Genomic DNA, 72,089 nt, shown 5'->3' on the forward strand with positions numbered 1-72,089 from the left:
TATGGCAAATCTCTGGATCAGATCATGCCTGAAGCCAGGTCTAATTGTATTTTTCAGTTCTGTAAGTCATTAAAGTCACTTTTTAATTTATGCTAGAATCCTTATAATGCAATCACATTATAAGAGCGTATCTTAACCTCCGCTCTATTAACATTAGTCCAGATAAATCTTTGTTGCATGGGGGTGGGGGGGGGTGTTGGGAGGGGGGATGTGGGTTGTAGGAGGTACTACTGTGCATTGTAGGATGTTTAGCAGAATCCCTGGCCTTTTTCACACTAGATTCCAGTAGAACACCTCCAGTCACTACAATTAAAAATGTCAAATGTATACTGTAAGACAAAATTGCCCTCTGTTAAGAACCACTAGCACAGAGCACTAATGGACATTATAGGTACCTTCTGTTAACAAAAGAACATGAGATAAGAAGGTAAAAACTTCAATTCCAGAGAAAAGACAATCTGCACATTGGGGAATGCAGACTCCCAGGAAATATGAAAGAGCACACTCTGAAGGAGAGAGGGAGAAAATGGTATTTATGTCTTGCAGGGTCAGCTTTATATACATATTTAGCAGGTTTGGGGGATTCTATGAATATTTATGAGGGAAGTCATGTGGGTGTGCAGTGGGTAAACATACGTGTAACATACTTCCCCATGTTCACTTTGGGGTAGAGATTTAGTATTTAAATGAGGTGAAATTGGCTCCTGATGTCAAAAGGTAATTATAGGGCACAAAAGACAGTTAATGTGCAGCCTCCACGAATTAGCTAAAGCTGGTGTGGAGGTTGCAACCACTTATCAGAGAAAGAATATTTATGAAGCCAATTCTTTCTCCAATCAGAGCTGTAGCGAAGCCACAAGAATGGTTAGCTTGCAGCCAGATGGTCTATTGCAGGTCAGTTGGGAAAATTTCCAGCTGTAACTGTTTTGACTATATCTTCCAGGAGCTGATTTCTGCCTAGTTACAGGAAAGAAAAGCTTCATGACAGTCAGTAACATACATATATTTTGTTAGTGGGAGAATGTACATCTAACCCCTAATTCTGCTATACCTTTTTGGTTCTGTTTGGTAGTTTTAGAGCATCTCTTTTTAGCCACAGGGAACCCATGTGCTCTGTCAGTTGGGACAACTTTTAACACGTCCCCTCAACCACTTTTTAACTATCCTGATTTTCATTCATGTATGTGGGGGAAAATAGAATAATTTAGTCATGCTCCCTCAGTTTTGGTCTGGTTGGGGGATTGAGCAGCACATTTCTGGTAAACAAGTTGTGGGGGTGGAGTTAGTGTGCATGTGCACCCATGTATCTTTCCAGTTAATTGCTTTTGTGTGTTTTGCAGTTTGTGAAGCAGGCTGGTGGCAGAGCTTGAGTCTAAAAATAGAGCATGTTTACTCTGCTGGTAGCTGCTCAGTTTCAGTTTTTCTGTGGAGTTTGTCCATAGCAGTTGAGTTTCTGAGTTTCTCCCTTGTACTGCTTAGCTCCTAGATGTGTGTGTGCTAAATAAAGACTATGCCTACTTCAACCAAGGCTCCAAGGACCTTTTTGATGGTTACCTAGCTCATAGACCTGCACGTGAGGAGTTTGCAAACTGGCTTGAGGGGTCTGTGACCCCTAGCCCTAGCCCCACAATGTATTTATATATTCCTTGCTTTGAATTGGGGGAGACCGTGCATCCCCAGGCACGACCTGTTGTGCATCAGAAAATGAAGCACGAGCAGCATATGGGACTGGGTGGACAACTAGTGGGCAATCCACAGGTGACCCAATTTACCACGTATGTCCCATATGCCCAGGTTGAATTAGTTGACTTGAGGAGACAGTTTCAGCAGAAAGAGGGGGAACGCCTGGCTGCTTGGATATTGTGGTTATGGGACCTAGGGGTGGGTAGTGTGATATGCTCTGGTGAGGAGATGGAAAAATTAGCCTCCATCCCCACGCACCCGTCCCTGAGGCAGCAACTGCTAAATAGCCACAGATACGCACAAGGGCCAGGTAATCACTCCTTAATGGAATGGGTGAGTGCACCTGGCCAAACTGTGTGGGCAAATGCTGGAGAACTGCCCAAGATTGTTAGTAAATGGCAAACATATGCTGAGTTAGTTCAAATAATTCAAGAGCTGGGGATGCGGCAGTCCATGTTTAATGTGAACACCCATGGCCCAGACGATGAAAATTTTACAGGTAGCATGAGAGACATAGTGCTGCAAAATGCCTCGTCAACACCCTTTGGGTCACTGATGGCCACACTGGCCCCATACATTGGTCGTCCTATACATGAGGTAACGACCATGATAGCCGGCTTGGGTGAAGTAGAGGATAAGAGATAAGCGAAAGGGGTCTGAGAGGTGGCTAAGACCAAATCCCCTAGAAAAGCTCAGGATTTTATCCCAAAGGGACCAAACAAGACTAGCCATAAGCAGATGTGGTTTGACTTGCTTGCAGCAGGGGTTGATAAAAAGAAAATTGACCGGCAGCCAAATGTGGTCCTGTTTGCCTTGTGACAGCAATTGTGCCCTGAACAGCATTTTACCAAACATCCGGAAACAGGTCACAATGTATGCTCAGTGGATTTAAAAGACTTTTTGGTTGCTCCTGAGGAGGCAGATCAACTGCTCAGTTTCCAATAAGGAGCAGTCCAAGGTGCTCGTCTTTTGGGGGCAGGTGCGGACCAGAGGACTTGTGTTGAATTGGCAATGATGGAACTGATGCATTGGCTAAGGTAAGGTGGCTGGAGAGAGCTCCAGCAGCTGATGTAGCTGGGTGGCTACACTGGAGAATGAAGCATGCTTGCTGCAAGACTCGGTGGTCAATGGTTCATCGGGTGCCACGTAAACCTGAGAAAAAATGCCCCTGTTGGGCAGATGTGCTTTTGATGAGCAGACGGGTGCCCCTGATGAGCAGATAACTGATGTGAGAGTGCCCCTGACATGCTGTTAGGTGGATTCTGTGGATCTGCCAAAGTCAGAGAGTTTGTGTGGACTTGTAGGGCCCCAAACCGGGTAAAATACCTATTCCTGCAACCCTTTCTCAGGATGGCAAACTGGCATGTATCTTAGCAGAGGCGTGAGAAATACCCCTATTGGTACCAATAACCCTTCTGTCTTTTCACCCATAGTGTTCTGGCTGCAGGTACTGCACCAGAGTTGACTGGGTACATACATACGTTGGCATGATCATCTACTGAATATGCACTGAACTTCACATCAGTATGACAACATGATTCCCATGGAAAATCACACCAATGATGGCTACTAACCGGACATGTGTGGCTAAAGGACAAAACTACAGAACTACAGGACAAGCCTTAAGGCATATTGAACCGACCATAGGTTGTATAAATAAAGGGTCATTTATCCTGGCTAAGGGAACATCGCAGAAGATTTTTAACAAGTACATTGCATGAAGAGGAACCCTGAAGGGGTGGATTGTGGGGAAAATAGGATAATTTAGTTAGGCTTCCTCAGCTTAGGTCTGGTTGGGGGGTCGAGCAGCACATTTCTTGTAAACAAGTTGTGGGTGGAGTTAGTGCACATGTGCACCAATGTATCTTTCCGTTAATTGCTTTGTGTGTTCTGCAGTTTGTGAAGCAGGCTGGTGGCAGAGAGCTTGCATCTAACAATAGAGCATGTTTACTCTCCTGGCAGCTGCTCAGTTTCAGTTTTTCTGTGGACTTTGCCTGTAGCAGTTGAGTTTCTGAGTTTCTCCCTTGTACTGCCTGGCTCCTAGATGTGTGTGTGCTGAATAAAGACTATTCCTATTTCAACCAAGGCTCCAAAGACTATTTTGATGGTTACCTAGCTCATATACCTGTGCGGGAAGAGTTTGCAAACCGGCTTGAAGGGTCTGTGACCCCTAGCCCTAGCCCCACAATGTATTTATATATTCCTTGCTTTGATGCCTAAACTAAGCCACACAAATCTCTTTGACCACAGATTTGATTGGAAGGTAGGATGACATTTGGACTGACAAATTTCAGAAAACATCTATGTTTACATCTAGAGAAATAGTACTTTTTTCATCTTCTGAAAATAGGTAATTTTACTAGGTTTGTAGAACTATGTAATCATGGGAATCATGGGCTATACTCATGTGATCATGTTAAAAGGCAACCTTTTTCAACACACACACACAAAATAATGGGAAGACAAAGAAAGAACAAATTTTTGACAATTTTTCCTCAGCTGAATAAAACCAACTCTAAAGTCTTTCAGTTTCATGAGTGAATATATTCCCTTTATTGATAAATTTGTTTGAATTATGTTGTCAGTTACAACCTATTCATCCTATTTGATTCAAATAATTTGCTTTGACTTGGGATATGAAAAAAGTCCCAGGCAGGACAGAGACTAACAACTGATGTTTGATAGAAGTTCCTGTAATGATAGGAATGTTCTATATCTGTGCTTTCCAGTATAGTAGTCATAGCCACACATGGCTATTGGACCCTTGAAATTGGTTATTGTGACAGGAACTGAATTTTTAATATTATTTAATTTCAATTAATTTAAATTTAGTCACAGTGGCTAGGGGCTACTGTATTGTTCAGCACAGATGTAGAATAAATTAGAATAAAACATGACCATGCAGTCAGAGCTTTAGTTAGCAACAAGCCTAGTCCTATTGAGATGGTTAGTGAAGAAGGGGTTCTCAGCAAAATCAACAAATAAGAAATTATGAAACTTAAAATTGATTGTGAGATGAAACACACAGGGAAACAGAACAATTAGGCAACTATCAATATTCCAGAGAGTGTCAAAGCTAGCATGTTGCTCTGAAGGCTGAATAACGTAGATAGGAAATTTTAATTTGGACAAATCCATAGCACAGTTTACTCAGTCTTATATTTTTCAGCCAAGGCAGTGAGTATATGGATTGGAAGATCTTAGGTCAGGTGCCCACCAAAGGCCCAGTCACCTACGGCAAGGGTGATGAATGACACAAATATACAAGGGTACTTCAAAAAGTTCATGCAAAGATAGTTAAAAGATTATCTTTTAATTCCATTCTCCCATGAAGTTTTTGAAGTACCACCATATGTTCATGACAGCCTTTGTCTATAATTTCTTCAATGGGCATTATAGGCTGCTGTGGTTTGAATGCTATGTTCCCACCCAAGCACATGTTGAAACTTAACCTCCAGTATGATGGTAGAATGTGGGGCCTTTAAGAACTGATTACATTAGTGAGGACTGTGCCCTCATGAATAGATTGATCCATTCATAGAGCAATGGGTTGATGGTTGATGGTTTAATGGGCTATCATTGTCATGGTTCTGATGGCTTCATAGGAGAGCAAATGAGAAGGTTAGCTCTCTTGCTCTTGCCATTTCTCACCATGTGTTACCCTGTGTCACCACAAGACCCTGTAGAGAGTTCCTACCATGAAGGCCCTCACCAGATGTGTTTCCTGGACCATGGACTTCCCAGCCTTCAAAACTGTAAGAAATAAATTTTATTTATTTATATATTACCCAGTTTCAGGTATTTTGTTCTAAGCAACAGAAAACAATAAATGTTATTTTCTTTTAATGTGAATGTGTGGTACCAACTCTCTTTACTAATGAATAAACTGAAGCACAAAGCTCTTAAGCAAGTGCTCTTGCTGCTGCAGCAAGGCAGCCTTTAGAGACTACAAATGAGTTCCAGGAATTCTTTGTCATATATCCTCAAAACTCCTCTGCTTTATCTTTTACACCCCCATCTGTCTCCCCAGGAAACAGTCCTAGAAATATGTGATCAATTTCAAAATGTCATACTTGCTGCTTTATTTAAACTGTTGTTCTCTGTGGGACAAGCCCCCTGAGAGCTTGTTATCTGTGCAGGCACCAGAGAGCCAATCACTTTGTCTTTTTTCCAAAATTTGACGTACACACCTGAAATTAAAACATCAACTGCTCCTGAAATCCACAAGCAACAGGTTGCCTGTTTGTCTTTGGAGTGAAAGTTTGGTCATGTACTTAGATTGCAAAGTAGTTAACAACTGTGGATCTTTGGAGTGAAAGTTTGGTCATGTACTTAGATCGCAAAGTAGTTAACAACTGTGGATTAAAGACTTTCTTAAAACTTTCCACTTATGGAACTCTCCAAGTCAGAGCTGTTTCAGAAAGTTCAGAAACCAAAGGAATCAGTGGGTGGGTCCTGCTCTGTGTGTTTTCAGCTATCTGCAAGAGCCTCAGTATCACGGTGTTTTAACAGCAAGTCTGAACAGAAAAATCCAGTGGGAAGTCAACTAGATGCGAGGAATTAATAACAGGCGTGGCATGTTGTAAACTGCAAAACTTAGTGCTTTTACAAAAGAGTTGCAAAACCAAAGAGGTATTAGCAGTCTGCAGTCTCCATATACCACACCCTATGGTGCTTTTCCCTGGTACTTTTCTGCCCCTGGCAGAACTTCCATAAAATCTGAAGAATCAAAAATCTGCAGTTTTTTAAACAAACTGCCAACTAATGAATGGTAGCATTTCTAGACTCACATTAAACTCTCCCTCTTCTTTGGAGAAAGAGGAGGAGATAAAAAAACAAAACTTGAAGTAAAGTTTGGCACAGACTGAGTTTATAATCCGCCATGTCTTTTGTGCCTTACTAAATGGGCACTACAATAATAATCTTTAACAAAAAGGCTCAAAGAAAGAAATATTAATATTGCTGCTGAGAGAAATATTTTGTTTTGCCCAGCATTGTTGAAACATTTGGAGAACAAATATTTAGGTTAGGGAGACATCTGCCAAGGAAAAGGTCTTTCAGTGAAAAGGGCATTTGAAACTTCTGTCTGGAATATAATACTTTGCCAAATGAAAGTATCAAAAGGAGGAATAAAACATATCTAGAGAATCATGATTGGTTTGGGGAGGACGAAGGGAGAGGAAAATAAGTGCAAATGAGCATCCAAATGTAAATAAAATTTTAAAAATTTGGGCCTACTTAACTATCTATTTTATTAAATATAAGCATATAAAATGAATGAATAATGCAATAGGGAGAGACAAGAGAGGATATGAGCTGCCTGGAGAAGTAGATTCCAAGCTTCAGCTAAGTGTTCTTTCCAGACTATTCTCTTTGGAAGTATTTTCTGCCAAAAGTATGCTCCCGGGCTCACCTCGGGTGATGCATTAACATTCTGAAAGCTTTTACCTAAACCAATAAATGAAACTCCCTGATTAGCTGCAAGCCCTGTAGACTTGGTAACTTTACCTATTAATTAACAAAGGGACAAGTGAAAGGAAGGAAAGGGCAAAGCAGAGAAGTGTAGGGAAAGAAACGTTGCCATTTCTATTAAGTCTAAGGATAACAACAACAAAAATGAAAACGAATGATTTATAGCCATCCTTTTCTGCGCAATTTGTTGAAATAGCTAGAATTTGGTTTTAAATAATATAAACTAGCTAATCATTGATCTGTGTCTGTGTGGGCTTGCTTTTGTGTATAGCTTTTCACACATATATGCTCAGAATGCTGATAAATATTTATGACACATTTGTAAATTCTGTTTAAGAAAATGTTGTCATGGATAGTTTCGCTTCGAAAATTGTGATGCTGGGACTTTAGGAAGATTACAAATCTATTTCCTAATAAAAATCAGGTACACATATGCTAATAAGATGAAAAGCCACTATAACGATTTCCCTTTCCACTCAGAAATTAAACTGATGCCTGGATTTTAAAGATACGGAGGTTATGTGACAATGAAATATTTATCAAACTAACAAGAAATATCAGGTAATTTTTCTCTTATAAACAACTGATCTATTTGGATAGAAAAATGTCACATTGAAACACAAAAGCACCTGTAGTGGGGATAGAGAGAAGATTGGCTGTAGGAATTCTAGATAATTTTTTTTACTTCCAAGTAAAAAAAAAAAAATCAGCCCCTTACAAGAGCAGTATTGAAGAGTTTGATAAAATAAACCATATATTTGCTTTTTGTTTATCTCCATAGAATTACTGAATTTAAAACAGCAAATTCCATTTACACTAACCTGATCATTTATTCTCTATAGGGTTACAAATGGTATTTATTAAGAATTGTCAAACTGACTTCCCTAGGGATCAAAAATTAAAATAGGCTAACTTCTGATTTTAATATAAATATATGCATTTATCGAAATTTACATAGTCTTTGGGAATAATGTCTAGGTGAATATTCAGTGAATATTATATCCAAATATAAGAATAAACAAATACATAAAATTAGAAAATTATTATTAGAATTTTCAACTAAAATCAAGGTAGTGTGTATGGTAGTAGTATCAGAAATAACACTTTTAAAATAGAGACTTTTCAATCAATTAGTTAACGAGCAATCGCTAAGATGCCTTATTTATTCTGCAAACTCATGTTTATTATGCTGAGCGACTTAGAAGAGATCACAGAATTATAAAAAGGTTTCTGTGTATTTAAGGGGTATCCTCTTGGAAGACCAAGCTATATGATAAATATATAAAGACAAAAACAAAGTTCTTTGTTAAAGAAGAGAGTAAACTTGAATGGGTAGGGCTAATGAGAGGATATTTTATAAAAGAAATAGAACTTGAGCATGCCTGGAAACATAAGGGTTCTATTTCAAGAACTTATATGTTTTGATGGTGGGATATCCAAACTGAGAAATAGAAGGAAATAAATTAATTGCTGAGCATTAATATTTAAAATACGAATCTAGAAATTACAATGATATTGAAAGGTTCCCACTAAACCAAAATGTATTTGAATCTATCAATGTGTTTTAAAAAAGGATGCATTTTATTCAGCAGAGGTATAGGCTGCTAAGGAATTCTGGAACAGATAATATCAGAGGAATACTGCAGTTCCCAGGCCCTTGCATTCCAGGGAGAGAAGCCAAGATGTTCAGAGGCTATTAAATAGATGGTAAATTCAGCCTACATTAATCTGATTCCTTCATCTCTACACAAGTTTCCAGCTCCACATCTCCTTCTTTCCAAGAGGATTTATGTGGTGGATTCTAAAAATCATTATACTACAGAAATTAAGTGTTGCCTATGAACATAACTCCCTGTGCTCATAACTGGCTCCACCACTTACTACCTGTATGTGTAAGTGACTTGACCTCTTGGTGACTCTGTTTTCATGTATATAAAATGGGCCTTATAATAATGGCTACTTTGTACAGTTTGGGGGAGAATTAAGTGGATGTAACACAATTAGAGTAATGCTTGGCATACAATTAGTACTCAAAAATATAAATTATTATAATGATAAGCAATATACATGAACCCTATGACAATGGTCCCCATAATAAATTAATGCATGGAATTTTGTAATGTAGCTTATGTGGCTTCAAGCTACATGCATGTTGTAGAATGACTGCCATGAAATGCCACGTTTCTAGTCTGTGTGACAGGGTTACCACTGCCAATAAACAGGAATTTTGTTGCCATTTCTGTGCCATACATATTTTGTTAATAAGATTTCATTTCCTGGACACTATTTATCCTTGGCTTTGAGTAAAAGTTGGGCATCAAAACGATTATAGGAGAGGCCATATCCTGTCAGACTTCCTTTTAATCAACATTTTTCAAAGCGCAGTTCTGTGAAATACTAGTTTCATGACATGCTACCAAAAAAAAAAAAAAAAAAAAGGTTCCCTTGTCCAAAAGAATTGAAAAATGCTGAAAACTATACCTTTCTCTAAGCTTTTATAAAAATCCCATTTCTTATTCTTATCCACTGGAATAGGGCTAGATCTTCATTTGTTTTTTTCTGCAGGAATGTTACCTCAAAAACTGGACTTATCATTTAATGGTTTATTTCCTCTCAAGTACAATCAGCGATTAAATATAAAATGAACCAAAGTTTGAAAAAATAAATGTGGTGCTTTTTGTAATGACTTATTTTTGCTATTGATTGTTACCTTCCAAGTAGTCTCTGTTTCTATTTTAACCTTTCATCTAATCCATTCTCAGTACTGCTATGAATGATGTCCTTCTAAAAAAAAATTAATACAATCACCTTTTAGTTTAAAATTGTCCAAGGTGCCCTCCACAGGCTCACTGCCCAGGGCCACCTTGGGACGTTGCTTCCAGCACCAGTACCCCAGCTGCTTTTGCTACCACAGCTGTGGCTAAATTGGCCCTAGGTGTGGCTGGATGTGTAGCTCTGGAAAACACAAGCCAGAAGCGTTGGTGGCGTCCACATGGTGTTAGGTCTGCAGGCTCACAGAATGCTGGAGCTGTGAAGACTTGGGAACCTCCACCCCAATTTCAGAGGATGTGTGGAAAATCTGGGGGCCCAGGAAGAGATCTGTCACAGGGGCGGAGTCACTGCAGACAGCCTTCGCTAGAGCAATGCAGAGTGGAAATGTGGGGTCAGAGTTGCAGCAGAGAAACCCCATCAGTGCCGTGCCTAGTGGAGCTGTGAGAGTGGGACCACCATGGAGGCCCCAGACTTGTGGAGCTACCAGAGTGGAACACCAGCCTGAGAGAGCTAAAGCATCACCTGAGACCAGGAAAGCCATAAGTGAAGCTGCCAGAAGACTTGGGGACCCAGCCCCCACACCAACAAGCAGAGGACATTGAAGTTACAAGATTCACCAGCTTTGAGACTTAATGCCTGCCCTGCTGGGTTTTGGACTTGTTTGGGACCTGTTTCTCCTTTATTTTGGCCTATTTCTCCTTTTTGGAATAGGAACATATACCCTATGTTTGTCCCACCATTGTATCTTGAGAGTAGATAACTTGTATTGATTTCACAGATGGGACTTTGAACTTTGGACTTTTGAGCTGAAAAAAAAACCACTAAAGTTTGTTTCAAACTCTCAGTGATAGATATCAAATGTTGCTATGCTTATTATCAACTGTGAGAACCATAAAGAATAGGCCTGGAAAAAAAAAACTGTCTATGTAAGACATGGTAAATAAGTTCCAACTTGCATGTTGTTTTTGACTGGATTTTTGCGTCACCCCCCCCCCCCCAAAAAAAATCAAATGTTGAATCCTTAACCTGCAGTATGGCTGTATTTGGGGTTGTGGCCTCTAAGGGAGAAATTAGGTTAAATGAGGTCATAATATGATAGGATCAGTGTCCTTAAATGAAGAGATGCCAGAAAACTCAATCTCTCTCTCTCCCCCACACTCCTGTCCTGTATACAAGGACCATAAAAAGGCCATGTAAGGATACAGTGAAATGGTGGCTATCTGCAAGCCAGGAAGAGAGCTCTTACCAGAAACCAGATTGGTTAGGATCTTGATCTTGGACCTTGGACTTCTAGCCTCCAGGAATGTGAGAAAATAAATTGGTATTAAGTCATCCAATCTACGGTATTTCATTATTGTGGCCCTAGCTAATACTCATATCCATGCCAAGGGAGACTGATTTTGTTTGTGGCTGTCTAGTACTGTGTCACAAAAACTCATCAGGACATAGCACAATAAACTGTGAGCAATATCGGGGAATGGTGATATGTGTGTCATGGGGCTGGCTTAGGGCTTTCAGTATATATTCAAAATTCTTTTCCATGGTTTTCATGGCCTGGCCCTTCATGGCTTGGCTCCAACATACCACGAACTAGGGGAACATCCTAAAGTAAAACATCTCGATGAGTGACTTAGTTTCTCTTTAAAATTTTGATGTCAAGCCCAGTGGTACTCACTACTGCCTGGCAACCTTCCGGAGTTCTCCTGAATGGCTTCCAACCTTCCAACCTCTCCTCTCAAACTTGTGAATACTCCTCATCTATCTTCATTTCTCTCTCTCACTTTAAGCTGTTGTTCTTGCTGCATATATGCCATATTGCATCTATACCCATCTTCTCTCCTGTTGCAATTGTGAGAGAATTCCTTTTCCTAAAAAAAGATTTTTCCTTCCACAGGAAAATCAAAACTATTCTGGTTACTTCAACAGGGTGAATTTATCACAGTGAACCAGTTAGAAAGATGCTGGGAGGACAGAAAAAGCCAAAAGAGAACACTCAAATAAAGATTACAGAAGGCAGCTTCTTTAGAGTTGAAGAACAAAAGAAAGAGGTTGGAGTAAACTGAGCCCAGAAGAAAAGCTGTGCAGAGCTAAAAACTGGCTTTCTGATGAGGCAACAATGCCCAGCTGCTGAGCTCCAAGTAAGCTTCTCACTCTGAGGGATGCAGCGAGGCTGGTCCTGAGGTATGGCAAGAAGCTAGAGACTGGAACCTGGTGATGCTGGGATGACATTGAAAGGAACAGCAAGCAAACACAAGCAAGGAAATCCCTTCTTCCATCTTTCCTTCTTCCAGGTTCCTACTATAGCTCAGCCGGCATCATAGAGCAGAACAAAGAAGAATGGGTTTGCATTTGCAACAACATGGATGAACCTGGAGAAACTTAGGCTGAATGAAACAAGCAAAGCACAGAGGGATAAATACCACATGTGCTCACTCATACGTGGGAGCTAAGAGAGAAAGGAAGGCAGGAAAGAAAGACCACAGTAGTGCGGTGGTCTTACAGAGGGAGGGAACATTCCTAAGGGCTACAAAGTGGGGTGGAGGGGAGGGAGGTTGCGGGACAATTGGGTGGGGACAAGGGGTACAATAGTAATTTCTATTAATGGGTATGCCCCCAGTATGAATCTGGCCCTCACATCATGGGCAGGAGGGGGGACAATTAGCTTTGTATCTCGTGAATATTCTTAATAAATAAATAAAATAAAAAATAAAGAAAGAAAGAAGAATGGGTTTGTAGTTGAGAGTCAACAGACTTATAACCAGAATGTTCTGTGATTTTTTTCAGCCTTGCTTCTTATGATTCTTCCTTGTGTCATATAACTCCATCAGCATTCAAACAAATTCTTGAACTTCTTTCATAAAATCCTCTCTGATTTTCATAAAAACCTCACATTCCTCTCTATAGCTATGACCCTACATCACTAGCTCTCTTCATAACAAAAATTCTCAAAAGAGTCATCTGGAAAGTCTATTTCCACTAAAGTAACAACCATTCATATATTAAACCACTTCAATTTGGCCTTCATCCTCTTCCTTTAGCACAATTCCATAAATACTGGATCACACCAGTGCTCCCAATTTAAAGCATCTTGCTTTATGCTCATCTGACCCAGTCTCAGACAGCAATCAAGCCAGGTGGCTACTCTCTCCTGAAAATGTTCTCCTTTTTCCATGAATTCATGTCCATGAATTCCTGTTCTCCTAACTGGCCACTTTTTTCAGTCTCTTATATTTTCAGCCCTTACTCTATTGCATTCTAAATGTTAGTATGTCACAGGTTTTAATCCTGGTTCATAGCATTCCTGTAGCTTCACTCATTCTGTAAAGAATCTGATGTAGACTTCAGAAGTTTTTAATAGCATCTGTATACGATAAACTCTAAGTCGTATATCTAAGTGATGTTTCTCTTCTGAATTTCAGACATCCAATAACCTGATATTCATCTGCATTGTTCTAAAAGTATCTCAAACAAAATATAGCCAAAATGATACTGTTGATTATCTCTTTAAACTTTTTCCTACTTTAGCCTTCTCTAAGTCAGGACTTAGAATCAATTCCTACCAGTAGCTCAAATTAAAAAATTTAAAAAATTATCCTTGATGATTCCTTTTTGTTCATATTCTGCACCAAATTCAAAGTCATGTCCTTGCTTTTATAAAAAAGGACACTATATATATATATATATATATATATATATGTCCTTGCTTCCAATTGTATCTGAAATTCATTCACTTCTTGCTATTTTCACCTTTAGCACTAAGTATCCAAGCCATCATCACCATATAGACCACGATCACAGCTTCTGCACTGGTTATCCTGTTTCTAAGTTCTCCCATTCTAATTCAATCTCTCCATAGTAGCCAGAGTGATCTTTTAAAAAATGAGTCCAATTTGGTTACTTCCCTTTGAAAACAATTTATTAGCTTCCTACTGACATTAGGATAAATTCCAAATGATATTCCATTGCCTACAGGGCCTTGCCTGACTATCTAACTTCACTTTGTACAAGACTCTCACATGCAAATCACTTATTTCAATACCACTAATCTTTCAATTACTTAACAAACTTTTGAGCACTATTTTTTACCATTATGTTAAGCAGAGGCCCTATCCTCATGAATATAAAGTCTAACAGAAAATAACACAAATGCATATATACACATATACAATTATAGATCTTAATATTGTTGTGTAGGAAATAAACATGAGAATTTAAGAAAGAAATTAACATTGAGTTTGAGGGAGAATTAAGCTGATAACTAAAAAATGAGTAATTGGCCATACAAAGTATGAGGAGAAAAAAAAATACCCAAAAAGAAGAACACCAGGTGGAAAAGCCCTAAAAACCTAGTGCAGACAAGTGTCCATCAAATGTCCAGGATGGCCAAAGTATAGTAAGTGAAAGGAAGATAGGCCAGGGATATGATTGGAAGAATACAATAGCCTGACCAGTTGAGACATTACGGGTTTCTCAGCCTTGGCACTATTCACATTTTAATCAGAATGTCTTTGTTGTGGGTGGCTGACTCATGTATTATAAGATGTTTAGCATTCTTTCTGGACATTAGATGCAAGTAGTACTTGCTTCCAGTTGTGAAAAGTAAAACTGCCTTTATTTATTGCCAAATGTCCCTTGGGAAGCGAAATCATTCTCAGTTGAGAACTGCTGGATCAAGTTAGAATTGTATTCTAAATATAAATCATGTAATCTGTGCTCTGTATTATTTCATGTAATCATTTATTCATTTCTTCAGTAAATACTTATTAAGTACCTAATAATATACCAGGCACTATGATAACAGCTACAGTTAAAAAGTGAGCAAAATAAATTCCTCCCCTCATGGACCATATAATCTGGTGCAGAAGAATGCTTTTAAAAAAACAACATAATTATCTAATTACATTTGTGTAAAGTACTATGAAGAAAAGTTACATTTTTCAGAAGTACAGCACAGTTGGAAATAGAGGTGGATAAATTTAATTAGTATCCTTTCACATATCAAAACATCCAGCTAATGTTTATGTTTTATCTCCAGTTACGTTTATTAATGTTTTACTTAAAAATAAATTTTTAGAAGTTTTAAGATTTTAAAGAATAATATTTAGGTACTTTATAACAAATAATCAACACTGACTGTGAAAATTTTATAAGAAAAGAATGTGAGCCCTGAATTTAGGATTTGATAATGATGGTCCAGTGGGATGAAGATGCAACAATTTTCATAAATGAAAGATGATATGTTGATTAATTGTGTATATGTGATGAAACAAAGCAAATGAAAGATGATTTTAAAACATATGTGACTAGTTTTTAACCTTTCCTACAAGGCCATCTAAAAGGCCCCTAAAAGGCCATAATGAAAAATAAAAGCTTACAAGTATATTGTACATACCATCTGTTTTCTGGGCATGGTTACCAGGATTTCTTTGATTTACTAGGAAAACATTCTTTGACTTCAGGACTAAAACCAAGCATTTTCCTTATTAAACGCTGTACAGAGAAGCAACCATTCCCTTTAGAAAGCTACCTTTTGGCTTGCAGGGTATGTCCAAATAAATGTCTGTTTACTGACTACTGACATAGACTTATCTCATTAAGAACATGGCCAATATAAAGATGACCGACAAAAACAAGGATCACCAGACAGTGCATGTGGCTTTGATTATTACCACCCATTTCAATCTACTTGATGCTTCAAGTTTTTGGAATGGAAGATTACTGTTTTTGAAATAAATTTGACTGACAATATTAAAACAACCTAGCTGTACTAAAATAAAACTAACAAAGAACACCTCATTTTATAATTCACAAGAAACTCCATACTCTACTAAATAGTCCATTATTTACTGAATTGTATTCCTTCCAAATTCACATATTGAAGAATCAATTCCCAGTGTATATTTGGAGATAGGGTCTATAAAAAGAAAGTCATAAGGGTGAGGGCCTAATCCAACAAGATCGGTGTCCTTATTAGAGGAAGAGACACCAGGGATGTGAACATAGAGAAAAAATCAGGTAAGGACACAGCAAGAAGGTGGCCATCTACAAGCCAAAGAGAAAAGCATCAGGAGAAACCAACTCTCCCAGGTCCTTGAACTTCAACCTTCAGTCTCCAGAACTGTGAGAAAATAAACATCTGTTGTTTTCCACCCAGTCTGCAGTATTTTGTTATGGCAGACTTAGCAAACTAAAACATTGTACAATTTGAACAACATTACTCTAAATTAAGTTTGAAATTGTTATTCTAATTTACACATAACAAAATAAGGAAAATGAAGGTGAATTATTTTTTTTAGGTTATAAAGGACTTTAGACAAAATGAACTTGACAGACATTTACAGAACATTCCATCCAACAACTACAGAATATGCATCCTTCTCAGCAGCACATGGATCATTCTCCAGGATATACCACATTGGCCACAAATCAATTCTTGACAAATTTAAAAAGATTGAAATCATATTGAGTATTTTTGCTGACCACAATGGAATAAAACTAGAAATCAACAGCAAGAGAAACTTTGGAACTGTCTTAGTCAGTTTTTCTTGCTTATAACAAAATACACAGAACTTGGTGATTTATAAGAAAACAAAATTTGTTGCTTACAGTTTCTGAGGCTGGGACATCCAAAGTCCAGGGAACACATCTGGTGAGGGTCTTGGTGGTGACATCCGTGACACAGGGTATTATATTATGAAATGGCAGAGCAGAGAGAGCAGAGAGAATCTTCATGCTTCCCTTTTAAAGACCTCCAGGTCATGCCCATGACCACCATTTTTAACCCATTCAATACAGCCTGGTCCTATAATCTAATCACCACTTCAAGGCCTCACCTTTCAATTACCATGATATGATTCCTCACCCTCTTAACACTGTCACAGTGGGGGTTAAGTTTTGGGGGCACACTCAATCCAAGGCAAAAACTATACAAATATATGGAAGTTAAACAACATGCTCCTGAATGACCAATGGGCCAAAGAAGAAATGAAACAGGAAATCAAAAAATTTCTTGAAACAAATGAAAATAGAAGCACATAATAACAAAACCTATGGGATACTACAAAAAGCAGTATTACAAGGGAAATTTATTGCAATAAATGATTACATAAAAAAATTAGAAGTTTTCAAATAAACAACCTAACATTACACCTCAAGGAACTAGAAAAGCAAGAACAATCTAACCCCAAAATTAGTAGATGGAAAGAAATAGTAAATATCAGAGCATATCTAAATGAACTAGAGACCAAAAAATAACATAAAACACTGATAAAATGAAAAGCAGGGAGAAGACCCAAAATACCAAAAATTAGAAATGGAAAAAGTAGACATTGCAATTGATTCCACAGAAATACATAGAATCATTAGAGACTATTATGAACAATGATATGCCAACAAATTTGAAAATCTAGTGGAAATGGATAAATTTCTTTACATGTATAACGTACCAAACCTGAACCAAGAAGATATAGAAAGCTTAAACAGACCAATAATGAGTAACGAGATTGAAACAATAATCAGCAGTCTCCAAAGAAAGAAAAACTCAGGATGAGATGGCTTCTCTGCTGACTTCTACCAAAGCTGTAAAGAAAATTGAATCCCAATCCATCTCAAACTATTCCAAAAAAACAAAGCCAAAGTTATTCTCCCAAACTCATTCTACAAGGCTTGCATCCCCCTGATACCAAAACCAGATGAAGACACAATAAAAAAAAAAGAAAACTACAGGCCACTATCTTTGATGAACTTAGATGTAAAAATTCTCAACAAACTACTAGCAAACAGAATTCAACAGCACATCAGAAAGATTATACACCATGATCAACTGGGATTTATCCCAGGAATGCAAAGATAGTCCAACATAAGGAAATCAATAAATGTGATACACCATATCAACAAAATGAATGACAAAAAACATACGATCACTTCAATAGATGCAGAAAAAGCTTCTGATAAAACTCAAAAGCACTTCATGATAAAAACTCAACAAAATAGGCAAAGAAGGTGTATTAGTCCATTTTTGTGCTGCTATAACAGAATACTAAAGAGTGGGTAATATAGAGAAACAGGTTTTATAGAGAAAAGAGAAAGCAGCATGGCAGCCAGTGGGTGCAAGCACATCATGAGGTTAGGAGAAGCAAGAGAGAGAGAGAGAGGAGAGGTGCCAGGGTCCTTTAAACAACCAGCACTTATGTGAACTAACAGAGTGAAATTCACTCACCCGCCCCCAGGGAGGGAATTAATCCATTCATGAGGGATTCACCCCCCATAACCAAACAGCTCCCAACACTGCCACATTGGGGATCAGATTTTTGCAACACAATAATAGCCTTATATGACAAACCCACAACTAACATCAGGTTGAATGGGGAAAAGTTGAATGCTTTTCCTTTAAGAACAGGAACAAGACAAGGATGCCCACTCTTACCATTCCTGCTTAACATAGTATTAGAAGTTCTAGTCAAAGCAACTAGGCAAGAGAAAGGAATAAAAGGCATCTAAATTGGAAAAGAGGAAGTCAAATTGTTCCTGATTGCAAATGACATGATACAGAAAAACCTAAAAGGGTTTTTTAGAACTGATCAACAAATTTGATAAACTTTCAAGGTACAAAATCAGTTTCCAAAATCAATACCATTTTGATATGGTGGTAATGAAATAGCAGGGAAAAAAATTAAGAAAGCAATCTCATTTACAATAGCCACCAAAAAATTAAATTCCTAGGAATTGAAATCTATTGAAATTGAAATTCCTAGTGAAAGATCTCTATGCCAAAAACTACAAAACGCTGATGAAAGAAATTCAAGAGGACACAAAAAATAGAAAGCCATTACATGCTCATGGATTTGTAGAATTAATGTTGTGAAAATGACCAACTGCTCAATGTTATCTACAGATTCAATGCAATCCCTATTAAAATACCAATGATATTCTTCACAGAAATAGAAAAAAAAATCCTAACATTCATACAGAACAACAAAAGATCTCAAATAGCTAAAGCAATCCTGAGCAAAAAGAATAAAGTGGGAAATATTACACTATGTGGCCTCAAAATATACTACAAAGATACAGTAATCAAAACAGCATGGTACTGGCATAGACACAAACTCTCAGACCAATAGAACAGAACAGAGAACCCGGAAATAAATCCACATACTTATGGCCAACTGATCTTTGACAAAGGCACTGAAAACATACATTGGGGGAAAAGACAGCCTCTTTAATAAGTGGTGCTGGGAAAACTGGATATTCATGTGTAGAGTAATGAAACTAGACCCCTGTCTCTCACCAGGCACAAAAATCCAACTCAAAATGGATTAAAGACTTAAATGTAAGACCTGAAACTACAAAATTTTTAGAAGAAACCTCAGGGAAAATGCTCTAAGATGTAGGACTGGGCAATGATTTTATGAATAAAACCCTAAAACACAGACAACAAAAGCAAAAATTTAAAAATGGGATTATATCAAACTAAAAAGCTTCTGCACAGTAAAGAAAAAATAAACACAGTGAACAGACAATCTACAGAATGGGAGAAAGTGTTTGTAAACTACACATCAGAAAAGGGACTAATATCCAGAATATACAAGGAATACAAACAACTCAATACTTAAAAAACAAGTAACCCAAATAAAAAATGTGCAAGGGAGCTAAATAGACGTATCATAAAGGAAGGCATACAAATGACCAACAGGTACATGAAAAAATGCTCACCATCACTAATCATCAGAGAAATGCAAACTGAAACCACACCGAGATATCATCTTACCACAGTTAGACTGGCTATTATCAAAGAGAGAAAATAAATGCTGGGGAGGATGAAGAGAAAGTGGAACCCTAATACATTGTTGGTAGGACTGTAGATTAGTACATCATTATGCAAAACAGTATGGGGTTTCTCAATGAACTACCATATGACCCAGCAATTCCACTACTTGGTATATACCCAAAGGAGTGGAAAGAATGTCAAAAGGATACCTGCACTCCCATGTTTATCACTGGTCTATTCACAGTAGCACAGATACGGAACCAAATGTCCATTGATGGATGACTGGATAAAAAAAATATGGTATTTATACACAATGGAATACTCTTTGGCCATAAAAAGAATGAAATTCTGCCATTCACAGCAGCATGGATGAACCTGGAGAAAATTATGTTAAGTAAAATAAGGTAGGCAGGCACAGGAAGAGAAATGCCACATGTTCTCACTCATATAGGGGAACTAAAAAACCAAACCAAAAATGAAACATATAATTAAACAATAGCAATGAGTTGAACCGTTAAAAGGAGAGAGAAGAACTGTGGTGATGGGAGGTGGGGAAAGGGATGGGGGTGGGGAGAATGAGAGACTAGTTAATGGATATAGAATATAGCTATATAGGAAAAATAAGGGCTGGCTGTCTAGTTCACTTGGTTAGAGCGTGGTGCTGATAACACCAGTGTCAAGTGTTCAGATCCCCTTACTGGTTAGCCACAAAAAAAAAAAAAAAGAAAAAAGAAAAAAGAAGTTCTATTGGTGTAGAGTCAATCCAAGAATCTGTAATTAACTGTGATTTACTGCATGCTATCAAATGGCTAGAAGAAAGATCAAATGTTCATATCACAAAGAAATGATTAAGTTTTTCAATGATGACTATGCTAATTATCCCAATTAGATCATCACACAGTGTATACATGTATTGAAATACAAATATGTACTGCATAAATATGTACAATCAATATGCTTAGTAAAAAACTAATTAAGATAAAATTTTAAAAAGAGCTAGTTAGAAACTGAACTAGTACTCATCACAGCAAATCTATATCATCAATGAAACATCCTATGACTGACCAAAGGCATGTCATTCTATCCGTAACCCAACAAAACTTCACAATTCAGAAACAGAGGAATGCTGGTACTTGTAGAAAATGTATACTTTGGCATATTGTTATTATTCAAAAAGAGTACTAGAAATAAAATTAGCAAGAAGAAAACCCTGAGTAATTGGAGATTTCTTTAGAGTATTCTTTTAAATAAAGATCTTTAGGGGGATAGTCTTATTTATATTTAGTGGTTATGTTGTTCCGTTTTAAAATTTCTTAGTTACCTCATATATTTTTTTACTTATTAAGAGGATGGGGTTCTTATAGTTACAAGGAAATAAAGAATATGACACTGAAAGTCTTATTTACATTAATGATTAGAGATATTTTTATGGCAGTTAATAACTAAAGCTATGTAAATATGTCTTTTACTTCTCTGAGTTCTTTTTTTCTCAATGGTAATTATTTTTTTCTCATAAAAGATGAGTTTATTATTGTGATAGAAACATACTACAAATAAAATGCAAGTTTAACCTTGATGTTTTCAATGTCAGCACTTTTAGACTCTGGTTACTAGGTATTCCAAGTGACAAAAATTGAATGCCAATTTGAACACTTTCACATTTTGCATCTTTTTCAAAGCTGTAACTTAGCCAAATCTTTATTTGTCAGTTAGTTAATGCCACTACAATTTTAAAACATTTAATTCTAATTACATCTATGGTTACCAACTTTGAGAAAAGCAAGTTGGAATGTACATTAATCGATGGATATTTTCCTTTTTACCACTTACTGCTGTCTAAGAAAGTAAATTATTCAAAAGATTTGTAGTGTGTATGAAACACTTTTGTTGACTGCAAGGTGTTTACCTGGTCCCTTAGCTCTGATAGATTGTTTTAAGACTTAGATCTTGTATAGATAGTGCCAGAGAAACTCAGTTTCTCTACACCCTGAAAAGTGATTATAGTTTAATGATTTGGCTGTAACTATAGAGAACAAATTCTTTACCTTTGCATCTCACAGGAAGGTGGCAAGCTTATTTCTGAGTATAAACAAAGGCAAAAGTTATATTTGAATACCTCAGCTCTTCTGAGTTCTCTTAGTGGACTTGGCATAGGCAAATCACATCTTCCTGATTTGAGTTTCAAACACTATTTTTCTGTTTGAATGAAGGTCCACAGTCCATCACATCAAATACTTTATCTGCACCTCCTTAGTAGCTCCTCCTTATGACTATGCTCAGTTTCCTAAACTCAGTAATTAACTCAGTTAATTACTCAGTTGAGCAAGTCTCATTATATTCATTTAAATGCAGTCTGAGAAAAGATTTTATGGCCAAGCATACCAGCTGTAAACCAAAATCCATTTTCTTTTCTTCCTGGGCTCTCACCTAAACTATAACTTCCAAATCCTCTGCAATTGCATGTGACTACATGACTTGAGTTCTAATCAATGGAAGGTGAGTGGACAGAATAGGTGCTACTTTGAGAGCTGGCTCATACAATTTTTCTACATCTACTCATCCTGCCATTTCACCTTTCCAAGTGTCCATAGAAAGGATTGTAGATGCATGCTTAGAAGCCAATTGAACAGGACATAACTGCCATTGGCCAGGAGTCCTGAGAGAATGTATGAAGAAGAAGTAGCCTCCTGCCCAGGACTAGAATATAAACAAGAAATATACCTTATTCTATCGCAGCCAATATATATTTCAAGGTCCATTTATTATTGCATTTTTTTAGGCAGCATTTGTAAGAAATTTTGCCACTTGGTAGAAAGTAAATTTTTATTAAGTGTTAGCCAGATAATTAATTTTGGCTACCTCTCTACTATAAAGTCTTCATTGATAAATACATTCATAATTACATACATTTACTACTATGATTAGCTAATATCACAAAGTGTAATATGCACACAGGATAAGAATCACACTTAATGGTGCATACAAATCCATTTTTTCAGAGGCATTTTTTTCTTTTTAAATCAGCTTTATTAAAATATAATTTACAAACCATTTTAAGTGTACAGTTCATTGAGTTTTGACAAATTTATACAGCTATGTAACCACCACCACTACTATGATCAAGATATAGAACAGTTCTATTCCCCTAAAATGTTTCTCTGTGATCATTTCAAGTCAATTCCCCCAGCCCTCTGGTGCAAGGAAACCACTGATATGCTTTCTATCACTATAGCTTGCCTTTCTAGATTTAATATAAACAAAATCATCCAGCATGAAGTCTTTTGTGTCCAACCTTTTTCACTTGGCATAATGCTTTTGAGATTCATCAAAAAATTGTTGCATGTATTGGCAGTTTGTTCCTGTTTATTACTGAGTAGTATTTGATTGTGTGAATGTACCACATAGTTACCTATTTATGACTTTTGATGAAAATTTGGGTTGTTTTAACTTTTGCTTGTAATGAATAAAGCTGCTATCAAAATTCATGCACAAGTCTTGGTGTGGACAAGGGCTTTCATTTCTCTTGGGGAAATATCCAAGGGTGGAATGGCTAGCTTGTGTGGTAGGTGTAGATTAAACTTCCTAAGAAACTGCCAAACTGTTTACCATTTTGCAGTTTCACTAGCAGTGTATGAAAATCCAGTTCACCAGTATCCTCAGCAGCACTTAATATTGTCTATCCTTGCAGTTTTAACCATTCTAGTGGGTATATACAGTATCTCACTGTGGATTCTATTTTATACATAAATTAGGATACAGCTTACAAATAGTAAAATTACCTTTTTTAGTGTAGAGTTCTGTGAGTTTTGACAAACATATACAGTTGCATAACCACCATATAATCAAGATTTAGAACAGTTCTACCAACTCCCCAAATCTCCTCATGCCCCTCTGTAGGCAATCCTTTCCCTCGCCTCCAGCCTCTGGCAACACCTGATCTCTTTTTTGTCTCAGTAGTTTAGCTTTTTTCAGAATATCCTATCAATGGAACAGTACAGTAGGCACACTTCTGAGTCTGGCTCTTTGTAGTTATCATACTATATTTGAGAATCAGCCATGCTTTGCGTATATTAGTAGCTCTTTCCTTTTTTAAATGCTGATTAATCTTCCATTGTGTGGATGGACTACAGCTTCTTTATACATTCATGATTCAATGTCTATATGTGTTGTTTCCAGAGTTTGGCAATTACAAATAAAGATGTTAAAAACATTGCTTTTCAGGTTTTTGTGTGCACATATTCATTTCTCTTTCTTTTTAAAGCATTCTTGATAATTTTAAGTTTCAAAATTTTTGCCACTTATCAGCTATGATAAAAACTTATTCTCTTTATTTTGTAATATGACTTAACAAAGAATTCATAATAAAAGTAAAATAAGTGTCAGCGCTGCCATTTCCTTGTTGGTTTCTTATTCTTGTAGGATTAATATCATTCAATTTGAAATTTTCTTTGCAGGAATATTTCAAGCTACTTGCTCATATTGTAAGATGAATTTATTAAAATGAAATAATATAATCCATAAATCCAATAAAATGGTCATATGTAAATTGCAGTGGGTAACGAAACTATGAGATGAAAGTGAATGAATTAAGTATAACAGTGTCATTCAGTCTTCATTGTAAAACTCTTCCACTTCCCATAGGATTCCACAGGAACTAAATGTGACAAGTGACTGATTGTCTGACCTAAGTACCTTTGAGGACACTAGGGTTAATCAATATGTTAAAAAGTATTAAAGCTTAATTTGTTTCATATTTTTAGATAGAAAATGAATATAAATAGATATTTTAATATTTCATTCCTGTGCAAGTTTGGATGCTCATTTTTTAAAATCTCAGACAGTCAAGGATATTTTTAGTCTAGGCTCATAGTTTCTTTAGCAATATGATAGTTCAAAAAACAAACTAAAGGGGTCTTTTTATCTATTTAATTCCTATCCATTCCATGTGCAAAATTCTTTCCCAGACATAGTTCTCAAATTAACTTTCTTTCTTTGTTCTCAAATCCACTCTTCTCCATTATGCCCTCTGCTTTTTCAACCTGAAATCATCAGGAACAATTGGTGTTATTGGGATGATAGCATCCTTCATCTGATCTTTGCTGCAAACTTCAATCTTGGTTCCATTGAGAAGTTTTAGTGGGTATTTGTCTCTCAAAACCATTTTAAATCTTATCTCTCACTTTTTAAAGTCCAGAGCTACAGCTTTGCAAGCTATCCATGTCCTTGACATCTGACTCCCTTGTATTCTCCCACCCTGATCTCTGCCTGAAACCACTCAATTCTTGACTGAGCTTATCTCTTGGTGTACATCGGCAAAAAGTAGACAATAATAGCCTATGTAACCTAACACTTTGGCTTTTTCCAGTCTCTTCTGAGAGTTATAGGTTCAGAGGTATGTGGTTTGCATTGCAAGTGTCTTATGGGAAGTTTTTACCAAATATTTTACAACCGCATAACATGAACCATAAGCTTTGCAGCCTCCTACATCAGTCTCCTTGACACCTGTCTTCTAATTGCTAAACCATTACCAAGTATTAAGTAGAACTCCACTTCAAGGTGTTGATTAGAGCAATGCTACCTACTGTAATAGATAAACCTCAAATCTCAGTGGCTAAATTCAATATAAGTTTATTTCTTACTCATCCTTGTTTTAATAGGCAGTGGGGCAAGTTTGAGGAAGGGAAGTGATCAGTGGCATGTGATCATTAAGAAATCCAGGTTTCTTTTATCTAGTAGTTCTACTCGTGGCATCCTCTCCATTCAGTTGGCAGATGGGGAAGAAAGTGGTTAATGACAATTATATTTCTCTTATGGGCCAGACCCAATAGGAATATGTGTTACTTTTTCTCCTATGACGTGGCCACATTAACTGCAAAGGACACTGAGAAATGTAGTCTAGCTGAGTGTCCAGAAAAAGAGGGAAAACTTTGGAAAACAATTATCCAGTTTCTTCAATATGTTGATGACTGGAATAGCCTCCAAGCTGATTCCTTGCTTTTACCTTTTCCCTCCTATAATTCTCAAAATAACAGCCAACAATTTTTTTTAGAGATGTCAGATTGTTTCACACACAATGATGCCCCATTTTATCTGCAAAGACAGAGTCATCACAATGGCCTGTAGCACCTTACTCTTTCCAACCCCACTGTATCATTGTCCTCATCTCCACCTACCTTCTCTCTCACTCAATCTGTTCCAGCTACACCAGCTTCTTAAATCTTCCTCACATACAACAGGTACGGCCTGGCCTTAGGATCTGTACACTGGACACTCGCTTTGCTTTAAGCAATTTTCTTACAAACATTCGCATGGCTAAGTTTATAATTTCCTTTAACTTATTGCTCAAATGTCACCATTCTGATTAGAACTACCTCCTCCAACTCCCCACAGCTAATAATCCTTGAATTTTGGAATTCAACATGCTTGCTCTGGCACTCATTAGTACCTCTCTACTACAAGGATATTGGTAGGATTGTACTTTCCCATTGTCCCCCTTGTGGCTGGATGGGACCACGTGGTGAGTTTTTAACCTGAGAATGGAAGTGAGGTGTGCATGGCTCTTCCTGGCCAGAGTAATTAACTGCCTGGGGACTCTCTGGGCTCTCCAAACTGGTTTCTTGCTTTTACCTTTTCCCTTCTATAATCCTATTCTCAAAATAACAGACAGCCTCAAATACATACTATGAAATGAAAGAAGACAATCAGAAAAGGCTACATACCATATGGTTCCAACTATTATGGCATTTTGGAAAAGGCAAAACTATGGAGACAGTAAAAAGATCAATGATTGCCAGAGGTTAGGAGGTAGGAAGAGATAAATAGGTGGAACACAGAGGATTTCAGGGCCATGAAACTGTTCTGGAATGATGGATACATATCATTATAAGTCTGTCCAAACCTATAAAATATATAACACCAACAGTGAATCCCAATGTAAACTATGGACTTTGAGTGATAATGATGTGTCATTGTAGGCTCATCAATTGTCACGAATGTACTACTCTGGAAGGAAATATTGACTCTGGCAGGAATGTTAATAACAGGGGAGGCTAGGCATGGGGGTTGGGCAGGAGGTGTATAAGAAATCTCTGTACCTTCCTCTCAATTTTTCTGTGGACCTAAAACATAAAGTCCACTAATAAAAAAGTCAGTCTTAGGGGCCGGCCTGTGGCTCACTCGGGAGAGTGTGGTGCTGATAACACCAAGGCCACGGGTTCGGATCCCATATAGGGATGGCCGGATTGCTCACTGGGAGAGCGTGGTGCTGACAACACCAAGTCAAGGGTTAAGATCCCCTTACCGGTCATCTTTTAAAAAAGAAAAAAAAAAAAAAAAAAAAAAAGTCAGTCTTAGTACTGAATTACCACATACAACACACATACCACACACATGGAAAAATTTACATGTTCTTTTAATTTTAGTTTTCCATGAACTTTTTGAATTGCCCTTGTATGTATGTACTGTCCAGATAAACATATACAAATACATTTTATAAAGAAAACTTGAAATAAATACATTTATATGCTTAGCTAGGCTTATTTTTATGTGTGCAATCATTTATATAGTTTTGTTTTTTACTTTTATTACAGCAAATTCTAAATGATTTATATAAAACATCTGTGCAATCCTAAGGTTAGCAGGTATTCATCCTCCTTTCTTTCTTTGCAGTAAAGGGATCCCTCAAGTTTTAGTTGGACACTTTTATACTATATTTCTCAGTTCCCGTTGCAGTTTGACTTAACCATGTGCTTAATTTGTGTCAATGGGACATGAAAGAAGCAGTGTGTGGGTGTTTCAGGTCATTGTCTTCAAGAAGCTTGTTCAGGACTGCCCGTATCCTTCCTAACTACTGGATGAGAAATGGTAGTCACTAGAGCAAGTGGTGAAAGTTGACAGAGCTACACTGCCATCACTCAGAGCTCGATTATCCCTTGGACTGAGATGTGACAGAGAAATAAATGTCTAGCTTAATTTATTTACTGTGTTTTACAGTATCTTCATTATAGAAACTTAGCTGTTACTTTAGATAGCACTAAACCCAAGTATGCAATGACCACAAAATTGATTTACACTATTTTGTTATTTAATATAAAGGCATAAAGCTATTTCCCCATTTCTTCCTCATCATATGGGAGTATTAATAAAGACTTAGTTATAAAGTGACTCTTTTCTGAAGAATAATATTGGTTAAAAATAAGAAACATAATCACCACAAATTTTTAAAATTTCCTTATTATTAGGCAGATGCAATATTTTAATATGTATACATATTTGCATAAACTAATGTGCATCTTTAAATTTTTGTAATGAATCTTCAACAGTTGACACAAAAATAACTATGCAGAATTTTATATATAGGAAGATATAATATCATGGATAAATCTACATTTTACTCATATTAGTTCTCCTCATTAACATCCAATACAAAAATAATGAGTATCTGCATATGATAAAAATGTGATACTTCATCACAAAAGAGTAACTTTTTAGGCAATGGCATTAGTTTTACTTAAAATATGTTCTTTGTTATACTTAGCACAACATGGAAAAATGAAAATGAGAATGCTCTGTGAAAGCACAGCCAATCCATACTTTGTATGATTATATTTGTAAATCTTTATTTTAGATCAATTTGGTGCAAGTTATTTTCACTTGAGTAGGACAAGGTATGATTAAATCGGTTTTGTTCTAAAAATGTATAGCTTCATTTATTTCCTGAACTCTGTCTATAATAATTTGTGTTCTATTGTCCCTGCTGTTAGCTGACACCTACCATAATATAATCATATCCCTCTAGTTTTGTTCTATTTCTTTCCTTACCTCCTCTTAATTATGCGTTTTGTACCTCTAGTCTATGGTCTCTGTGTCTCTAATACATACAGGTACCAATTTTACAACCCCCAAGGCTTGTCAGGTTAAAGATTAATGAGCAGAATATACCCAGAGGCTTTGGAAAGGTTAAGCATAATTACAAATGGGTATTTTATGCAATGTTGGAGATGTGCAAGCTGTTTTTTAAAAAAGGGCAAGAAAAAAGGTAATGAAACTTATGGGATTCATGTCAACTATTGTATCTCGAGAAAAATGGTCTTTTTAAAATGAGAAATTAACATGCTAACTGGAAGAGATTGTTAAATTGTACTCTTTGTTTTATTCACGATTAAAACACACACACATACATATTAACCTATAACAGAAATTAGCTACAATCACAAGCCTGTATATCATTGACTTTTAATGCTACTTTTTCTTCTTTATTATTAAAAAGCACTTTTTTATATTTAAAGTAAAAAGAAAAGTTATCGTTTGAAATAAATATAGTAGCTGAGCATTGCTATTGGAAAAATTAAATAGCATTCAGGGAAGGAATATGTAGTTTCCACTTGAAATTTTATAGCTCACCACGAAAAGAGCTACTTTCCATACAAAAATAAATAAAAGCTTTTTTAGAGATTTGGTTATGCAATTACTGTAAAATAGAAGATGAACATCTGGCCATCCCAGCACCATGGGGATGATGTTAGGTTTATAGTAATTAAAAGAAATCCAGTCAATGTTTTACTAATTATAACGTGTTACCAGGGTTAAAATTTTGTGTTTAAAAGTCAGAAAGCTGTTGACCTACTTGAAGGTGTTTCACCCAAAATGTTTCAGAACAAGGGAATATGTTTGAATTAACTGCTCAAGAGGAAAAGTGAGAATATTGATCTCTAAATGTTGAGTTCAGAAGTGAGAAATTTTTTTTTCCAGGAAAGAGATTAGACATTTACAGTATTAATTCATTTCCTTTAAAATTATTCATGCATGCTCCTGCTGAGGGCAGCCCTCTCTACTTGTCCACTACAGGCTCTACTCAATGACTTTGCACTTGTCATCTCTCACATTTGCATTGACATTTTTCTCTCTGTATTGAATAGTTTCAATCAACACTTTCGTGACCCATTATCCCTCTGTATACCACTCCATAGAAAAATTTCTTGAAATACTTGTCAGGTTTTCCCGTCTCTAGTTCTTTCCTTCCCAATCTCTTTCAAGTTCTCTCTAATCAGGCTTTCAAATCACTCCAATGAACTGGAATGGCTATTGTCAAGTTTGACAGTGATTTTTCTAAATCCAGTATTCAATACCACTCCTCCTCTTCCCTGGCCTATCATCAGCATTTGTCATATAATTTCTTCTTTCTTAGTAAATTTCCTTCATTTGGCATCTAATACATCCACAAACAACTGGTTTTACCACTACCTCCCTGGTTGATCAATCTCATTCTCCCTGCTACCTACTCTCTTCTTTCTGAGGTCTTAATGCTGTTTGGAATTGGCACAAGATAGTCCTTGAACATTTGATTTCCTCTAACAAAACTTTCTCCCTTGGTGAGTTAATCTAGTTTCATGTCTTTAAATATCACTTATATGCTGATGACTGACATGGCAGGGACTTCTACTGTTGATCAAATATCCATGTACTCCCTAATTGAGACGATTTGTAGTTAGGTGGACCCATTGGATTGGCCATCACCAGTGGGTCATATCTAGGCCAAAGGTCATTCCTTCTAGGCCAAAGCATTTAAGAGCTAGCATGGGACCCTCCAGCTCTCTCTTCAAAACATGGTGATGGAAAAAGCCTCATACTGAGTCAGTGGCATCCCGGGAGGAAATCCACTTAGGTATGTGAGTCAAGTGCTTGGAAGTGAAGTGCTCTGGGGAGAGTGTTTGAACACATAGTAGATTTTGGATGAGCAAGAAAAAGAACATTTATGACTTTAAATGTGGGGTCAGCATTTTAAATGCAGGGTCAACTCTTTCTGTAAAATGATAGACAATTAATATTTTAAATTTACAGGTCATATGGTCTCTATTGCAACTACTCAACTCTCATTATAGTGAGAAAGCAGCCACAGAAAAAATGCTAATGAATGAGTGTGGCAATGCTCCACTAAAACTTTATTTACTAAAACAGGTTTACTAAAACAATGAACCACTGTTTGCCAACCCCTGCATTAAGCCACTAAGATATTAAAGTTCCTTTATTATCACAGCATATAGCCTAGTCTATACTGATTAATGCCACTTTCAAATTTATGTTTCCACTTCAGACCTCCAGGTACAGGGAAGTCAGAGAATATTGAAGGGATACCTAAGATGTATGTTTTTATAACCCAATTTTTTAAAAAATTGGTCACTTCCAGATTTCATGGACACAATTACTATATACACGTCTTTTTTTAGGGAAGTACACATATTGATTGCTTCCTTTCTTTTTTTTGGCAATGTAATGTTAATTCATGGACAGATTAGACAGCTGCCTAGACTGAAGGTTCAACTTTGAATAACAATTTATTAAAGAAAAGACCTGCTAAAACTATAGCAGAGAGAATCGGGTGATTAGAATTTGACCCATGAAGAAATCCCACAACACTCGAAAACTGCCTGTGCAAGCTGCCAAAGGCTAAACTGTGAATTGTGAGAGTGTGGTCAGGTAAATAGTGAATAATCGATTTATATTACTAGCTACTCAGAGGGTAGATAATCATCAATGGCAACTATCTGCCTTCCCAGAGAAAGTTTGGGGTCTGTTCTCATAACCACAGTGGTGGCATTGAATCTGAACAATGGTTAATATTGAATTTTCCAAAGGTAAATGTAGCCTAGAGCACTAGAGAAGAAGTTCCTTCCTAATTCTTCTGGAAATTATGTTATCTAAGCTGCTCTCAAAGGTATGTCTGCTCCACCTCCCTCCCACGGAGTAAAACAGCCTGCTTTTGCATTCTAAATTACCATGCAGGGCTACCATTACTAACTCAGTTGAGAAACAACCCTGGACACAGAGCCATTCTAAGAAGGAACAGCCACATTGTGTGATGGCTGGAGATGCAAGCATGTTAAGTCCAAAGCAGTGGTTCTCCAACTTTCAATATCCGTGCCTATTCAATAAACAAAAATTTTCTTAATATTCCCTATCTCTGAAATAAAGCTATATTGCTTTAGGAATATATTAAGGATTGGTCTCCATGTTTTTAAGTTATGCCCCAGTAATGATCATTTTATTGTTGACACCTAAACCTGCAATCTACTTCACAAGATCACTAAATAAGCTACATATTCAATAGCTTTAGGCATTGAAAGGAGAGCTTTACACAATTAACTTCTATTTTGATTAGCTGGGAAGTGTTCATGACACTGTCGCATCATTTCAAAATTAGATATTGGATTAGGAAATATCATCTAATTTTTTTTTAATATTTAATACCGAATATTTAGAAACAAAAACTAGAACTTCTACTTCAATCTGCAATTAATATAGTTTCTTTCTATATGCTTATTAAGAAATGACGCAGTGACCATGATTCCTATTAGTCATTTCATTTATTCTACTGTTATTTAAGTATGATATAGATCTTAACTATGATAAAGAGAAACATGTAATAAAACGGATAGAAACAAATGGGTTGGAAACTTTTTGTCCACCTTATATCCAGACTAGAATGCACTTACCAAAATTTTCTTGCTGAGTAGTTGTCAACACATATATCTATAAAACTAGTTATATTGGAACAGAAATCAGTTAAGAAACTACTGTTTCTAAAGGCTTTCATAGTTCCTGTCCCTAGACTGAAATTTTCCTTTTCTGGTTCTTCTATCGTTTGGGATTTTGGTGATGTTTTCCTAAGAACTCTTTCCCTAAATAAAAAGTGCTCTAACTTAATAGCCTTTAGAGATACAGCACGATGTTGTCCATTGAAAGGAGTTATTTTCCTATTAATATGGAATGAACTAATGACTAAAAAGGAATATGACAAAGTCAAAATGAGAATAGAGACCGAATGCACCAAAAAATAAAAAAGTTCGAGGAGGTAGGGTGTGAACCTTGGTGTGGGCTGGCTATGTATAACACCTTGGAAGGTCACACACAAACTATAGGATAGTAGAAAAGGGCACATGCTGGCACTTAATAGTGATTTACATCAGTTGTTTCATGTAGTCTTCCCAAGAACCTGATTAGTATTACTTTCTCCAGTATCTACAAAGAAACTGAGGTTCAGAAGGGTTTAAAATTTGCCCCAAATCATTTATATCAATAGTTCTCAAATTTCTCAAATTGCTCTGAGTGCAATAAGATCACTTACGGCTAAATACCGTAATTCCGTCCCCATAAATTTTCAGTTCAGTGCTTAATCTGTAGTTTTCATAACCTCTCCACAATTTACCATTTGAGAAACACTGACTTGTGCAAGAAGAAGCAAAGCCAGGATTCCAAAGGTATTTTACTGTGTCCATGTAATAACCCTCTAAGTTCTAGCCAAAACTAGCATCAGTAAGAAAATAAAATTGATGTCATTTATAATCTGCTCATTAGAACATTAACATTGGACGTGACATTAATTAACCTCAGACATTAGAACTCTCTTCCCTTCAGTTGAAAGGGGAAGTTTTCTATGAGGTCCAGCATTTATTTTAGGATTCTATTCTACATAAACATTACTACTTTGCTATAGTTTTACATTTAAGTGATCCCAAAGTTATTGGTTGCAATATTGGAGATAAATAGAAAATGTAGCTTATGTTTTGTCCAGGGAAGCAAGAGTTGCCATTGATATGATTGCTTGCACCAAGGAGGCTCACAGGAGCTGAAGCCTTGAGGTTTTATGGTTTTACTATTCCCCCAATGCACATATTGAATTCATTAGCACATAGATTTAGAAGCCTGGCTAATCATCAAAGGTAATGTGTAGATGTGCTGTGGTCAAGTAAATGCTACCAGAGGTTTCTCTTTTCTCAGTCATTATTTATTAAATTATAATCTCTTACCTTTTTCACAGGAGAAAGTGGTCATGCATTTTTCAAACCATTAAAGCACTTTATAACCCCACGATCCCAAAATTGTTCAATCAGAATTTGCAATTTAAGTATATTAGGTCTGGCAAAGATAATTCATGTGCAAAATAATAAATTTATATCATATTTCTGTACTAAAAAATATTTAAATTATTTTTATTGAAAAGCAATAGTTTGTTTTAGTCTTTCTTTGAGTTTAAAAATCACAGACCTCATGATTATAAATTTCGGACTCTAATTCATATACAAATCTATAATTTATATATAATTTATAGTTCAAACTCTACAAATTTATAATCAGTATTTAGTTCTAAATACAACAAGCATTTATTGGGTACTACTATTTGCAGGTTTCACTGTTAGGCATTTTTGGTCTTTCAAAGATGAAAAAGAAGATATCCCTATTTTCAGAAAGTTTACAACTCATTGTTTTAGATCAATTTAGGGGAAAAGCAGTACCCAAACAATTAACTGAAAAAAATTTTCAAAAATTATATGATAAATATTTATAACATGGATCTAAAACAATTGATACATCCATTTCACCATCAGAGAACAGAGCAGGAGCCATTCAAGGTTTTGGGTCAGGAAAGATCAAATACAGTGAAGGAACAGGAGAAGACCAAGGGGCAAGCCTCAAGACCAGGTCTTAAATAACAGGCAACGATGGTTGGAGACAAAAGAAAAGAGCAGCAACAAAGGGAAATGGTGGGTAAAGAATTAGTATACAAGTACCATAAGTAGAAAAGAATAATGTGCATAAAGAAAAACAGATCTAATTTCATGTAAAACAGTAGGAGAGATTACTTCTAAAATGTCAACATGTAAGAGTGATTGCTGTGGTTTGAATGTCCCCTCAAGCTCATGTTGGAACTTAACCCTCAACATGGTGGTGGGAGGAGGGGCCTTTAGTATGTGATTGAATCTGGATCATTAGGAGTGTGCCCTCATGAACGGATTGATCTATTCATAGGGAAATGAGTTGATAGTTTAATGGGTTGTCATGGGTGTGGTTCTGATGGCTTTATAAGAAGAGCAGGTGAGAAGGTTAGCTCTCTCTAGCTCCTGCTGTCTTCGTCATGTAATACCCTGCCTTGCCACAGGACCCTACATAGAGTCCCCCTGCAAGAAGAAGGCCCTCACCAGATGCACCTACACCATGGACTTCCCAACCTTTAAAACTGTAAGAAATAAATTTTGTTTTCTTGTAAGTTACCCTTTTTCAGGTGTTCTGTTATAAGCAAAAGACAAGAGACTAAAATAGTGATGTTCAAAAAAGCTGTACTGACAAATCCCCATAAGAAATAAAAGTGAAAAATATCCAAATTATTTGAGAAATTGATTATCGATGAAGCAATCCTTTGCTGTTGATTGTTGTGAATCGATCTGTTTTCACAATTTAGTGTGACAAAAGAAAAGCCGTCTTTGGTAGAGCTGGGTTCTAGTTCCATTTTGTCAATAGATATCAAATCTAAATACTACAACATATATGAGTTTTAGCTTTCTTTTCCATAAATTGGTGTTGGCAAAGGACAGATAGGGGGTAGAATGAGAGGAGAAGAAATTTCAGTTCCAAGATTATGTAACATGGCATTACATAGACATATGGGACAGGACAGAACAGAAAAAGAAAGTAGAGAATACCATGATCAGGGCATTGTGCACAGGCCATAGAACAGGGAAGCAGGGAAAAAGTTTGTTGTGTGATATCTCACGGAGGAAGCAGGATTTAAATCAGTGTTATAATAGGACTCTTAATAGTTTGGGGAGAAATGCAAAGGAAAAAGCATGAGGAGAAACAAAGAGGAAAACTGTATATTTTGGCAATTGCAGTGGTTCAATTTGGCTTAATAAGAGGGAATTTACAGGGAGGTAAAAGAGAAAAAGCCAGTTGAGCTTCAAAATAGCCATAAGATGCATATCTTATTGTTGAGTACTATTTAAGCCTCCTTTCTAATGGCTATATATGTGATTTACGTGTAATCCCACTTATGTGGCTCTAGTGTTACATCTTTTAGTCTAGACCTGTGGTCCCCACAGCCAATCAATCATGGCTCTTTCCCACCCAGTTTCTCTAAATCCATGTCAATACAGGCAGCCATTACCATGCAAACATATGGGCAGGAAAGTCAAAACCTATTTTCTATTTTAACTTTTGAGAAATTAACCTGGTAGCTGAGGTAGCATGGAGCCAGAGTTGTATCACTGGACTGGGAACCTGGGGAATAAAGGATGAGAACCATTACAGAGGCTTTGCTACCTACAATTGCATAATTGGACAATTATATGATAATTATATCATACTACAATTGTGATATTTTGGTGTTGGTTTCTCATTTCATCTTCCCAGTGTGTAACAAATCTGTGGCTCTCTCCAACAAATCAGGTCTGACATTCTTGCCATTGGAGACAAAGTTGTTGTACTCAGTGACTCAGGTCCTTTTGCCTTCAATTTATAGAAAGACAAAGAAGGTTTCACCATGTGTATGTGAGGGCTTACTAGACAAAAGTGTTCACATATTGAAGGTGCAGAAGCAGGCTTCACCTTCATCTGAACTGAACCTTCAGTTCTCTGTGAGGCTATCACTAGATAATTTTGGCACATTAAAGCCCCAAATAGCTATATCTGGTGCTATACTTTCTAATTGATTTTAATACCCATACTTGAGTTAATTTACTGCCAGGCCATGAAATAAAAGTTTAGAATTAAGTAGGAACTACAACTGATGTGCAACCACCAGCTAAGTTGGGAATATGGTCAAATGTCAGTGAACTAAACTTATTTTTATCTTATGCCTTTGTTTGGGAAATACGGTGAGAATAAAAGAAAAAAAAAGCACCATGCCATAGGCTGTACCTGTGTTTCAAACGTGAGTGATCAGGTTCTAAAGGCTTAAATAGCAGATGTGAAGCAAGATGCCCTGATATGAGTCATCCCTATGGGAAATAAACTATAACTGGTCTCCTCAGGGTGAAAGAAGACTATATGGGTTTGAATGGTATTTGCTGAAGCAAGGTCATCACGGCTGAATAGCAATTTAGGATGCATAACAGTCAGCAGAGACATTTGGTCCTTGGTTGTCTGTAAATTAAGGTATTAAATTTGTAAGATACTGTTTTTAATTCAGTTAAAATATAATTGTGTTTACTCAATCAGAGTTGTTGGACAATGTAATTTCTGAGTTCTAATCTGTTTTTTAAAAAGGCAGAGCAAGCATTGATTGTCTTCATTAAAGTTTGAACAGCAGCTATAAAAGCAGCATGATGGAGCTAAACATCAGCTTAAGGAGAAAAAAGAAGGGAAAAGACGGAACCAAGAGAGGGAACAAGGAGGGAAGCTTGAATTTTCTCAACTGTTTTAAGTCACTGTCTTAGTCCATTTGTACTACTGTTACAGAATACCTGCAACTAAGTAATTTATAAAGAATGGAGATTTACTTCTTATGGTTCTGGAGCCTGGGAAGTCCAAGGTCAAGGGGCCTGCATCTGGCTAGGGCCTTCTTGCTATGTCATCATATAGCAAAAGGCAGAAGGGCAAGAGAATATGAAAGAGAGGGGGAGAGAGAGAGAGAGAGAAGGTCAATCTCATCCTTTTATCAGGAACCCACTTTCAGGATAACTAACCCACTCCCCCGATAAGGGCATGAATCCATTCATGAGAGGAGATCCCTAGTGCCTTAATCACCTCTTTAAGGTCTCACTTCTCAACACTGTTCTATTGGGTATTAAGTTTCCAGCACATAGACTCTGGGGAACACATTCAAACCAAAGCAGTCTCCCATTTGTGTTATTTGCTGTGTGGTAAAAGGACTCTTCAAAGTGAGCATGTGACAAGAAAAAGCAAGGCAAAGTTGCTGACAGCTAGAAGAATTTATTTTAAATATTCCAAAGGCAGCATTAGGGAGAGCAGAGACTCCTAGGGGTCTGCAAGCAGGAGAGGTACTAGGGTAAACATGTAGGAAAAGCACCACAGAAGTTTAGAAAACTAGAAAAAGGCAAAAAGGAAAAATAAGTGCAGGATGCTGGAAAGAACTGGAAGACTGTGAAACAAATTTTAATTTGAATGCTTTTCTTCATCTATCATTCAAAACATTTTTTAAATTTATTTTATTATGACCTTGCGATTTGATATTCTTCATTTTCAATAAATATAATCTCTGAATTAGTAAGTGAAATAGCAACAGTTGTGGCCTGTTGTGTTACTATGCAGTTAGACAGACGATTAGTCAATAGTCCAGGATGAATGGAATATTATTGCTCATAATAACTTTAGGGTCTCATGGACAGTTAATGGCCTTTGGAAGGAAATACTACTCAAGCTTCAAATTCTAGCTGAACTCTGCATGCTATAAGGGCAGGAGAACTTAGACCAGATGAGTCCCTTTCACAAGCACATGTCATGCTGTGTGGATCCGGCTGTGGAAACAGTTTGCCAATCTTATCTTCAGAAACACATAGTCAGTGTTCAGCCAATAATGAATGTCAAAATAATACTTAGCTTCCCTTTGGGTAATTCAAAGGGCTCTGGCCAGAAAATAGGCATAATAACGTTTCTGGTATGTTTCTCATTAATTGTCCTTCAAACTGAGAGAGGAATTTTCAGAAGATTGTTTGCTTCTGCTGAAAGATCAGGGAGCAGCAAACAGTGTGAAAAACACAGAATTGGACAAATCATTAAGAGTGATATAGTACACAATGAAAATGTAAGTCCAATTTTGGCACTGGCATCTGAGAAAAGCTTCTGTATATCTACTATATTTCAGTAGATAACTGCTATGGCACTTCTGAGAATCCATGTGCAAAGTCAACATTTACATACACAGATGCTCCTCGACTTATGATGGGATTACATCCAATAAGTCCATAGCAGATTGAAAATATCATGTCAAAAATGCCTTTAATATACCTAATCTACCTAATGTCATAGTTTATGCTAGACTACCTTAAATGAGCTCAGAACACTTTCATTAGCCTACACTTGGACAAAATCATCTGGCACCACAGTACACTGCAGGGTATCAGCTGCTTACCCTGTTATTGCATGGCTGAGTAGGGGTTGTGGATTGCTGTTGTTGCTCAGCATCACTGTCGGGTCTGCCGCCGGCCGACCCGAACAGCCCTAGCCTCATTCCTTTTGGTGGGCGAGCAAACAGCCTGGATTCCTCATTCCCTCCTGTCCCCTTTGGAAGGAGACGGGGGAAGAGAGCCGTGAAGAGAGGTGAGCACAGCCACCGGCCCCAACCAGCCTGTTAAAGGACACTCAGACACTGTGGGGGTTCTGTTGAGCAGTTCCGCTTATTATCACACAAGCACTTGCTTTTAAAGGCAAATGGGGAAAGGAGGTTTTTTACATAATCCTATCAGCTTAAAGGTCAAGGGCATGCATCCTGTCTCAATGCCTAGCTATTGCAACCGCGCAGTGTTCACGAGCGCAGAAGCACGTATTTGGCCAATAAGGGCTAAGGCAAGGTTCCTGCAGACACCCCCACCCTACTTCCTCCCAGCACAGTCTTAGGCTGCCACATTAATACACCCTTGTGGGCCCATAATGGCGCCGCTTGTAATGTCACTTAAGGTGGCGTTAGTTTTTAAGGCCCAACATCTCCCCCTTTCTGTTTTAATAAGGCAGCTGGAGGTGGCTAACCTTCCCAGCCTCGCCTCCATTCCCTCTGGTGGCTGTGCCTGTCTTAGGTTGTTTCCCTCTGGAAATCTTACCCGTCATTGACTATCCAGCCAAGTGAGGGTGGGGCGGAGCCTTAGAGATTGGCGTTGATTTTTTAAAGGGCCATATTGACCCAAGGGCTGTCAGGGCTTTCATTATGGGCCACCTCCTCTACCACCTGGGTGAGCATTAAGAGAGAAGTGGTGTTGCGCCTTATAAGCGACACAACCTGGCGAATGGCGTAAGGCCCCAAGTTGACAAGGAAAATGGCTAGGGGGCCCACCAGGGAGGAAAGCAGGGTGGTGAGCCACGGGGAACTTGATAAGCCAGCTTTGGAACCAATTACTATTGGCTTCGCATTCTTTTTTTCACTTTTCTAATCCTTCTCTAAGCTTAGCTAGGGAATCCTTGACCACTCGAGTGGTCGGCATAGAAGCAGCACTCTTCTTTGGGGGCAGCGCATAATCCTCCTTGCAGTAAGAACAACAGGTCTAGTCCAAGTTGATTCTGTAAAACAACTTCAAAAAGTGATGTTAGCAAATTTTTTAAATGTAATACAGACACCTCCAAGCGGCCAAAGTCTATGTCCACTGCCTCCCTAAGGGAAGCTACCTGTTGATGTGCCAAGGCTATTCTGGCGGTCCTGGTACCCGCTCCAAGAACTCCCAAGAGGGAGCTGATGGCCACCACAGCTGCCCCTGCGGCCCGCTTGTTTCGGGTTTTGGGGTGGTGAGATTTGCCACAGTGCTGCAAAAGGGTTTGTTGGCACCTACGCAAGAACCTTTGCCAAGGACCCGCGGGAAGGTGAGTTCGGGGTTGGTGGCATTGGGCAACGCTACTGCTTAATTTATCTCTGCCTGCACATGGCACTCTTCTCTAAAGAAGGCGCAGAACTTGATAAACAAGTTTGGCGGGAGGACAGCCTTACAGAGCATTTTCCAATCTTGGGTTGTGAAAGGTTGGTGCGCTAAGCCCTGGAGAATGGTTTCTGCCCATGGGGAATTGGGCCCATCCTCTGCGACAGCCTTTTTCAGCTCTTTAAGGTCATGAGCTTCCCAAGGGTACCAAGCAGCCGGCCTATTTCCACCGGGAGCTTTGTCAAATTTCAACCTACAGTCCTTTTTCCAATGTAATCCGTTTTTACATCTGGGGCAAGGTGTGGTAGGGTTTTTTTTTGCCTTTAGCCTTGGGACATTGGCTTTTAAAATGACCTTGTCTTCTGCAACCAAAACATTGTCCCTTGAAGGGTGGGGAAGTTTTGTTTCCTGAGGGGATCAGGGTGGTAAACTGCCTTGAAGGCTTCAGTTAAGTTTTGTGTCTGAGCCTGCAAGGCTGAGGATAAAGTCCTGGCCTCAGCTACAGACATTTTTAGTTCTTTTACAACGTTGACCAGATAGGCCTGAGGGGCCGCTTCCCCTCACGGGCTGTGGACGGCTGGGGGTTCCCAGCGAGCCATGACAGGAAAAGCCTGCGGCTCTGCCGGGGATGTTTTTAAAGGTGGGCTAGCCTCCTCCACTTCTTCAGGTGCCGCTTTCTCTCCTTCGGCTAAACTTTGGCGGGGTGAGTATGCCGGGAGAGGAGGGTACAGGGTAGGGGCATAGGTATCACTCAGTGGCTCAGGGCCTTGCATTGGCAGCTTTGTTTCCTTTTTTCTCTCCTCATCGAACTGCGCCCAATCCCTTTCTGCCCCTTCCTGATGCTTGGGACAGAAGCAAAGCTTTAGGGCAGAGATGGTTGGGTAGAACCCTAAGGGGGGGTCTAGCCCGTGACTAATCTCATTCTTTCTGGCCAGGGTCTGAACCCGGTCCCAAGTCTCATACGAGAACAAGTCGGACGAAGGTGCCCAAGGGGCCACCTTCCCCACATGACACCGGGCATTGGTGGCCGTGGAGTCAGATATTTCTAGGCCTCTGCTTTTTAACATGTACTTTAGAGCCTTGCAGGCTATCTTGTCACTCTTTCTACACACACCTCCCATGTTGCCCCGTGAGGAAGGGACAAAGGGAGCAACAGGGCAGAAAAGTGCAGGGACTTCCCCCCGTTATGGTACTCACCCTGACACACAGGCGGATTGCTTCATGGTGACTACCATGGTTGCTGGGGCCACTCCACTGGTTGATCACCCTTAATCGACCTTCTTTCAGGACTGAGCAGCCGGGGGCCTCACTCACTCGCCTTTCACCCACGAGTTTTAAAAACTCCTCACACGGGGCACCACTCTGTCGGGTCCTCTGCCGGCCAACCCAAACAGCCCTAGCCTCGTTCCTTTTGGTGGGAGAGCAAATGGCCCAGATTCCTCTTTCCCTCCTGTCCCCTTTGGAAGGAGACAGGGGAAGAGAGCCGTGAAGAGAGGTGAGCACACCGCGGGCCCCAACCAGCCTGGTTAAAGGACACTCAGACGCGGTGGGGGGGTCTGTCGAGCAGTTCCGTTTATTATCACACAAGCACTTGCTTTTAAAGGCAAATGGGGAAGGGAGGTTTTTTACATAATCCTATCAGCTTAAAGGTCAAGGGCACGTATCCTGTCTCAATGCCTAGCTATTGCAACCACACAGTGTTCAGGAGCGCGGAAGCACGTATTTGGCCAATAAGGGCTAAGGCAAGGTTCCCATAGACACCCCCACTCTACTTCCTCCCGGCGCCATCTTAGGCTGCCACATTAATACGCCCTTGTGGGCCCATAATGGCGCCACTTGTAATGTTACTTAAGGTGGCGTTAGTTTTTAAGGCCCGACACATCACTATAGGGTATCTTATCGCATATCACTAGCCCGGGAAAAGATCAAAATTCAAACTTTGAAGCACAGTTACTACTGAATGTGTATTGCTTTTGCACCATCATAAAGTTGAAAAATTGTAAGTTGGACTGTCATAAATCAGGGACTGTCTGTAATGAGTTACATGCTTCTTCTTTTTCCCTTTATCCATCAAACTTTTAGCCCTAACTCAAAGCAAAGAAGAAAAAAAGCCCCCAAAGTCCAGGATCAGAGAAGAGGAGATAGGAAATGGGACAATCCGTGCACGGACATATGGGGAGAGTACTCAAAGAGCTACATGTGAAAGGGAGAAGTTGGTGGATAAAGCTCCCATCCCAGTTTTGTTTGCTATCCTACCTCCCTTCCAAACAAAACAGAAATGTTGGTAAAGAGATGGTCATGATAAAATATGTCATTAAGGAAAGCAGATGCAGGCTTGAGAGATGAAACACCACTTCGTAGTAAGGAACATGAGAGTGAGTAGTGAATGGCTGGCAAACTTCTAGTGACATAACCACGGCAGAGAAAGACTAGCCTCTGAAAGCTGAGGACGGACGGAACTGAGACCAGGAGATAAAGACGGTAAAGTCTTTTAAAAAGTATTTTCCCCAAACTTCCTCTGCAGGGGTAATTTAAAACAAGCTGTTAGTGATGAAAAGGTGTTCCAGAGGAATATATATTTCACCGATTCCTCTGGTTTCTTTGTTCCAAGGAAATGTTTAAAGAGTTTTTTCCCATAGATCTCAGTATTCCCCTTTCACCTTTATAACTGGGCTCATGTTGTTTTATGCTGATTTTAATGGGTTTTTGTTTTATTGTAACTATTTTTTAATTGTAAATGGTCTCAAATCCTTTCTGGGAATTGACAAGGTATAAATTAATTTTTTAAAACAAATTTAATTCTGTTTAATCTCAGTACTCCTTAGATTTTGTAAGCTAGAGGAAATAGAGATGAAAATAAATATACATAGATACTTTATTTTAATCTCTATTATATATTATAATTATATATATGTATAAAATATATACATATATTTATATTAAATACAAATATATATATTCAATGATAGGAAAAGGGTGGATGTATGATTCTTTAAAAAAAAAAAACAGTTTAATGAATCAATTATTTGTTTAAGGTTAGCAACTGTCTTCACATGAAACTTACCTTGAGGAAATATGTGTAATGCTCCTAACAGGAACAAAAATTGGTAAAATGCTTACAATAATTCAGATTCTCAGAAAGAGTATGAAGAACAATAATGCAAAATCTGTAGAACTGGAGGAAAATAGAGATATTAATACAAAAACTTTCTTCATGTCCGTGGGATAAAGTCCCTGCATGCTAAAACTTTCACTGGTTATACACATTCAGAAGCTTGTGGGATGAAAGTTTCCTTACTACAAAAATTATGTAGAAGAGTTTGTGCTTTACTTTCCCAAGGCAGATGCATCAATTTGGAAAAGAAAAATGGGTGAAAAAGTAGTAATAGGAAATGGAGAAAATAAACCTGCTGTAACACTGCTGACTCTTGGTAAGCTCCCTATGAGCCAAGCACTTTTTGTGTGCTTCATGTGCATTTACTTGTTAAAAATGCCAGCTGCCTTGTGACACAGGCTCAGAAAGGTTATGTTGTTTGTTGCAGGCCATGCACTCATCAGAGGCAGAGCCACGATTCAAACTCTAGTTACCTGACTCTACAATTTACGTTTACTGTAAAATACTTAAAGAAATGAGCAGGAATGGAAAAATGACAAAATGGAGGGACAGACCAGTCTTCCTTTTCTAACAAAGTTCGTGAATAGAAAAGCTTATAAAGGAAACAAGATTGAGGAGATTATGAATGAAATATGCAGTTGTACATCTTGGGGTACCTAATGTACTAATTAATATTCATTGAATATCTAACGTTTTCAAGACACAATGCCAGCCATTGAGGAAGGTGAAAGAAATTTGTCTGTTTGACTTTGTCTCTTTCCATGAAGATCCTTCAGTGGCACCCCGATGCTTCAGAAAAAAAAAAAAATTGAATCATTGGTTTGACATCAAGGCCCTTTGTGATCGAGCCTTACTCCCTGACAGTGCTCTTTTAGCCTGTTCTTAAAACATTCTGAAATAGTCACAGGTCATCTCTTAAGTCTTGGAGAATTATTATACGCTGTTTCCCCTGACAAACAAGTTTCTTTCCCACCACTTTTTAATCTGGCTAAAAGAAACCCTTCTTAAACCTTCAACTTAAACACATTTTTTTGAAGTCTTGTCTGACAAATGCAGGTCTGTTCTCACAGTCTTTCACATCATTATAAGTTTATTTTTCTCCACCACTAAAATTTAAAATTCTTTTAGTCAGGTACTATGCCTTCTATCTTTTTTTCCCAGCACTAAGCCTGGTCATAGGAGCCATAGAAAGATATTTGTGTTAATTCTTAGATGAATGGCTTATTTTAAATTGCTAACATATGTAGCACATATAATAGTTATCAAATTTAAATACAATAGAAAACCAGAAGACAAATAAAATAGCAATATTTGACTTTGCTATCATCTGAATATTTGTCCCCTCCAAATTTCATGTGGAACTTAATTCCCAATATGGTATACTTAAAAGGTGATTGGATTATGAGGACTATGCTCTCATGAATGGATTAATCCAGTCATGGAGTAATGGGTTAATGGATTAATAGGTTACCAGGGAATAGACTGGTGGCTATATGAAAAGAGCAAGTGAACATATAAAAGTATTCCTGCCATTCTTACCTTGTGATAGCCTGTGTCATCTAGGGACTCTGCAAAGAATTCCCACCCAGAAGAAAGCCCTCACCAGATGTGCTCCCTGGACCTTGGACTTCCCCACTTCCAAACTGTAAGAAATAAATTTAATTTTCTTTTTAAATTGCCCAGTTTCAGGTATTCTGTTATCAGCAACAGAAAACAGACATACAGACATTTTTAAAATGTCTTTTTTTGAAATGTCCCTTTCTCATTTCACAAAGGGTTTGAAGCATCTTACAAAAATGTTTTAATACGATACATAATTAAAGGAGCCATTACAAATAGGAAATAATCAAATCTGGGGCTGAATAAGCACAGTAAAAATGCATGAGAGTCCACAGATATGGTCTCCAGTGACCAAAACACGATCTGTCACCAGATTCATAGGGCCATAATATGAAGACAAATTAGTTTTTCAGCATAAGCAGAGCTATTCTAGATTGGTAAACCAGAGGGAAATTTCTTCCTTGGTTTCTCATAAAGAGGACTCTGTGTGATAAAGAGTTCAAGTTTTCCTATGCTTAGGTATTTCACATAGCTCTTTCAAATAAAGTCTTTCAATGCAGGTCAATGGCCTAACACTAAAGCATAATTCAGTAAAAGTAAACCTAAGAGGGGTCAGAATAATACTGGCCAACACAATACATAGAGCTTTGATGATCATACACAATCCAAAAGTAATGTTCAGGACAGACAGAAGAGCATGTGTTACAAAACCTTCAGAAAATATTCCACAAATGTTATATCTCAAAATCAGCATTTAATAACAGCCCAACAGCAGGAAATTCAAGTTTATATTATTTGACAAGGACCTAAAATGAGAACTTCTGTTCTTCTGATTAAAGTACATTCATATCTATCGTCAACCAATTGAGAATGGTAAGCATCAAATAAAACATCTAATGAAAAATTTTGCCTGAACACATGGCCAAAAAAATGTCTTAAGGAAGTACACTTGCTGAATTTTTAATTTTTTTTTTACTTAGAAATTAGTCCTGGGTCTGTCAGCAAATAGACAATTTAAAAACTCACAAAAAATGTTCTAAAACAATCCATCATCAAAGAAACTCTGATAGTTTCTTAAAATGAATATTATTAATAAACAACAGCATTAAAAAAAAGTGTGGGTGTGTGTGTGCGTGCGTGTGTGTGTGAATAAAGTCTGTACAGAATTTCTAATGGAAAAATATCTTATCTTCCGGGTATATCCTCCAAGATGAATGAGTTACAAACTGAAATCCTATTTATTTTGAAATCATGTTTGAAAAGTATATCTGAAAAATTAGATAGTTTTTGTTTCAAAGTATCTAAAATTGTGTCTTATTTTTAGTAAGAATATAGAAATTCCTGAAGGATTCTCTCTGTAACACCAAGAAAATCAGGGATGGGCAGCTCTCTCAACTTTTGGGAGAAGCATTTCCAGTAGCCCAAGTTCTGACCTCTAATGACAATAACAAGATCTTCTGTTAGAAACAAAAGACATATGTCCTGGGGAATGTGCACAATCTGAGAGAACATTCTACCAAAACCCACATGGTAGCCAACTGATAGTACCAGGACCAAGTGCAGTGAACATTTACGTGTTACTTTCTCAGTGTCTATTTCTCCTTTTCCCACCTAACAGAACTTTCACTTTTCCAACTACACAGATGGAATGGGCCATAATTGGTCAAAGCCAATTATTGCAGTCCACTTCTTTGGCAACAGTTATTGGTATAGTATCAAAAACAATGAGCTACGGGGAAGTAAACTTTCTACACTAGGCAAAATTATAAGATGGCCCCCATGATCTCTCAGGCTTATGCTACATTATACAGGAGTAGGGATTTTTCCAATGTAACTAAGGTTACTAATCAGACTAGGTTTAAGGTAGGAAGATTATCTGGGTCTACCTAACTAAATTGCATAAGTCCTTTAAAAGAAAAATGTTTTCTCAAGCTGGTAGCATAAAAAGAATTTGGAGAGGCATGAGATGGGTTTAACATGTTGTTCCTGGCTTCAAAATGGAGGGGATCATGTGGTAAGGAATATGGGTGGACTCTAAGAAGTGAGAACAGCTGACATCTAGCAACAAAATGGAAACCTCAGTGCTACAACCCCAAGGAACTGAATTCTTAAAACAAGAAGAATTACCTTGGACAATAATTTTTTTCCCAGAGTTTCCAAATGAGAATTCAGTTGGGCAGACATCTTGATTTCAGTCTTGTAAAACCCAGAACAGAGAACCTAGTAACTCCTTGCTGAGTGTCCAGCCAATAGAAACTATGAGATAATAAATTTTCATTATTTAATCGTTTGATCTGTGGCAATTTGTCACATAGCAATAGGAAAGTACATTTCTAGAGGTGAATTAAATAGCTTTAGATGCTTATGGCAGCCATCTGTCAAACATGAGGGAACATTCTATTAAGAATAACACCAACACCACAGAAGAAGAGCAAATAAATAGAATGAGAGAAAGAATAACTTTCGTACCTATTATTAAACCTTTCCTGATACTTGCATACTTTTGGAATTTTTCAGTACAAGAGTTAATATGTTCCATTTGTTGCTTATAGAGTCAGAGTTTGGATTTCTGTTGCTTGTGCTTAAAAATACTCCAGTGGATTCACTAAATTTTTTGATTTCTAGATCACATGACTTTGTTCACAATGACATTGGCTAGAAAATAATGTTTTTTTCCTTGTTTTCAGTTTCTAAAAACGTATGACTTACTGCAATAACTATTATAAATATGTGGAATAAAGTAAGGGAAAATACAGACAAGATAAAACATGGGTGTTTCAGAAAAGATATGTAAACAAGAAGAATACAAATTAAAATTTTAATTTTGATAAATAAAATATCTGAAAAGTTGAATATATTGATGGTTTAATAGCATACAAGATAAAGCAAAATAATTAGTTTGCTAAAAGGTAGGTCAATAGACATTATCCAAATTGAAATACAAAAGGAGAAAAATTAATATATATAATATAAACAGAACACAGTTTTAGAGTGACACTGTCAAATGATTTAGCATGTGTATATTTGTAGTTCCAGAAGGTGAGGGGAGATAAAATTATTCACAAAATATATTTGAAAAGATGATGATTGAGAAAATTCCAATTTTAATAAATGACATCAATTCACATATTCTAGATAGTCAGCAAATCCCAAGCAAGTTAAGAATTTTAAAAAGATTTATATCTACACATACTAGAATAAAACTATTAATAACTAAATAAAAATAGGAAAGCATCAAAACACTCAAAGAAAGATAATACCTAGTATGTGCAGGGAAACAACAGGAATGACAGCAGACTTTTCACCAGAAAAATGAAAGATAGAAACTAATGGAATATCTTTCCAACACTGAAGAGAAAAAGAAAAATCTCCTCTTTCATTTATGATTTTATTTATTTGAGTCTTATCTCTTTTCTTCTTAGTCTAGCTAACGGCTTGCCAATTTTTTTTTCCTTTTAGAAAAGCAATACTTAGTTGTTTTTTTTTTTTCTTTTTTAAAATTTTCTATTTAATTTATTTTTGTTTTGATCTTCATTATTTTCTTCCATCTGCTAACTTTGGGATTAGTTTGTTCTTCTATTTCTAGTTCCTTGAGGTGTAATGTTAGATTGTTTATTTGAAATCTTTTTTCATTTTAAATGTAAGCTTTTATCAATATAAACTTTATCATAGAACTTTCTTTTGTTGTGTTCCAAAACTTTTGGTATGTCATATTTTTTTTCATTTGTCTTGAGTTTTTTTTTTTAATTGTTTTAATTTTCTTTTTGACCCAATGGTTGTCCAAGAATGTGTTGTTTAGTTTCCATGCATTTGTGAATCATTTCATTTTCTTGATGCTATTAATTTCCAGTTTTATTCCATGTAGTTAGAAAAGATACATGGTAAGATTTCAATCTTCTTAAATTTGCTAAGCCTTGTTTTGTGACCTAGCATGTAATCTATCCTGGAGAATGTTCTGTGAGAAGAATTTACATTCTTTTCAGGTTAGGTAGAAAGTTCTGTATATACTTGTTAGGTCTATTTATTCTCTAGTATTGTTAAAGCTCACAGTTGGTTTACTGATTTTCTGTCTGGATATTCTGTTCATTATTGAAAGTCTATTACTATTATCATATTGCTATCTAATTCTCCTTTAAGTTCTGACAATATTTGCATATACACTTAGGTGCTCTGATGTTAGGTGCATATTTATTTACAATTGTTAGATCTTCCTGTTGAATTTACCCTTTTGTCATTATATAATAAACTTCTTTATTTCTAGAGCTTTTGATTTTATTTTGTCTGTTATAAGTGTAGCTATGCCTGCTTTCTTTTTGTTAATTATCATTTGTGTTGAATACCTTTTTCTGTCTTGTTACTTTCAGCCTATATGTGTCCTTGAATCTAAAGTAAAATGAAAAAATAAATAAATAAAATAGAAGATATTACAGTGGATGCCTGGGAAATATAAAGGATCATAAAGGACTATTATGAACAATTGTATGCCTACAAATTGAATAACACAGAAATGGCTAAAGTTTTAGAAACATTCAACCTACCAAGACTGGACTGAATCAAGATTCAATGCAACTCCTATCAAAATTCCCATGGAATTTTTCACAGATAATTTTTTTAAAATCCTAAGATGTGTATAGAAACATAAAGGCTCTGAATAACCAAAACAACAAAGAAAAAAACAACAAAATTGGAGGCATCATGCTTCCTGATTTTAAATATGCTACAAAGGTATAGTGATCAAAACGGTATGGTGCTGGCATAAAAATAGACATACAGACCAGTGGAATAGAATAGAAGGGCCAGAAATCAAGCAATGCATATTCTGTCAACTAATTTGTGACAGGGGCACCAAGAATGCATGATGGGGAAAAATAGACTCTTCAAAAAATGATGTTCGGAAAACTGGATATCCACATACAAAAATAACAAAATTAGACTCTTATTTTACATCATACACAAAAATCAGTTCAAAATGGTTTAAAAATTGGAATGTAAGCTTGAAACCATTAAACTCCTAGAAGAAAACATAGAGAACAATCCTCTTGATATTGGTCTTGGCAACAATTTTTTGGATATGACAACAAAACCATGGGTAACAAAAGCAAAAATAAACAAGTGGGAATGAATTAAAAATCTTCTGCATAGAAAAGTAAACAATCAATGAAATAAAAGGCAACCCATGGAATGGAAGAAAATATCTATGAACCATATGTCTAAAAATGAATTAATATCCAAAATGTACTAAAAAACTCATACAGGTCAACGACAACAAAAAGACTAAGCTGGTTTAAAAATTGGCAAAGGTCTTGAATAAACATTTTTTCAGAAAAGGCATACAGATGGCCAACAGACAGATGAAGAGGTATGCAGCATCATTAATTATCAAGGAAATGCAAATCAAAATTACAATGAAATATCATAACATAACTGTTAGGACGGGTATTATCAAAAAGACAAGTGTTGCTAAGTATGTGGAGAAAAGGGAAACTTGCATACTGCTGGTGAGAATGTAAATTAGTACAGCCATTATGGAAAACTGTATGGAAGTTTCTCAGAAAATTAAAAATGGAACTACCATATAATTCAGCAATCTCTCTTCTGAATACATATCCAAAAGATATGAGATCCATATTTTAAGGAGATATCTACACTCCCATGTTCACTGAAGTGTTATTTACAATAGGCAAGATATAGAAACAAGCCATATCTATTGATGTCTTAATGAATAAAGACATTGTGTGTGTGCATGTGCATGTGTGTGTTTGCAAAATACATACAATGGAATGTTATTCAGTCTTTAAAAAGAAAGAAATCCTGTCATTTGGAACAACATGAATAAACCTAAAAGTCATTATGATAAATGAAATAAGTCAGACACAGAAAGAAAAATACTTCATGATCTCATTTATATGTGGAAAATAAAAACATCAAATTCATAAAAGCAGAGAGTAGAATAGTAGTTACCAGGGGTGGGGAAGTGAGTGGGAGAAATGGCGAGATACTGGTCAAAGGGTACAAAGTTTTAGCTGTGTAGAATGAATAAGCTGTAGAGATTAGCAAGGGGGCTACAATTAATAACACTGTATTTTATATGTAAAATTTGCTTAGAAAGTAGATCTTAAGAGGCGGGCCCCCTGGTTCACTCGGGAGAGTGCGGCGCTGGTAGCGCCAAGACCGCGGGTTCGGATCCTATATAGGGATGACAGGTGTGCTCACCCCTTACCGGATCTTAAGCATTTTCAGCACACACACACACACACACAAAGTATTAATCATGTGAAAAGATGGATATTGTTAACTAGCTTGACTGGAATAATTAATTTACTGTGTGTGTATAACAAAACATCATGCTGTACACCTTAAGTAGATACAATCTTAATTAAAAATCTAATTTAAGGGCCGAGCCCGTGGCGCACTCGGGAGAGTGTGGCGCTGGGAGCGCAGTGACGCTCCCGCCGCGGGTTCGGATCCTATATAGGAATGGCCGGTGCACTCACTGGCTGAGTACCGGTCACATAAAAGACAAAAAAAAAAAAAATCTAATTTAAATAAAAGACAGTAATAATCACCCTGAATTCTAAATCAAACAAAAAAAAAATCCCTCAAAATGAAAAATACATGTTGAGAATGTGGAAAGACAGGAATCTTCATATATTTTTCCTGATAATGTAAAATTTCATATTGGAAAATAATTTGGCATTTTCTTAAAAATTTAAACATAATTATATCATATGATCTACCAGTTCTATTCTAATGCATCTAATTAGGAGAATGAATACAAGCATCCACCAAAAATTTTTAACGTGAATTTTCATAGCAGTATTATTCATAATAGCCAAAAAGTAGAAACAACCCACATATCAACCAACTGGTAAATGGATATCTTTGAAACGTGGTATTTCCATACGATAGAATACCACTGGTTAATAAAAAATAAAAACTGATATATACTATTCATGGAAGAAACCTATAAAGCTAAATGCTATGTGAATAATGGAAGACATAAAGACCATATTGCATGATTACATTTACTTGTAATGTCTAAGACAGGAAAACCTATAGAAACAGAAAGCGGATTAGTGGTGCCTGTGACCGGGTGTGGAAAGGATGATTAGCTGTAAATTGGCATGAGGAATTTTATCAGGGTAAAACTAGACTATGGTGATGGTGCACAACTCAGTAAATTTACTAAAATTTATTAAATTGTCCAATTAAAATGGGTGAATTTAATGACATGTATATAAATTATACTCCAATAAAGTTGTTTAGAAAGTGGACAGATAAAGGAATTTTTAGACAAACAAAAACTTGAAGGAATTTATTACCAGCATATACATACTTCAAGAAATACTAAGGTAAATTTCAGGCTGTGGAAAAATTTTAGAAGATGGGGGTTCAGATATGCAGGAAGAAAAAAAAAGCACTCGAAACAGTAAACATGGGAGTAAATATAAAATACTCTTTTGACTATTGGTTATTTAATGCAATATATTTTGGAGCTCAAAATATATGTAGAAGTAAAACATATAATAGCATTACCACAAAGAGTGAGAGGAAGGGATAAATTAAATTATAGTATTGTATAATTTTTACATAATTCAGGAATAGTATAATATTAATTCAATGTAACCTGAAACAAGTTAAGGAAAAATATGTAAATTTTTAGTACACTCACTAAAAATTTTAAAATAATTTATCACTTAAAAGTCAATAAAGAAAATAGGATACCGCAGGGGAAAAAAAGCTTGATTAATCAAAAGAAAAGAGAAAAGGAAGAATAAAGAACTAAAGGAAAGAAGGAGTAAATAAAAGCAAAGTGCAAGATAATAGACTTAAATCTAACAATATCAGGAATCATATTAAATGCAAACTAACTAAAGACTAAATTGAAGAGATATAGATTGTTAGATTGACATCAAAAATAAAGGAACGAACCACATGCTTTTTACAAATAACATCTTCAATAAATATAAGGATATAAATATATTTAAAATAGAAAGATGAGAAAAGGAAGCAGGTGTAGCTATACTAATATCAAAACAAATAGATCTTAAGACAACGAGTATTATTAAAAACAGAGATGAACATATCATACTGATAAAAATATCATTTCCTGAAGATATTATAATCCTAAATGTGATGTATCTATATGTATACACCTAATAACATAGCTTTAAAGACATAATACAAAAAGTGATAGAAATACAAACAGAAATAGACAGATCCACAATTCTAGTTGGAGATTTTTATCACTACTTTCTCAATGATAGATGAAACAAGCAAAAAAAAGAAAAAGAAAAAAAAATAGGTAGGCTTACAGAAGACTAAAATAATTTCAATAACTGACTTGAATTAGTAGACATTTGTAAAGCATTTCACAGACAACTGCTTGATGCACATTCTTTTCAAGTGCACATGGAATGTTCACACCCTTCCAGAAAAAGACCATATATTATTCAGTAAGCAAGAATCAATACCTTTCAAAGGCTTTAAATCATACAGAGTATGTTCTCTGACCACAATAGACCAAATTATAAATCAATAACAAAAAAAATCTAGAAAATTTCCAGATATTTAGAAATTAAGTAATAATCAATGGGTCTAAGACACTACAACAGAAATTAGGAAATATTTTGAACTGAATGAAAATGAAAATATAACTGGTAAGGAAAGGTTTAATGGATCTATGACTCCTCTGAAGGCAAATATTCTAGGAAATTATTAATCTTTACCAAACCTGTTTATAATCATGCTAATAGTGGTGTTTACTAAAATAAATATTAAAGAAATATTAAAAGAAATCTATTTTAGTACAAAGATTTTTTAGCAGGATATATCTGATCTTTCTAAATTGCTTATTTAAAAAAAAAACACATGCACTTGGAATTTATTATTTATGGAACTTTGAGGATTGGCTAGAAAGAAAGTCACAAATATGTCCAATCTATGTGATAATGGAGAATAAAATTAAGAAGCTCAAAATGGAAATTTTTTCTTTTGAGAATGATGTCCCACATACATTGTCATATACTGCTAAGTTATTCTGAATATAAAATGCTGCCTAGAGCAATGTAAAATGACAAACTAGAAAATTGTCTAGAGAATAAGGTCACTGCAGTATTATTATTTATATATATCTACATAAAACATATATACACATGTACATATATATGCACATACATACCTATATACATCTGTCAAAGGATGTATGCACATATATATGCACATACACACCTATATACATGCACATATATATGCACATACACACCTATATACATCTTATTAGAACATATTTAAGAATTTTTTAAAAATCCTACAAGTCAACAATAAAATGGCAAACAAAACAATACAATGGGAAAAAAGACCTGCAGAAACACTTCATAAAAGAAGATATCCGTATGGCTATGTGCATATGAAAAGATTGTTAGTTATCAGATAAATGCAAAATTAAAATCATGATAAAGTATATGTACAGAGAAATGCCTACAATTTTTAAAATTAACAATATCAAATGTTGGTGAAATTTGAAACAGCTAAAATTCCTATATATTGTTGATGGGAGTATAAAAGTAGTATAGTCACCTTTGTTAAGTTTTTTTCTAACAACGTTTGGCACACAACCACATTATAACGCACTTCTATATTCAATAGAAAGAAATGCATATGTCCACACAAAATCTTTCACAAGAATGTTCACAGTAGTTTTATTCATATCTCCAAAATATAAACAACTCAATGTCCATCAATGGTAGATTAAATAAGTTAAATTTTAAAATCCATTGCTTATAAGTAAAAATAAACATGCTACACTTAGTGCAACAAGGTAGATAAACTTATGTTCAGTAGAAGAAGTCAGATACAAAAGAATACATACTGTATGGTTCCATTTATATTAAGTTCAAGAATAGGTAGAATTAAAAATATTGTGATAGCTGTCAGAATAGCGATCAGCTCAGGGAGAGGATATTGAAAAGATAGAGAGATAGGAGAGTTTTGATAGCAGCTAAACATATGTCAAAATCCATTGTGTTGTACATTTAAGATCTGAGCATGTCACTATGCATAAACTTTAAATTAATTATACCTTAATAAAGTACTTTTAATATGAAAGGAAAAACAAAGTAGCACATATAAGCTCAATTAATAGCTAAAAACAGGTCCATCAAACAATTTTCATCAAATGTAAGAACGATTACTTGCCTTAATGGTCTCCATATTAGACCATCTCCATATCTAATGGTCTCATTAGACATCAATTGCAAATAATTAAGATTTAAAAAAAAAAAAAAAAGAAGAAATAAGATACGCTTTTTGAAATAATGGTCATATTATATCCCTGTTTTATAGGAGAGCCTTCATGAAAATCATCACCCTTAAAGTTCTACTGGATTCAGGTTTATATAAACTTTAGTATTCAGAAGTCAATAATAGCTTTTCATAGACTGACAAATTACTAGTTTTTTCCATTGTGTTAAAATCCATAAAACAATAAACAAAAGTTGAAATTAAGTTCACCTGAAAGTACAGAAATAAATTAGTCATAAATACCAATGTTTTAAACAATATATAAATACAAAATGTATTGTCCACAAAGCAAAAATGGGAGAATTAATCATCTAGGTATTTCTGAATTTCAAAAAGAATTAAAAACATTCAAGACTGTGAGAAGTAAAGTTCATCCAGTCCTGACTCAACGGGAAATTCCTCAAGTGGAATTTTGTATCAGGGTGTTATGTGACATAAAAAAAACAATGGTCTCTATATTATTCCTGCAACAAATGTAATAACAACGTATTTTCTGTAGTGTTCCCTGTTAAAAGCTGAAAATATGACATTACCGAACACACCCTAATAGCAATTCTACAAAAGCTTAAGATAAATATCATACAAGAACATGGTTTTTCTCATCCCAAAGTAGAATTAAAACTATGTAGATGAGTAGAGCTCAACATATCAATTTTGTTGGCCTGTAGAAATACTGGCAAAACAGAAAGAAATAATACTCTATTTTAAGGTGACATCATAGCTCAGTAGAAATTGTAGGTGACTTTTTATTTACACATGTAGTGTATTTGTATACAAAGTGCCCAGACATAAACCTGAACAAAAATTTCAATATAACTGCTAAAATTAATGGAGTACCCCATGTTCTCATCTCTTCAACAAAAATATATGCAAGTATTGTCTGTTTCTGGATCCCAAGGTCCTTGAATTGTCTTAAAATCAGCAAATAGTTGTCCCATTCTAGAGAATGTAACAACTGCAAACTTCCAAGCCTTTTGAAATACAAAAACAAATTATACTCTCAGTTTTTTGACCAGAAACTCTGCCTTTACTATATCTAGCACATTGATTTCAGAAATGGGTCAATGACCTCTGTTTATGTAGAAAAGATTTGAAGGAGTAAGACAAGAAGAAGTATTTCCATATACTGTCATACCTTATTTACTTAATTATGATGTGTCAGTAATAGACTGCCTATAATTACAGACGACATTTTCTTACATTCTTCAAAATAAGGAAATGTAGCCTACCATACATACTAGAAAAAAATCTTGAAAATCAAGTTATGAATTATTTCACAGCTGAGAATAAAACTTGTGTGCTCTGTGACTCTGGGTGTCTATGTGTATCTGTGCCTGTGGGAGAATAAGTTTGTATGTTTGGTTTCTAGTTCTGGTAGCTATGATCATAAAACCACTACAGAACATTATCTATAGGTCATGCACACCTCATCTATTCAATGAGGAATCACTTTGTGAAGAAAATAAGGTTTTGTTCTAAATGTGTAAACATTAAATTTGTCATTGAGTATTTTCCTCATTGTTGTACAAGTGCTCGAGTTGTCTCTCCTATGTAGTTTTACCCAGAAGATAAATGTAACTTCAACATTTATTGCCTTTTCTCAAGAAAGGTTGTGAGTATAATACAGAATGTCCCATAAAAATCTACCAGCATTATTTTCTATCCAGTATAAAGCATGACTGCATTTGGTAATCAACATAATAACTTTATGCATGTTCCTTTTTAAGAGGAGACTCAACATTTTACAAAACGAATGAAATACCATTGAATTTGCTCACATTAGTCAAATCGCAAAAGCTAAGCTTTATGCCCTTTCTTCCCCAAAGCAGTTCAGCTATCACAGTCCTCCTTTCTAATCTCTATCAGAGGACAGTGGGCTGCAAAAATACATACATTGGTATCATGCCATAATTGCAGAGTTTTAATCTATTTTATGAAACACCACAGATAGATATAGAATGCCAACCAGAAAATTCTCTGAGGATATGATGTTGTTACTGTACTTTCCTTTAAAGTTCATGTTAAAGTCTTATTAGAATATCATGTGGAAAAATTGAAGATAGTTAACTTTATGAATCTATTGCTACCATGAAAAGATAATGAAAACATACACACCATGGATATAATTACATAAAACCAACAAAAATTTGTTATAAAAATCTTGTCAACAGTCATTTTGACCATAAAAACTAAAAATGCAATGTAAACAAACTATTAGACAATGGTTTGTGGTAGGCAGAGAAAAAAGTTTTGAAGTATATCATTAAACATAACAATGCACCGAGGATAAAACAAACCACACAAATTAATTGAGTATACATGTCTTCATGAAATATAGTTCCAGGGACCTGTGATTTTCTTAAAAAATTGTGTTATATTCCAAGAAGCATCTAATTAAAGCATGGTGATACTGGAATATTTTTATGCAGGCAAACAAACTGCTATCCATAGTCATGAATTAGTTGCAAGTATGTCAATTAACTGGTGGTAATTGTCAGAGGAAGAATAAAGGCTAATAAACAAAAGCTATTTAAAGGTCCTGATTATAAAATGTTGAAATCAATATATAAAATGTATATTATTAATGAATTAAAATTATCTTTCTTAAACATAAAATTAACTTATTTCACTTTAATAAAGGCCATTTGTTTGTGAAGTACTCTAGAGTTTGAAAGACTACTGTCTACCAAAGCCCTATAAGAAAAAATTATTTCCATATTTTATTTAATAAATTTGTAAATTGTAGGACTGTGCTGTGGTTTGAATGTTCCTCCAAGCTCAGGTTGGAACTTAATCTCCATACTTCAAGACCTTGATCCCACTTGCTTAAAATCTGCATTGAAAACTCTGCTTTGTCTGCAGCTGATGTGGATGCAATAGTTTTGGCACCCATTGAGCAGAAAGTTTGCTCAACTGTAATTTTTCATTCGGAATTGAATAAGCTGAACCAATCACAATGCCTAATGTGTTATCAGTTGTTTCTTATTTAAGGAATTGTAACTGGAGATGACATATGGCTTTAGCACTACAATCCAAAAGACAAAGCACAATCAAAGCCATGGCTACGAAGAGGTGGAAGTGATCCAGTCAAAGCAAAAGTGGACTGGTCAAGAGCAAAAGTTATGGGCTGACCCCGTGGCTCACTTGGGAGAGTGCGGTGCTGGGAGCGCAGCAGTGCTCCCGCCGCGGGTTCAGATCCTACATAGGGATGGCCGGGGCGCTCACTGGCTGAGCACGGTGTGGCCGGTCACAAAAAAGACAACAAAAATAAAAATAAAAATACAAAAAAAGAGCAAAAGTTATGGCAACAGTTTTCTGGGATGCTCAAGGCATTTGGCTTGTTGACTTTCTGGAAGGCCAAAGGACAATAAGGTCTGCTTATTATGAGAGCGTTTGGAGAAAGTTAGCCAAAGCTTCAACAGAAAAGCACCTGGAAAAACTTTACCAGAGAGCCCTTCTCCGCCTCCACAATGCTCCTGCTCATTCCTCTCATTAAACAAGGTAATTGGTGAAAGTGTTAATAGAAAATCATTAGGCATCCACTTTACAGTGCTAATTGGGCCTCATAACTTCTTTAAGTCCTCTAATCTTATCAAATTAATAAAGGGCATCAATTTTTCTTCAGTTAATAATTCAAAAAAGACTGCATTGACATTGTTAAATCCCCAGGATCTTCAGTTCTTTAGGGATGGACTAAGTGGCTGTTATCACTTACAAAAGTGTCTTGAACTTGATGGACCTTATGTTGAGAAATTAAATTTATATTTTTTATTTTCATCTTTTAATTCCATTTTTTTCACAAACTTTTTGAAGTACTGTGTGTGTGTGTGTGTGTGTTTATCCTCCATATCCTCCACTGACGTGGATATTGGAATACGTGTGTGTGTGAGAGACATTTTACATATAAGTATGAATTGTTATATATAATATGTATATATCAATTGTCTATGTAAATGGAGGATATAGCACTTACATGTGTACTGGATGTTGACCCACTGCTCATGAATGATCTTTTTGTTGTTGCTAATTTTTTATGTTTTCCATTTTCTCTGCATGTTTTACGTTGAATAGTTTCTCTTGCTATGTCATCAACTTCACTCATCTTTTTTTTTTTGCAGTGTTTACTTTGCCCTACATTTCATCCAGTTTATTATCACCTCTAAAAGTTTGATTACAGTCTTTTTTATTAATCTTCTGTGTCTGCTCTAAACTTTTGAGCATATGAAATTATGACTATTTTAATATTTTTATTTGTTAATTCTACTATCTGTATGAGTTTTACATCAATTTTAAATTATTTTTCTCTTTATGCGTTATATTTTCTACCTTCCTTGACTGATTGATAATTTTTAATTACCAGACATTGTGAATTTTAATTTTGTGGTGGGGGATGTGTTTTTATTTCTGTAAATATTTTTGAGGTTTGTTTAGGGACATAGTTAAGTTACTTAGAGACAGTTGATCCTTTTAGATCTTTCTTTGAATGTGGTTAGCCAGGACCAGAGCAGCGCTCGGCCTGGGGCTAAGACTCTTCTGAATAATCTGCCCAATTCCCCCTAACTAGTAAAGCCTTCCAATTTGGCTGTTGGAAACAGCAACTATTTCTAGTTCTGTGTGAGCACAGAGCACTATTTCCTCTTTTTCTTTCAGATGCATTTATTCCCGAGACTGCATGGATTCCTTTCAGGTATGTGCTAGGCAGTATTCTGCTGGGACCCCTTGGAGATCTCCACCATTCTTTTTATGTGTATTTTTCTGCTCTGGAGTGGGAAAAGTACACACTGGAGTGTTTTTCTTCTGCTGTCACAGCACAACAATCACAATTATCAACACAAAAAACCTGTGACCAAGTGTACAGGGATTTCTCCCCACTAGCAAGCAAATAATCAATTCCACAGCAGATACCAGCTGCGTGCCCTCTAATTCAAATCCATTCCGAAACTATCTATCTAGAGATAGCATCAAATCCCCAAAATTGAGGGCTCAGTCCCCAAGACTGCACCCCTCCCCTCAGCCCCGCCCCCCACTCTTCTGATGCCAATCAGAAGCTACATGTTGTTTTACATTTGCATCTTATTGACTGGCTATAATTTGGGGTTCCCGCAATCTCTTCTTTGTGTTCAATTGATTTGCTAAGTGGCTCACAGAAGTCACAGAAACACTTACATTTACTCATTTATCATAAAAAATATTACAGAGGATACAGATGAAGAGATGTATAGGGGAAGTGTATTAGTCAGGGTTCTCCAGAGAGACAGAACCAATAAAATATGTATATAAATATATGAGAGGAGATATATTAGGGGAATTGGCTCATGCACTTGTGAGGAAGAGTCTCCCGAGTGAGCCACAGGCCGGCCCGTGAGGAAGAGTCTCACCATAGGCTGTCTGCAAACTGGATGCCAGTAGCGTGGCTCAGTCCCAAACCAAAGGCCTCAGAACCAGGAAAGCCGATGGTGCCATTGGTTTAAGTCCTGGAACCCAAAAGCTGGAGTCTTGAGTTCTGATATCCATAGACAGGAGAGCAGAGAGTATCTCAGTTCCAGCACATAGACAGAGAGATTCACCTTTTCCTCTTTTTTTTTTTTTTTCTCTCTGAGCACCCAGTGGATTGAACGGTGCCTGCCCTTACTGAGGGTACATCTTTCCCACCTAGTCCACTCAGGCCCACATGCTAATCTCTTCTGGAAACACCCTCACAGACACACCCAAAAAGATTGCTTTGCCAGGTTTCTAGGTATATTTTAATCTAATCAAGTTGATACCTAGAATTAACCATTAAAGCAAGGTATTTTTATGTTCTGTCCAGGTACACCACCCTCCAGGAACCTCCACCTGTTCAGCTTTCTGGAAGCTCTTGGAACCCAGGCCTCTTTGGTTTTTGTGGAGGCTTCATTACATAGGCATGATTGAATAAATCATTGGTCACTGGTGATCAAATAAACCTTCAGTCCCTTTCTTCTCCCATGCCATTGTGGGGTGGGGCTTCAGGTCCTGCCTTGGTCTTTCCTGTGACCAGGCCTCATCCTGAAGCTACCTAAGGGATGTCAGCCATTAGTCGACTCATTAGCATGCAAACAGCACTTTAGAGATTCCCAGGATTCTAGAAGCTGTGTGTCAGGAGACGAGGATGAAGACCAAATATAAATTTTCACAATATTACCACTCTCCATTACTCTGCCTTGTGAGTTATAGCTTTCTTGTTCTCTTCAGACTCTGAACTCTGTCTTTTTAACTTGTGGATTCTCTCAGGCTCTACCTGGATTTTCCTTTCATGTGCTACATCCAGGAAATGCTCTCAAAGCAGTAAGGTGAGATACCTCATTTGTTTTCTAACTCTCAGTTATGGCTGTCTTTCACTGTCTGATGTTCAGTGTCTTGAACACCATTGTTTCATATATTTTGTTGATTTTTTTTTTTTTACTTTAGAAGGGTAAATAAATCTGTTCTCTTTTTCTCTAAATTAACCAGAAATGAAACTTTCATTATGCTTTATGCATTTTAGCGGTGTTAGTGTAACTGGTAACTTTCAGTTAAAATTTACTTTCTTTTAAATTGCTTATTCTTTCAGTAAATTTCCATAACTAACGTCTCATTCTGTTTCATTCCTATCTGCCAACGACTCTGGCACAGAAGTCACAAGTTGTGTGCCTAATGCGTTTTGCAGGGTCTTTGGAGTTAGCTTGGCCCAACCCAAACTGGGCTAAACTGGTTGAGCCCACAGACTTCTCTACTGAGGCTGTGCAAATATCTGACAGGTGACCTTTTAGACACCTGAGATCTGAAAATTCCACCTCCAGATCCTGCCGACACTGCCATTTTCTAAAAATGCAGAGGCATGCAGATGGCTTGTATCTGTGCAGATCACTAAAGAACCTTCAAACCCTTTTACCGATCACAGTTCCGCATGCCTCACACCACCCCTAACCACTTCCTCATAAAGAACCCTTCTTTCCCAGTGTGGACAAGGTGGACTTGACATATACTTCTCCCACCTTTTCACTTGGCCACCTTGTGAATACACCATTTTTCCTGCTGCAAAGACCAGAGTTTCAGTGTTTGGCTTTCCATTGCGTGTGGGCAAACAAACTCCATTTAGTTTGGTAATATTAGATGGGAATATTAATATCTATATTTTACATATAAGTATAATGGTGATATTAGAAAATTTTGCATTACATGTTAGAGTGAAGAAAAGAAAAGCTATTAATGGCTCATATATGCTTTTATCAAATTAGATAATTATTTTCTTCTAATAACCTTATTCTGGCCTCTTTTGTCTTCCTAGTTTTTCTCCTAGAATTTCTCTGCTATCAGAAAATCAATCATTTTTTTTTTCTTTTTTCTTTTTCTTTTAAAATTTATTTTGTCGATATACATTGTGGCTGATTATTGCTCCCCATCACCAAAACCTCCCTCCCTTCTCCCTCCCCCCCAACAATGTCCTTTCTGTTTGCTTGTCATATCAACTTCAAATAATTGTGGTTGTTATATCTTCTTCCCCCCCCCAGTTTTTGTGTGTGTGTGTGTGTGCGTGTATGAATTTATATATTAATTTTTAGCTCCCACCAATAAGTGAGAACATGTGGTATTTCTCTTTCTGTGCCTGACTTGTTTCACTTAATATAATTCTCTCAAGGTCCATCCATGTTGTTGCAAATGGCAGTATTTCATTCGTTTTTATAGCTGAGTAGTATTCCATTGTGTAGATGTACCACATTTTCCGTATCCACTCATCTGATGATGGGCATTTGGGCTGGTTCCAACTCTTGGCTATTGTAAAGAGTGCTGCGATAAACATTGGGAAACAGGTATACCTTCGACTTGATGATTTCCATTCCTCTGGGTATATTCCCAACAGTGGGATAGCTGGGTCGTATGGTAGATCTATCTGCAATTGTTTGAGGAACCTCCATACCATTTTCCATAGAGGCTGCACCATTTTGCAGTCCCACCAACAATGTATGAGAGTTCCTTTTTCTCCGCAGCCTCGCCAGCATTTATCGTTCATAGTCTTTTGGATTTTAGCCATCCTAACTGGGGTTAGATGGTATCTCAATGTGGTTTTGATTTGCATTTCCCGGATGCTGAGTGATGTTGAGCATTTTTTCATATGTCTGTTGGCCATTTGGATATCTTCCTTAGAAAAATGCCTATTTAGCTCTTTTGCCCATTTTTTAATTGGGTTGCTTGTTTTCTGCTTGTAAAGTTGTTTGAGTTCCTTATATATTCTGGATATTAATCCTTTGTCAGATATATATTTTGTAAATATTTTCTCCCACTCTGTTGGTTGTCTTTTAACTCTTTTAATTGTTTCTTTTGCTGTGCAGAAGCTTTTTAGTTTGATATAATCCCATTTGTTTATTTTTCCTTTGGTTGCCGTGCTTTTGGGGTCATATTCATGAAGTCTGTGCCCAGTCCTATTTCCTGAAGTGTTTCTCCTATGTTTTCTTTAAAAAGTTTTATTGTTTCAGGGTGTATATTTAAATCCTTAATCCATTTTGAGTTGATTTTAGTATACGGTGAGAGGTATGGATCTAGTTTCATTCTCCTGCATATGGATATCCAGTTCTCCCAGCACCATTTGCTGAAGAGGCAGTCCCTTCGCCAGTGAATAGGCTTGGTGCCTTTGTCCAAGATCAGATGGCAGTAAGTGTGTGGGTTGATTTCTGGATTCTCTATTCTATTCCATTGGTCAGTGTGTCTGTTTTTATGCCAGTACCATACTGTTTTGGTTATTATAGCTTTGTAGTATAGCTTAAAGTCAGGTAGTGTTATACCTCCAGCTTTATTTTTTTTGCTGAGCATTGCTTTCGCTATGCGTGGTCTTTTATTGTTCCATATAAATGTCTGAATAGTTTTTTCCATTTCTGAGAAAAATGTCTTTGGAATTTTGATGGGGATTGCATTGAATTTGTATATCACTTTGGGTAGTATGGACATTTTCACTATGTTGATTCTTCCAATCCAAGAGCATGGGATATCTTTCCATCTTCTTGTATCCTCTCTAATTTCTCTCAGCAGTGGTTTGTAGTTCTCATTATAGAGATTTTTCACCTCCTTGGTTAACTCAATTCCTAAGTATTTTATTTTTTTGGTGGCTATTGTAAATGGGCAGGCTTTCTTGATTTCTCTTTCTGCATGTTCACTATTGGAGAAAAGAAATGCTACTGATTTTTGTGTGTTGATTTTGTATCCTGCTACTGTACTGAAATCATTTATCAATTCCAACAGTTTTTTTGTAGAGGTTTTAGGCTGTTCGATATATAGGATCATGTCATCTGCAAACAGGGACAGTTTGACTTCATCTTTTCCAATCTGGATGCCCTTTATTTCCTTCTCTTCTCTGATTGCTCTGGCTAGTACTTCCAACACTATGTTGAATAGGAGTGGTGAGAGTGGGCATCCTTGTCTAGTTCCTGTTCTTAAAGGAAGAGCTTTCAGCTTTTCCCCATTCAGGATGATATTGGCAGTGGGTTTGGCATATATGGCTTTAATTATGTTGAGATACTTTCCCTCTATACCTAACTTATAGAGGGTCTTTGTCATGAATGAGTGCTGAACTTTATCAGATGCTTTTTCAGCATCTATAGATATGATCATATGGTCCTTGTGTTTGAGTTTATTAATATGGTGTATCACATTTATTGATTTGCGTATGTTGAACCAACCTTGCATCCCTGGGATGAATCCCACTTGATCGTGATGAATAATTTTACCTATGTGTTGCTGTATTCTGTTTGCTAGTATTTTAGTGAGGATTTTTGCATCTATATTCATCAAGGATATTGGCCTGTAGTTTTCTTTTTTGGTTATATCTTTACCTGGTTTTGGTATCAGGATGATGATTGCTTCATAGAATGAGTTTGGGAGATTTGCGTCCGTTTCAATCTTTTGGAATAGTTTGTAAAGAATCGGTGTCAATTCCTCTTTGAATGTTTGGTAAAATTCTGCTGTGAATCCATCTGGTCCTGGGCTTTTCTTTGTTGGGAGCCTTCTGATAACAGCTTCAATCTCCTTTATTGTTATTGGTCTGTTCAAATTTTCTACGTCTTCATGGTTCAGTTTTGGGAGCTTGTGTGTGTCCAGAAATTTATCCATTTCCTCCAGATTTTCAAATTTGTTGGCATATAGTTGTTTATAGTAGAAATAAATCATTTTTATGTAAAGGGTCTTGTTATGTTACTCACAAAGAAAAAAATTATCCGTATTCCTTGGAAGGTTTCTAAAATTTTATTCATGTTTTCTTTTGTTTTTCTAATCTTACTTTTCAGATTGTGCTAACTAAAACCAAACAGCCATTGGGAGGCCTGATCATCTAGCTGCCATAATATTCCTTTATTAGAAGTGTATTTTACTTCTAATATCATTTTTACCCTTTTTCTAAAAATAAGTGCACTTTAGTAACATTTTTTCCACATATAATTTAGCTACTTATATCATTAACTGTATGCAGCAGCAGAATAACTTTTTTCCAACATTTCTCACTATCTGGTAGTCATTTATGGTATTTAAGTAACTATTTTATTTTTGCTAATTACATGTTTTAACCTTTAATGTGATCAATGCAAAATATTACATTAGAAGAATAATCTGGCATTTATTTCACTTGCAGATTTTTACAAATTGTTTTACATTTTATTCACCATATATGATACCATCATTTATACTGACCAAAATATGACCCCCCCTTAAGATAAATTTAATTTGATTATTAATTTTTTCTCCCTAATTTTGAAAATATTAATATTCATAATCACATGAAATATTTCCAAATATCTAATTGAAGAAATATTCAATGTTACTAATTCAAATTTATTCCAGAGAGACAAATTATATGACGTAGGCAGAAAAATACACCTCGTTAAATTTAACTTTGAAATAGGAAAATATTAAGTTTAATACTTATCTTTTTAAATTTCCCCAATATATTATTTTTATAATATATTGGCTGTCATAATTGAAAAAAAATCTACATAAATATACTATATTTTCATGTTTAGGCTTTTTATGACTGGTATTTCTTTGCAAGCAAACAAACAAACAAAACCAAAAAAGTCAACTTCCTCTAATTCATCCAAATAAAAAAAAAAAAACACGTTTAAACTCTTTAATTCTTTATTCTCTTTTAGGATGTATACTCTCTTGAAATATTCATTTATACTGGAATGGCAGTATAATAAATCCAGCTGTATTCCTAAGTGTTTACTTAACAAACATTCATTTGATAAAAGTAGAATATAAATTAATGCTTCTTTCATCTTAGAAAATACTTTGGATAATTTCTTAAATAAATCAGCAGCCATTTCCATATTTATTGTTTGAGGATAATAGCAAAGATTATTTGAGAGTCACATAATGACAAAAAGTAGGAGTTGAGGGGACACTAAGTAAGAAGACAACATCCCCCAGAGAGATTTGTTTTAACACAGCAAAATCATGATTTATGGTCCTGAAACATAGTGTGTAATTATGACAAGAGTATGTGGCTATGAATAAAAACTCTGCTATTTACTCCTTATATTTTATTTCATGTTCTTCTTCAAATTTACTTTCAGCTTGAAGAAGTCACCAACCAAACTTATTGAATGTTTACTATGTTCCAGGCACAACATAGATCATTTTTAAGTTTTACTAACTGAATTAATCCCCACAACCCTATGAGTTAGAAATCATGAAGTCTATTTTTAGAAGATAAAAAAGGCAAGTAGCTTGCCCTTTGTAACTTAACAAGCTTATAAAATGATGAAACTGAGCTTTGATTCTTAATATTCCTCTATTTTGTTGTTACTACTTGTATATTACACCAAACTTATAGCCTCATCCCTACAGCCTGTGATTATAAAAACATTAGAAAAGATCTGATGATATACAACCTCATCATACAAAGTTTTAGATACCTTCTAACATAATTTTTTAAAAAATCATTCAGATAGAACAAGAAAACAAACTGAATGAGTGAAAATTTTTTTCTATATCTGAGAATTTCTTCTTGTCCAGGTTACTGTAAATGCCACCATGTTCCGTGCTTTAAAGGTAAACATCAATGGTTCACTAATGTTATGTGCAAGTTTTTTTCATTGTTCCAATAAAAGTCAATGAACCAGGAGACTCTTGCAGATGTTTTCTATTAAGAAAGAATATTTTAAAAATTCAAATAGTATAGAAGCTGAAAACTAAATATGTAAAAGTCCCCTTACTTCACTAACTAGAAAATAGCTATTATCAAAAAGACAGAAAATAACAAATGCTGGTGAGGATGTGGAGAAAGGTAATCCTACCACACCCTTAGTGGGACCATAAATTAGTACAGCCTTTATGGAAAATAGTATCGAGGTTTCTCAAACAGATAGAACATCTATACAATCCAGCAATCCCACTACTAGGTATATACACAAAAGAATGGAAATCATTATGTTGAAGGGAAACCTGCACTTCCATGTTTATTGCAGCTTTATTCACAATAGCCAAGATATGGAACCAACCTAAATGTTCTTCAGTGGATAACTGGATAAAGAAGTATAGTATATATACACAATGGAATACTACTCATCCATATAAAAGAATGAAATTCTGCCATTCACAGCAGCATAAATGAGCTTGGAAAAAATTATATTGAGTGAAATAAGCCAGACACTGAAAGAGAAATATGGCATGTCACTCATAAATGGGAGCTAAAAAGAAAGAAAGGAGGAAATATGATAATAATAATTATAGGAAATTGAACTTTAAGAATGAGAGAACAGAACTGTGGTTACTAGAGGTGGGAAAAGGGAAGGGGGATTAGTGAGAGGTTGGTTGACGGACGAAACACCTAGATAGGAAAAATAATTTGTATTGGTGCACAGTCAAGCAAAGCATCCATAATTAACAATAAATTATTCCATGTTATCAAATGACTAGAAGAGAGAAATGCAATTTCCTCATCACAAAGAAACAACTGTTTTGTAATGATGAATATGTTAATTACCCTGATTCAACCATCATACATTATATACACATATTGAAATATAACTCTGTACCTCACAAATACGTATAATCAATATGTTTCAATAAAAAATTAAAATTAAAATAAAGAAAATAAGTAAAGCCAAAAAATTTAGATATATTTATTGGTATATATAGATAGCTGTTTCCAGGCACTAGGACAAATTCTTTAAGAAAAATGTAGGTAAATAGGCAGTGATTGAAATGTGCCTTACATTTCCTTTTCTAATTTACGTTGGTGAATGGGAAAAAGATGAGAATATTTTCTGTGTTTTCAAGTTCATCACTTTATTGTTTTTTTGTTTGTTTTTGGTTTGGGTTTTTTTTTTTTTACCACCAATAATTAGTTACTTTCAAGCTATACTGTTTGGGCAAGACAGACCTTATTCTCAGTTTTTAGTCAGGCATAGTCCATCCTACCCACTGTGGTGATTAGTTCACTATGAACACACGACTCACTTCTGACCAGTGGGGGCAGGTCCAAGACTCCTGTTTGGCTGTATTAGGAGAATTGTCAGGGCTACTCAGGCTATCTAAAGTATTCATGTAAGACACGACTCACCATTCCTGCCTGGTGTTGATGTAAGATAATTCCCAACATGCTGCCTTTTGGATGGTTGCCCTTAACTCCACAACTTTTGGCTCATGCTTCTGTACCCAAATACCAAACTCCCTGAGCAGTATATTGCCTGAGATATGCCAACGATATTATATCAATAAGTTAGTGTTTTTGACATGAACCAAAATTGCACTTTATAATTTTCTCCCCAAATCCTGTATGAGTATTGAGACATATTTGAAAAATTTTGAAACATAAGGGAAAAACACAAAACTGATGATAGTAGTTGATATAATAAATTAAGAAATAATAGTGGATAAAGACCTACATTTTAAAATAAACACACACCAAAAATCTAACCTGAAATTGGAGTATAGATAAGCCATGAACTTGTGGCAGATAAATACATTAAAATTTTATTTAAATTCATAGTGTCAGAGTAATATTTGTTTCATTTTAGAGATAGACAAATTAAGGAGTAAAAATTTGCTGCCTATGCTGAATAGCAATAGAGACATAAACCAAACTCAAATATGCAACCAGACACATGGACAAAAACAAGGTATTATTATTTCCACATAATCTTTTTAATCATCCAATGTCTATATTTTATAAAAGACATTTCCAAATCTTATGAGTAATTTTCAAATTTTAAATCTAGTGTTTCCCCTCAAATGACAAAGCCATTTACATTCATGGCAGCTGAGATTTTTTTTTTTTTTTTGGCACACATGGCCTTATGCCTGAGCTTCTATTATTTCGGTTCCAGAAGAATGCAATAAATATGTCTAGAGACAAGAGACAAAGTTAATAAAAGGCCGTCCTTTCCTTTCCCTAAGACCCTGGTTTAAAATGAGCTATTTTCCCTGAACACCATATATTAATTGGATGGCTTCAGCTTCAGCCACAGACAAAAGCAGTTCAGATCATGATTATTTGCAATATAATTCTTCTTGATATGATGAACAGTCACAGAGCGTAGATATTAAAAAGTAAACTTCTTCCATGATAAGAAAAAGATCTTAGAATGCAACCTCTTGGTGGGTCAATTAAAAGACTGCCACTGATATCACTTCCTGCATTGTGTGTATCCCTCCCTAAGATTCATGCATATTTTATAATCACAGAACTTTCAAAACTGTTTGATTTCTAATTGGCACTATTTTTTTTAAAGTTGGTTATTTCAATAAAAGTGTTCTTTGTTTGTGATATATATTCAGGATCCTCCTATTATGATTGCTAGTAGGTATGAGCACCTTGTAGGTGGTGGTCAGTGTTTAATAAACAGAAGACTCTCTGGAGATGTTTGTCTATTTTAATTAAACAACATAATGCATTTTTAAAATCTTTTTGTGGTTTATCAAATGCAAAGCACCTACCTACTTTTTTATATCAAACAAAGGAGGTATTCTCAGACCCTTTGCCTAAATAACTAAAATTAGTTTCTGAATCTAAATTAAACATGATTCAAGTCTTTGTTTGATCCAAGGCAGTTTCTGAAATCTGGACTTCATACTGATCCAGAGAACGATTGAAAACGCATAGCTCCTTAATAACTCTGCTTTTGGCGGTCATTTTAATTTTCTAAATGATTAATTCAGTTGGCAGGGCATCAGTACATAATCATTAATAACCACATAATTGAATATAGCAATACATTGTAATTCCTCCTTCCATCCCCTCCCCGCTTTGTTTTTTTTTTTTTTTTTTTTGAAACCAAACACATAAGCCATGGTTCTCAACTGGGGGTGAGATTTTGCTTCCCAGGGTGAATTTGGCAATGTCTAGAGACATTTTTAATTATCACTGCTGGAGGTGGGGGTAGGGAGTGCTAATGGGTAGAGGCCAGAGATGCTGCTAAACATCGTACAGTGCTCAGAACAGCTCCAGAGAAAAGAATTACCTGGTTCAAAATGTCAGGAGTGCAAAGGATGAGAAACCCTGACACAGGTGAACAAAAGTCACATGTTATAGACTTAGACTATTTTATATGGTAAAACTGTAGTCTCCAAGCTTAAAATAATTATTTGTTTAGCTTTGCACTCATCTAAATTCAAATAGTCTTACTTATATTTACGCATGCATTCAGACATTCATCCATTTATTTATTGCCTCATTCAAAAATTTAAAAAAAAATGCAAAGGGGCTTCTAAAATTCCAATTCAAACAAAAACTGAAATAGTTCATAAATTAAGGAAAACAAACCAGAGCAGATGTATAAAGCCAGATTAAAACATATTAATACACAAATAAGATTTGAGAAGAAGGTAGTTTTCTGATCATTGCATATTATGTCTTGGACTTTTTGCTAACAGCAAAGGGGAAACATGAGTAAGATTTGTGTTTAGTATGATTACTCTTATTGGAATGGAAAAGTTTATATAACTCAATGTGCAGAGACAGAGTCAAAATGGAAATGGTTAAAATGCTCCAGACAAAGGAATGTGATGGCTTGGAATAGAATAGGAGGAATGGGCTGATTATAGAAGACATTTAGAAAGTAGAATTGGATACAACTACACCATTCAGAAGTTGTGAAATCAAGGACCAGTCACGGATTATACCTGGATTTCCTTTGGCTTAAACAATGAAGAGACATTGGTATCATAAGAGGTACATGGAACAGGGGTGTGTGGAGGGAGGTATGATGGAAAAATAATAATCACAGTTTTAGACATGTGGAACTCAGAAAACTGTGCAATACCTTTGAAAATGTCCTTGGACAGCTAGATAAGAGAAAAATTTCTAGATGGAAATAGGTGTTGGATGCAGAGAGTTATTCAAGTCATCGAGGTGGTATAAATTTGGTTTGGCCAGAATACATGGGTACCCAGAAGTCACCAAGAGGAAGGCCTGAATGTTCCCACATCAAGAAAATATAATGAAAAGACCGGTGTTTCAAAGAGAAACTTCTGTCTACTTCAAACCCCTTCTGGTAAGAGTTAGTAAGAAGTATACAAAGTCTGGCTCCTGAAGTCATGAAAATACAATGCAGTTAATATTAAAACTGATATTTGTGTAGTAATTTAAAATTTATAAAGTGCTATTATGGGAATTATTTTATTTAATTCATATCATCTGAGTAGAGAGGACAGATATTATTATTGTGTCCATTCTGTAAAACGGTTACTGAAGCAATAAGAGGTCAAAGTGTATTTCCCAATATCATGAAGAATATAAATGCCATCACTGAGTTTTAAGCCAAGTTTTCTCATCCTAAATTTCCTGCATTTTTCAACACACACACAAAGCCTGAATATGTATAAATAAAAATTAGGAATGAATATTGCTTAGAAAATAGTTTCTCCCCCTGTAAGGATTCTATATATGCATTAAAAGTTAATCTCGGTCATTTCAAGGGACTATAGCATAATACTAAATGTATTTCTATATAATTTATCTGACTTAAGAAGTTAAATGCTTTAGATATTTGTGATGAGTATATATAATGTGACCAAGGTATAGCATTGTTCTCAATAGTAATCAGTTACACATAGCCTCCATCAAATCTTAGCATGTTTC

Source organism: Cynocephalus volans, chromosome 7 (assembly GCF_027409185.1).
Source record: "Cynocephalus volans isolate mCynVol1 chromosome 7, mCynVol1.pri, whole genome shotgun sequence".
Classification (NCBI taxonomy): domain Eukaryota; kingdom Metazoa; phylum Chordata; class Mammalia; order Dermoptera; family Cynocephalidae; genus Cynocephalus; species Cynocephalus volans.